This window comes from Triticum urartu, chromosome 5A (genome assembly GCF_056163025.1).
Source record: "Triticum urartu cultivar PI428250 chromosome 5A, HENAU_Tu73, whole genome shotgun sequence".
NCBI lineage: Eukaryota > Viridiplantae > Streptophyta > Magnoliopsida > Poales > Poaceae > Triticum > Triticum urartu.
Window position 1 is genome coordinate 652,248,072 of NC_141877.1, and position 72,089 is coordinate 652,320,160.

The 72,089-nt window shown below is 46.0% G+C and overlaps 3 protein-coding genes across 3 annotated transcripts; 1 reads left to right on the forward strand and 2 right to left on the reverse strand.

Annotated features, from left to right (window-relative positions):
• The first annotated feature begins 19,215 nt into the window (after positions 1-19,215).
• LOC125530672 (noroxomaritidine synthase) lies at positions 19,216-21,129 on the forward strand. Its single transcript, XM_048695066.2, has one exon. The coding sequence runs from the start codon at positions 19,297-19,299 to the stop codon at positions 20,908-20,910; it is 1,614 nt and encodes a 537-aa protein (XP_048551023.2). The 5' UTR covers positions 19,216-19,296; the 3' UTR covers positions 20,911-21,129.
• Positions 21,130-28,942: 7,813 nt separating this feature from the next.
• LOC125511401 (plasmodesmata-located protein 2) lies at positions 28,943-31,530 on the reverse strand. Its single transcript, XM_048676763.2, has 3 exons — positions 30,475-31,530; positions 29,369-29,476; positions 28,943-29,247 (listed from the first exon to the last, which is right to left on the reverse strand). Exons 1-3 carry the CDS (start codon positions 31,241-31,243, stop codon positions 29,240-29,242), a joined length of 885 nt encoding a protein of 294 aa, XP_048532720.1. The 5' UTR covers positions 31,244-31,530; the 3' UTR covers positions 28,943-29,239.
• Positions 31,531-45,104: 13,574 nt separating this feature from the next.
• Positions 45,105-48,984, reverse strand: LOC125511402 (uncharacterized). Its single transcript, XM_087524789.1, has 7 exons — positions 48,496-48,984; positions 47,918-48,353; positions 47,717-47,809; positions 46,917-47,471; positions 45,760-45,911; positions 45,528-45,603; positions 45,105-45,438 (listed from the first exon to the last, which is right to left on the reverse strand). Exons 1-2 carry the CDS (start codon positions 48,982-48,984, stop codon positions 48,285-48,287), a joined length of 558 nt encoding a protein of 185 aa, XP_087380915.1. The 3' UTR covers positions 45,105-45,438; positions 45,528-45,603; positions 45,760-45,911; positions 46,917-47,471; positions 47,717-47,809; positions 47,918-48,284.
• Between the last annotated feature and the right edge of the window lie 23,105 nt (positions 48,985-72,089).

The window sequence follows — 72,089 nt, forward strand, 5'->3', positions numbered from 1 at the left end:
GGTCACTCGAAGCGGAACTGCCCCAAGTATTTGGCGGATAAGAAGGATGGCAAAGTGAACAAAGGTATATGTGATATACATGTTATTGATGTGTACCTTACTAATGCTCGCAGTAGCACCTGGGTATTTGATACTGGTTCTGTAGGTAATATTTGCAACTCGAAACAGGGGCTACGGATTAAGCGAAGATTGGCTAAGGACGAGGTGACGATGCGCGTGGGAAACGGTTCCAAAGTCGATGTGATCGCGGTCGGCACGCTACCTCTACATCTACCTTCGGGATTAATATTAGACCTAAATAATTGTTATTTGGTGCCAGCGTTGAGCATGAACATTATATCTGGATCTTGTTTAATGCGATACAGTTATTCATTTAAATCAGAGAATAATGGTTGTTCTATTTATATGAGTAATATCTTTTATGGTCATGCACCCTTGAAGAGTGGTCTATTCTTATTGAATCTCGATACTAGTAATACACATATTCATAATGTTGAAGCCAAAAGATGCAGAGTTGATAATGAAAGTGCAACTTATTTGTGGCACTGTCGTTTAGGTCATATCGGTATAAAGCGCATGAAGAAACTCCATACTGATGGACTTTTGGAACCACTTGATTATGAATCACTTGGTACTTGCGAACCGTGCCTCATGGGCAAGATGACTAAAACACCGTTCTCCGGTACTATGGAGAGAGCAACAGATTTGTTGGAAATCATACATACCGATGTATGTGGTCCGATGAATATTGAGGCTCGTGGCGGATATCGTTATTTTCTCACCTTCACAGATGATTTAAGCAGATATGGGTATATTTACTTAATGAAACATAAATCTGAAACATTTGAAAGGTTCAAAGAATTTCAGAGTGAAGTTGAAAATCATCGTAACAAGAAAATAAAGTTTCTACGATCTGATCGTGGAGGAGAATATTTGAGTTACGAGTTTGGTGTACATTTGAAAAACTGTGGAATAGTTTCGCAACTCACGCCACCTGGAACACCACAACGTAATGGTGTGTCCGAACGTCGTAATCATACTTTACTAGATATGGTGCGATCTATGATGTCTCTTACTCATTTACCGCTATCATTTTGGGGTTATGCTCTAGAGACGGCCGCATTCACGTTAAATAGGGCACCATCAAAATCTGTTGAGACGACGCCTTATGAAGTGTGGTTTGGCAAGAAACCAAAGTTGTCGTTTCTTAAAGTTTGGGGCTGCGATGCTTATGTGAAAAAGCTTCAACCTGATAAGCTCGAACCCAAATCGGAGAAATGTGTCTTCATAGGATATCCAAAGGAAACTATTGGATACACCTTCTATCACAGATCCGAAGGCAAGACTTTTGTTGCTAAATTTGGAAACTTTCTTGAGAAGGAGTTTCTCTCGAAAGAAGTGAGTGGGAGGAAAGTAGAACTTGACGAGGTAACTGTACCTACTCCCTTGTTGGAAAGTAGTACATCACAGAAAATTGTTTCTGCGACACCTACACCAATAAGTGAGGAAGTTAATGATAATGATCATGAAACTTCAGAACAAGATACTACTGAACCTCGTAGATCAACCAGAGTAAGATCCGCACCAGAGTGGTACGGTAATCCAGTTCTGGAAGCCATGCTACTAGATCATGATGAACCTACGAACTATGAAGAAGCGATGGTGAGCCCAGATTCCGCAAAGTGGCTTGAAGCCATGAAATCTGAGATGGGATCCATGTATGAGAACAAAGTATGGACTTTGGTTGACTTGCCCGATGATCGGCAAGCAATTGAGAATAAATGGATCTTCAAGAAGAAGACTGATGCTGATGGTAATGTTACTGTCTACAAAGCTCGACTTGTCGCGAAAGGTTTTCGAGAAGTTCAAGGGATTGACTACGATGAGACCTTCTCACCCGTAGCGATGCTTAAGTCCGTCCGAATCATGTTAGCGATTGCCGCATTTTATGATTATGAAATTTGGCAGATGGATGTCAAAACTGCATTCCTGAATGGATTTCTGGAAGAAGAGTTGTATATGATGCAACCGGAAGGTTTTGTCGATCCAAAGGGAGCTAACAAAGTGTGCAAGCTCCAGCAATCCATTTATGGACTGGTGCAAGCCTCTCGGAGTTGGAATAAACATTTTGATAGTGTGATCAAAGCATTTGGTTTTATACAGACTTTCGGAGAAGCCTGTATTTACAAGAAAGTGAGTGGGAGCTCTGTAGCATTTCTGATATTATATGTGGATGACATATTGCTAATTGGAAATGATATAGAATTTCTGGATAGCATAAAGGGATACTTGAATAAAAGTTTTTCAATGAAAGACCTCGGTGAAGCTGCTTACATATTAGGCATTAAGATCTATAGAGATAGATCAAGACGCTTAATTGGACTTTCACAAAGCACATACCTTGACAAAATTTTGAAGAAGTTCAAAATGGATCAAGCAAAGAAAGGGTTCTTGCCTGTGTTACAAGGTGTGAAGTTGAGTAAGACTCAATGCCCGACCACTGCAGAAGGTAGAGAGAATATGAAAGATGTTCCCTATGCATCAGCAATAGGATCTATCATGTATGCAATGCTGTGTACCAGACCTGATGTGTGCCTTGCTATAAGTTTAGCAGGGAGGTACCAAAGTAATCCAGGAGTGGATCACTGGACAGCGGTCAAGAACATCCTGAAATAACTGAAAAGGACTAAGGATATGTTTCTCGTATATGGAGGTGACAAAGAGCTCACCGTAAAAGGTTACGTTGATGCAAGCTTTGACACTGATCCGGACGATTCTAAATCGCAAACCGGATACGTGTTTACATTAAACGGTGGAGCTGTCAGTTGGTGCAGTTCTAAACAAAGCGTCGTAGCGGGATCTACATGTGAAGCGGAGTACATAGCTGCTTCGGAAGCAGCGAATGAAGGAGTATGGATGAAGGAGTTCATATCCGATCTAGGTGTCATACCTAATGCATCGGGTCCAATGAAAATCTTTTGTGACAATACTGGTGCAATTGCCTTGGCAAAGGAATCCAGATTTCACAAAAGGACCAAACACATCAAGAGACGCTTCAACTCCATCCGGGATCTAGTCCAGGTGGGAGACATAGAGATTTGCAAGATACATACGGATCTGAATGTTGCAGACCCGTTGACTAAGCCTCTTCCACGAGCAAAACATGATCAGCACCAAAGCTCCATGGGTGTTAGAATCATTACAGTGTAATCTAGATTATTGACTCTAGTGCAAGTGGGAGACTGAAGGAAATATGCCCTAGAGGCAATAATAAAGTTATTATTTATTTCCTTATAATCATGATAAATGTTTATTATTCATGCTAGAATTGTATTAACCGGAAACATAATACATGTGTGAATACATAGACAAACAAAGTGTCACTAGTATGCCTCTACTTGACTAGCTCGTTAATCAAAGATGATTATGTTTCCTAACCATGAACAATGAGTTGTTATTTGATTAACGAGGTCACATCATTAGTTGAATGATCTGATTGACATGACCCATTCCATTAGCTTAGCACACGATCGCTTAGTATGTTGCTATTGCTTTCTTCATGACTTATACATGTTCCTATGACTATGAGATTATGCAACTCCCGTTTGCCGGAGGAACACTTTGGGTGCTACCAAACGTCACAACGTAACTGGGTGATTATAAAGGAGCATTACAGGTGTCTCCAAAGGTAGATGTTGGGTTGGCGTATATCGAGATTAGGATTTGTCACTCCGATTGTCAGAGAGGTATCTCTGGGCCCTCTCGGTGATACACATCACATAAGCCTTGCAAGCATTACAACTAATATGTTAGTTGTGAGATGATGTATTACGGAACGAGTAAAGAGACTTGCCGATAACGAGATTGAACTAGGTATTGGATACCGACGATCGAATCTCGGGCAAGTAACATACCGATGACAAAGGGAACAACGTATGTTGTTATGCGGTCTGACCGATAAAGATCTTCGTAGAATATGTAGGAGCCAATATGGGCATCTAGGTCCCGCTATTGGTTATTGACCGGAGACGTGTCTCGGTCATGTCTACATTGTTCTCGAACCCGTAGGGTCCGCACGCTTAAGGTTACAATGACAGTTACATTATGAGTTTATGCATTTTGATGTACTGAAGGTTGTTCGGAGTCCCGGATGTGATCATGGACATGACAAGGAGTCTCGAAATGGTCGAGACATAAAGATTGATATATTGGAAGCCTATGTTTGGATATCGGATGTGTTCCGGGTGAAATCGGGATTTTACCGGAATACCGGGAGGGTTACCGGAACCCCCCGGGAGCTATATGGGCCATAGTGGGCCTTGGTGGAAAAGAGAAGAGGCTGCCCTAGATGGGCTGTGCGCCTCCCCCTTCCCCTAGTCCTATTAGGACTAGGAGAGGTGGCCGGCCCCCTCCTCCTCTTTTCCCCCTCCGTGAATCCTATTTCGACTAGGATTGGGGGGGGGGGAATCCTACTCCTACAGGATTCCGGCCGGCCCCCTCCTCCTGCTGCTGTAGTACATCAAGATCGTCACCACGCCGTCGTGCTGATGGAACTCTTCCCCGACACTTTGCTGGATCGGAGTCCGGGGATCGTCATCGAGCTGAACGTGTGCTCGAACTCGGAGGTGCCGTAGTTTTGGTGCTTGATCGGTTGGATCGTAAATACGTACGACTACTTCCTCTACGTCGTATCATCGCTTCCGCAGTCGGTCTGCGTTGGGTACGTAGACAACACTCTCCCCCTCGTTGCTATGCATCACATGATCTTGCGTGTGCGTAGGAAAATTTTTGAAATTACTACGAAACCCAACAACTCGATGTAATAAGTGTGTGATTGCTACTCTGTTATAAATCCTCCGAGTACTGTGTGGTGTCAGCATTACTGATCCAGGGATAACACCGGAGCACAGAGATTGGAACGTTTGAGGTCTGGTTGCTACAGAGATGGTATCAGAGCACATGCTGACTGTAGGACACGACCACTAAGCTAAAGACCTAGATCACTACCTACTCTCTTCTCTTCTGACTCCTCATCTTTTCTACTCTTTTAGGATGGCGGATGCAAGGAACAAGTTCACGCAACCGGATGAAGATACACCCTTTGGACGTCACTTGAAGGAAGTCACTAGATACCTGAACATAGGAGTACCAAGCTTCACCGGAACCTACAATGCCACTTTACCTGAAGAAGAGCGCTGGATGATTCAAGTTCAAGTTCCAGGAAGGACGTTCATGCCAGTCACTGAGCCCATAGAGTTTTCCTTTGATGCACCAACATGGAGTCTAGGAAAGAGCATGGCAGCTCACATCGCCATAGGACGCATTGGAGAAGTCTAAAGCAATGATCTCAAGGATACTATCTACCAGATTTGTGGACGCCGAGATGAGCACTGGGAGATGATCAGCACCAGGAAGGATAGATCAATTGCAGCTTTTATCCAGGAGTTAAACCAGCACATTCGACGTCAGGAGAACCAGATGTGCGCCGACATGATAGACCTGAAGAAGGCAAGGACAAGAATCAAGGAACTGGAGGAAGAACTCAAGGCTACATGTGAAGATTATGAAGAAGAAATTGAAGTATTAGTGAACAAGAATGCCGAACTAACAATGAAGGTTGGGATATTTATGGGAGGCCCTACACCAGTAGATGAAGACGAAGAACCCAAAGAGATACGCCCGGAAGACTACATCATCATCGACGACACCGATTCGGATCCAGATGATAGCGATGATGACTATGTTGATGAAGCCGGAGCAGATATCATGGAGTCTGCAACCGAAGAATATTTCTAGTAGACCACCTCATTAGTAGTAGTAGTCCACCATGTAAATATTATAGTCCGAGCACTTTTGTGATAGTTAGATCAATTGTATGCCCTTGTTTGATTGAATGAATGAAGTGAATTGTTTGATTTTGCCTCATGTGCATATGGGTAGTGTTTTCTCTTTAGACCCCCTCTATTCTTAAATCTCATCTTTTCTAAACCCTCAGATGCCTCCGAGACGTGACCCCGGATTTACCTTTCCACCGGAGCTCACTCAGTTGATCCAGCAGCAGAACACATTGATGCAGTTGCTAGTCCAGAATCAGAATCAGGGGAACAACAACAACAATCCACCACCACCACCTGTTGATCATTTAGCCCGTTTTCTTAGGCTGAACCCGCCGGTGTTTTCCAGTAGCATCGAGCCAATAGTAGCAGATGATTGGCTCCGCAAGACAGCTAGAGAGTTGACCACAGCAGGATGCACGGATGCGGAGAAGGTGAAGTTTGCCGCACATCAGCTTGAAGGACTCGTAGCATCATGGTGGGAGAACTTCACAGCCACTTTCCCTGTCGACACTGTCACATGGGACCAGTTTCAGCAGGCTTTTCGCACTGCCCATGTTTCAGCAGGAGCTATGGCCATGAAGAAGCGTGAGTTTCGCAACTTGCGCCAAGGAGGACGGACAGTTGGCCAGTACGTGGAGGACTTTAGTAAATTAGCAGGTTATGCCCCAGATGACGTTGCTACGGATGCAGCTAAGCAGGCGAAGTTTCTGGAAGGACTGAATGATGAGTTGAGCATGCAGTTGATGGTAGCAACCTTCAACAACTACCAGGAGTTGGTAGATCGTGCTCTTATGATTGAAGGGAAGCAGCAGCAAATTGAAAGTCGCAAGAGGAAATATGCACAAGGAAAGTACAATTCAGGAGCTCAGCAGAAGCCACGATTTACCCCTAGACCGGGAGGACATTTTCAGCATACCCATGGAGGAGGTAGCTCGCACAATCACAATGGCCCCAGAAATGGTAATGGTAATGGAGGAAGCAACGGCCAGAACCGCACCAACCCATCAACCCCAGCCAAGAAAGACCTGAGCCACTTGCTTTAAGTGTTCAAAGACCGGACATTATGCCAATGAATGTCCTGAATTACAAAATGGAAATAGCAATGGAAGCTCTGGGAAGAAGTGGGACCCTTTCAACAGGGGACAGGTGAACCACGTTAGCGTGGAGGAGGTTGAAGCTCAGCCGGATGCAGTAATAGGTAAGTTTTTGGTTAAGCCATTTACAGCACTCATTCTTTTTGATACTGGTGCATCGCATTCATACATCTCAAGGGGATTTGTGGATAAGTATAACCTGTCAACCCAAGCCCTTAGGTCACCCATGTTAGTAACCTCGCCTGGAGCAGAATATATGGCTAGTCGATGGTGTGATCGGTTACCATTAAGGATTGGTAACTATGTTTTTCCCTTAGACCTAATAGTATTGGAATCCCAAGGATTGGATGTGATATTAGGCATAGATTGGTTATCAAAGTATGAAGGGAATATTGAATGTGCTAGTAAGTCAATTTTGCTTACCACCCCAGAAGGGAGAAGGATCAAGTATGTATCCCGACATGTGCCAAAGAGGACTCAAGTAAATTGCTTAACAGGAGTTGTGCAGGAGGAAGTACCAGTGGTAAAGGAATTCCCTGATGTATTTCCAGAGGAGTTGCCAGGCATGCCACCAGATAGAGAGATTGAGTTTTTGATTGAGCTATTGCCAGGCACAGGGCCAATATCGAAGAGACCATACAGGATGCCTGCAAAGGATTTGGTGGAGATTAAGAAGCAAATTAAGGAGTTACTGGATAAAGGTTATATTCGCCCAAGTTCTTCACCTTGGGGATCACCAGTACTTCTAGTGGAGAAGAAGGAAGGATCGTTAAGAATGGTTGTCGATTATCGAGGATTGAATGAAGTAACAATCAAGAACAAGTACCCACTACCAATGATCAATGATCTGTTTGATCGATTGCAAGGAGCTAAGGTATTTTCCAAGATCAATCTGCGATCAGGATACCACCAGTTGAAGATTCGGGAACAGGATATACCCAAGACGGCTTTTACCACCAGGTATGGGCTGTACGAGTATACCGTTATGTCATTTGGTCTGACTAACGCACCTGCATATTTTATGAACATGATGAACAAAGTGTTTATGGAGTTTTTGGATAAGTTCGTCGTAGTGTTCATTGATGATATCCTGGTTTACTCAAAGAATGAAGAGGAGCATAAGGAACATTTGCGTTTGGTTCTTGGAAAGCTCAAGGAACATCAATTATATGCCAAGTTTAGCAAATGTGAGTTTTGGTTGAAGGAAGTAGGATTCCTCGGACACGTTATATCTGGAGAAGGAATAGCAGTTGACCCCATAAAGGTTATCACTGTGACCAATTGGGAAGCGCCAACAACAGTTGGAGAGATCCGGAGTTTTCTTGGACTCGCAGGATACTACCGGAGATTCATTGAGAATTTCTCAAAAATTGCGAAGCCTATGACGGAGTTGTTGAAGAAGGATACCAAGTTCAAATGGACCGAGGAGTGTGAGGCTAGTTTCCAGGAGTTGAAGAAACATCTGGTTACATCACCAGTGTTGATTTTGCCAGACCAGACCAGGGATTATGAGGTGTATTGCGACGCTTCACGTCGAGGACTTGGAGCAGTGCTTATGCAGGAAGGGAGAGTTGTTTCATATGCCTCACGACAGTTTAAGCCTCATGAGTTGAATTATGCTACGCATGATTTGGAGTTAGCAGCCGTAGTGCATGCATTGAAGACTTGGAGACATTTTCTGATTGGAAACCATTGCGAGGTGTATACGGATCATAAGAGTTTGAAGTATATTTTCACACAGAAGGAGTTGAATCTCAGACAAAGGAGATGGTTGGAGCTCATCAAGGATTATGATATGAAATTGCATTATCACCCCGGAAAGGCTAATGTAGTAGCCGACGCATTAAGCCGTAAGAGTCATGTCAACACCCTAATGACGGGAGAATTACCAAGGGAGTTAGTCGAAAATCTTCGAGAGTTATGTTTAGAAATAGTCCCGAGAGGCTATGTAGCAGCATTGGAGATTCAGTCTACATTGATGGATAAAATCAGAGAAGCCCAAAGGACTGACAAGGAGATTGCTTCTATTAAAGAGAAACTTAGCAAAGGAAAGGCTAAGGGATTTCGTGAGGATGAGCACGATACCCTATGGTTTGAAGACCATGTTTACGTGCCCAATGACCCAGAGATCAGGAAGTTGATACTGTAAGAGGCACATGATTCACCATATTCGATTCACCCAGGAAATACCAAGATGTATTTGGATTTGAAGGATATTTTCTGGTGGACCGGAATGAAGAAGGATATTGCAGAGTACGTAGCAGTTTGTGATGTATGTCAGAGAGTGAAGGCAGAGCATCAGAAGTCAGCAGGATTGCTACAACCATTGCCGATACCTGAATGGAAGTGGGATAAGCTAGGCATGGATTTTATTACAGGATTGCCCAGAACACGTTCAGGCTATGACTCGATTTGGGTTGTAGTCGATCGTTTGACAAAGGTAGCTCATTTCATCCTGGTAAAGACCACTTACACCAGTGCTAAGTTGGCAAAGATATACATGACCAGGATAGTATGTCTGCATGGAGTTCCGAGGAGTATCGTATCAGATAGAGGAACCCAGTTTACCTCAAAGTTCTGGAAGCAGTTGCACGAAACTCTGGGAACCAGGCTAGAATTCAGTACAGCTTTTCATCCAGACAGATGGACAGACCGAGAGAGTCAATCAGATTTTGAAGGATATGCTGAGAGCTTGTGCGCTAGATTACAGATCTAGTTGGGACGACAATTTGCCATATGCAGAGTTCTCTTACAACAACAGTTACCAAACCAGTTTAAAGATGGCCCCTTTCGAAGCCTTGTATGGAAGGAGGTGCAGGACACCGTTGTCATGGGACGAAGTTGGAGACCGCCAGTTGTTTGGACCTGACTTGATTAAAGAGTCTGAACAGAAGGTGAAGTTGATTCGCGATAGGCTCAAGATAGCCCAGTCCAGACAGAAGAGTTATGCAGATTCTAAACACAAGGAGACAGTTTACGAAGTTGGAGATAGAGCTTATCTTCGAGTATCACCACTTCGGGGAACAAAGCGTTTTGGAGTTAAGGGAAAGTTAGCACCATAGTTTGTAGGACCATATCGAGTTTTGGAGCGTATGGGAGAAGTGTCCTACAAGTTGGAATTGCCCGAAGGATTGTCAGGAGTTCAAGATGTGTTCCACGTTTCTCAGTTGAAGAAGTGCCACGCGGAGATGGCTGACATACCGTTGAGGGATACAGTGCCATTGGAAGCAATCCAGTTGGATAACAATTTGGCCTATGAGGAGAAATCAGTTAAGATTCTCGAGTTTGCCAGTCGAGTCACTCGCAGCAAGGTTATCAAGTTTTGTAAGGTTCAGTGGAGCCACCACACGGAGGACGAAGCCACCTGGGAGCGAGAGGAAGATTTGCTCAAGCACCACCCTCAGCTATTTTCTAGCCAACCCGAATCTCGAGGGCGAGATTCATCTTAAGGGGGGTAGGTTTGTAACATCCCAAATTTTCAATTTGGAATGTTATACATTAGATCATCATTGCATATCATATTTTAATTGCTTTTGGTTTTGATCCTAGAAATTCTACGCAACTCAAGAACCCACGGAGAGAGTTGGGGATTTCGTTATTTTCATATTTGAGTTTTCTCAAAAATTGAGAATAGGATCATTTGATTTTAATTATTTATCATCAATTATTTCTATTACAATAATATGAGAGAGGGAATAAAATGACTTTCCCAAAATAAAGAAATATTGAGGATTTAATAATAAAATCAAGTAAGATTTTATTTCGGAGTTTTTCGGTCTTTTATTTGAATTTAGGAAAAATGTGCGTTTTTCAAAATTGCATTTAGGCCCCAAATAAATGTTCACCTTGTGCGGCTTGATTTTAGAAGCCCGGGAAAATTTATTTCGGGATTTTTGGAGTCCGTTTAGTATTTCTTTTATTTTTCTTCTGCGCGTAATTATTTAAAAAACGCGCACCGACCTAATCGGGCCGTGTCCGACTAGGACTCCTGGCCCGGCAGGCTTTATAAGCCGCAGCCCAGCCCCGGGCCAAACCCTAGCCGCCAGCCCCGCCCGCCCTCGAGCCCCGCGCCGCCCGCCGACGCCTCGCCGGACCCCGCCGCCCGAGGTGCCTCGATTTTCACGCCGCCGTTTTTCTCAAAAAACCGTCGGTTTTTTTAGTTTCCGTCTTTTTTAGATCGGTTTTTTCGGTTTAGGTTAAATAACGAGCGTTCGCTCATTCGTTCGTTTTAATGAACGTATTCGTCATTTAGATCCGGTTAACGAACGTTCGTTCGTTAATCCGTTCGTCGTTTTTCTTTTTCTCGGATTTTCCGCGATTATTTTCTGATCGCGATTTCTGATCCGATTTTCGTTTTAGTATAACTTTCCGCTCATTTATCGGAATCAGACGATTCAAGCGCCTGGAGTTTCGTCTCGAAACCCTCTATCTGTCTAACCAACTTAAACAAGTTTTTGCCACTATAAAAAATTGCCTTAGATCCAGATTAGTAGAACGAAGTTGTTTTCTTTCGCCGTTTGACTTTCGTTGCTTCGTTCAATTTGATTCTTTTTGCAAACCGGAGTTCTTAAGTTGAACTTTCTGGTTAGATCTCTTACTTGAGTTTTACCTGTGCATTAGATGAGTACTTATTGTATGCTTGTTGTTTGTCTGCGGTAGAATACCCGGAGTTCGCCGCATGTTACTTCTAATCTCTAGGTTTCGCGGATCATCAGCAAGGCAAGTAACACTTGATCATACCTTTCCTACTACCCATTTTTATTGCATTAGATCAAATCCTCAAACATTGCATGCTTAGGATCTAATTAAATTGTGGGATAGGAAGTAGTTGAGGTAGTACGTATTACCTGTTTATTATCAAACCTTTGGGAGTTACTTCTACGTTTGCTTATTATTGCTATGCTATGCTAGTAGACGTGGATTGGGTGAGTGATATCCATGACAGATGTGAGTTTGTTAATTAATGGTTTATCTAAGGTGGCAACTTAAACACACATCTGGGTGGATTGAGGCACCTGGGTAACCCAGGATTTGACTGTTTTCTTTTGGACCGCCACCCAGGCTCAAAGGGATCATGAGATTTTCATGCTAGAAACTTCCGTGTGCAGCCACAAGCTATTGTGGGCTCTAGCATAGTTGACTAAGTCGTGCAAACTCTTACAGTGGTAGACTAGCAGATGTAGGGGATGTAGGTGGTACGGTCTACCCGATCGTAAGGTGCTAGCACTTCTGAAAGACTATGTCTCGGTCATCCGTCTTCTCAAACACCATGTAGTGCAAGAAACCAAACGGAGGCGATCGAGTCTTGTGGGGAAAAGTGCGCAAACCTCTACAGAGTGTATAAACTAATCATGGTTAGCCGTGTCCCCGGTTATGGACATCTTGAGTATCTAGTACCTGGATTATCATGTGAATCTCAACATGTTACCCTAATTTAATTTGGTTGGGTTTTGTTTAATGATGTTTAATTGGGATTGAGAATGCTGTCAACCATTTCTCAATGTTTAACAACCACCATGATAGTTAAATAAATTTATTCCTTTGCAGTAGGGAAAAATTGGCTTTACGCAAAACTGTAACCATAGAGCTTTCCACCAGCCAAATATACATATAGTATAGCTGTTTCATTCCATTACTCTCTATGTGTTACATTGCCAGCATATTCCATGTGCTGGCCCGTTTCCGGGCTGCAACGTTAATGTTGCAGACGTTTCATACGAGGATTAAGGAGTTTTAAGGTCGTGGTTCTATACTCAGTGATGCCGTTGGAGTTGATGGACTCGCTTATCTTCCAAGCCTTCCGCTGTTATCGTTATTAGATGGCCTTAAGCCATGTTTATTGTAATAAGTTCTCTATTGAGACACTCGATGTAATAAGTGTGTGATTGCTACTCTGTTATAAATCCTCCGAGTACTGTGTGGTGTCAGCATTACTGATCCAGGGATGACACCGGAGCACAGAGATTGGACCGTTTGAGGTCTGGTCGCTACATCTTGTTTAAAGAATACTTCATCTATTTCCCTTCTTTCATTCATAAACATATCATTATCATGGTCTATTAAATATTGTTCTAAAGGATCACTAGGAGGTACGGCAATAGAAGCAAGACCAATAATTTCATCCTTACTAGGCAATTCTTCTTCATGGTGTTGTTTACTAAATTTAGAGAAATTAAACTCATAAGTCGTATCATCCAAGCCAATAGTAACAACATTATTTTCACAGTCTATCCTAGCATTAACTGTATTCAAGAAGGGTCTACCAAATATAATGGGACAAAAGCTATCTTGTGGAGAACTAAGAACAAGAAAATCAGCAGGATATTTAGTTTTCCCGCACAAGACTTCAACATCTCTAACAATTCCCATTGCTGAAATAGTATCTCTATTAGCAAGTTTAATTGTGACATCAATATCTTCTAACTCAGAAGGTGCAATTTCATGCTTGATTTCTTTATACAAGTCATAAGGTATAACACTAGCACTAGCACCCATATCACATAAGCCATGATAACAATGATCTCCTATTTTAACAGAAATAACAGGCACGCCTACCACAGGTCTATGTTTATCTTTAGCATAAGGTTTAGCAATTCTAGCAGTTTCACCGCAGAACTGAATAACATGCCCATCAATATTATCAGACAAGAGCTCTTTAACAATAGCAATATTAGGTTCAACTTTAACTTGCTCAGGAGGTGTATATGTTTTAATATTGCTTTTACGAACCACAGTTGAAGCTTTAGCATGATCCTTTATCCTAACAGGGAAAGGTGGTTTATCAACATAACAAGTAGGAACAATAGGATCATTATAAGTGACAGTCTTTTCTTCAACTTTAATAGGTGCAGCTACTTTTACTTCTATGGTAGAATGATATTTAAACCACTTCTCCTTAGGGAGATCAACATAAGTAGCAAAAGATTCACAGAAAGAAGCTACTATCTCAGAATCAAGTCCATATTTAGTGCTAAACTTACGGAAAATATCGGTATCCATAAAATATTTAACACAATCAAACTTAGGTGTCATACCTGACTCCTTACCATTGTCGAGGTCCCAATCTTCAGAGTTACGTTTAATTCTATCCAATAAATTCCATCTAAATCCAATAGTCTTCATCATAAAAGAGCCAGCACAAGAAGTATCAAGCATGGTGCGATTGTTATCAGAAAGCCGAGCATAAAAATTTTGAAGAATTGTTTCTCTTGGAAGCTCGTGATTGGGGCATAAATATAACATTGATTTAAGCCTCCCCCAAGCTTGAGCGATGCTTTCTCCTTCACGAGGCCAAAAATTATATATATAATTGCGATCACGACAAACAAGATGCATAGGGTAATACTTTTGATGAAATTCCAATTTCAATCTTCTATAGTTCCATGATCCCATATCATCACATAGCCTATACCATGTCAATGCGTCTCCCTTCAGAGATAAAGGAAAGACCTTCTTCTTAGCAACATCATCGGGAATACCTGCAAGCTTAAATAATCCACAAACTTCATCCACATATATTAGGTGTTCATCGGGATGCTTTGTTCCATCTCCTGTAAAAGGATTAGCTAGCAGTTTTTCTATTATACTCGAAGGATACTCATAAGGAATTTCATTTTCAATAGGTTGAGTAGGTTGAGGAGCAACTCTTTGCTCTACTGGTCGGGGTGAAGACACTCCGAACAAGCCCCTCAGAGGATTACTTTCCATAGTAACAAGTGACAGTAAACTTCAGCACACTATATAAATTTTTCCTTACCAAATTCCACCTACCAAAGGCGCTTCACTCCCCGGCAACGGCGCCAGAAAAGAGTCTTGATGACCCACAAGTATAGGGGATCTATCATAGTCCTTTAGATAAGTAAGAGTGTCGAACCCAACGAGGAGCAGAAGGAAATGATAAACGGTTTTCAGCAAGGTATTCTCTGCAAGTACTGAAATAAGTGGTAACAGATAGTTTTGTGATGAGATAATTTGTAACGAGCAACAAATAACAAAAGTAAATAAAGTGCAGCAAGGTGGCCCAATCCTTTTTGTAGCAAAGGACAAGCCTGGACAAACTCTTATATAAGGAAAAGCGCTTCCGAGGACACATGGGAATATCGTCAAGCTAGTTTTCATCACGTTCATATAATTTGCGTTCGGTACTTTGATAATTTGACATGTGGGTGGACCGGTGCTTGGGTGCTGTTCTTACTTGAACAAGCATCCCACTTATGATTAACCTCTATTGCAAGCATCCTCAACTACAACAAAAGTATTAAGGTAAACCTAACCATAGCATGAAACATATGGATCCAAATCAGCCCCTTACGAAGCAACGCATAAACTAGGGTTTAAGCTTCTGTCACTCTAGCAACCCATCATCTACTTATTACTTCCCAATGCCTTCCTCTAGGCCCAAATAATGGTGAAGTGTTATGTTGTCGACGTTCACATAACACCACTAGAGGTTAGACAACATACATCTCATCAAAATATCGAACGAATACCAAATTCACATGACTACTAATAGCAAGACTTCTCCCTTGTCTTCAGGAACAAACGTAACTACTCACAAAGCATAAACATGTTCATAATCAGAGGGGTATTAATATGCATATAGGATCTGAACATATGATCTTCCACCAATTAAACCAACTAGCATCAACTAGAAGGAGTAATTAACACTACTAGCAACCCACTAGCACCAATCCCGGACTTGGAGACAAGAATCGGATACAAGAGATGAACTAGGGTTTTGAGATGAGATGGTGCTGATGAAGATGTTGATGGAGATTGCCCTCTCCCGATGAGAGGAGCGTTGGTGATGACGATGGCGATGATTTCCCCCTCCGGGAGGGAAGTTTCCCCGGTAGAACAGCTCTGCCGGAGCTCTAGATTGGATCCGCCAAGGTTCCGCCTCGTGGCGGCGGAGTTTCGTCCCGAAAGGTTGCTTCTTATTTTTTTCTCAACGAAAGACTTCATATAGGAGAAGATGGTCATCGGAGAGCCACCAGGGGGCCCACGAGGTAGGGGGCGCGCCCCCCTAGGGCGCGCCCCCACCCTCGTGAGAAGGGTGTGGGCCCCCTGGTCTTCATCTTTGGCGAGGATTTTTCATTATTTATTATAAGGTGTTTCGTGGAGTTTCATGACTTTTGGAGTTGTGCAGAATAAGTCTCTAATATTTGCTCCTTTTCCAGCCCAGAATTCCAGCTGTCGGCATTCTCCCTCCTTATGTAAACCTTGTAAAATAAGAGACAATAGCCATAAGTATTGTGACATAATGTGAAATAACAGCCCATAATGCAATAAATATTGATATAAAAGCATGATGCAAAATGGACGTATCATCCACTTGGCCAGCTCGGGGAGAGGCCGAGCCACGGCTGGACTCCGGACCCACACCGCTTTCGGCCAGAGCCAGCTGCTCCTCCACATAGTTCACCATGCACCTGCCCGCTGATGGGGCCCCTTGTACCAACCCGGGCACACTTTCGGCGTCATTCCCTGACCCCCACTGTGACACCATCACGACCACCAGAGCGCGGGGGCGACCGAACCACCGCCGAAATTTGAACTGGTCGTGTCCTCGCCGGTGGTGAAGTGTCCAACACCTTGGCAAGCAGCGCCGACCGGCCTCCAGGATGAGCGGGAGGGTGGGCAAGCGCAGGTGCCTACCCATGGTGACCAGCGTTGGGGCGCTGGAAGCCAGGCGGTCCGTCCGACGAATCCCCAACCCGGGGTGCATCCTCCACGTCCGGCGGCGGCGAAAGATCCTGCCGCCCAACCCTGACTAGCTCAGCCTCGACGAAGATGTCCACAGGATACCACAGAGCGTCCACGCCGGCAACGTCCAGTCCCGCCCCGTGTCGAGCCGGCTCCTCCACGACGAGGATGCGCCGAGGCGGAACCATTGCCGGATCATCAGTCCTCAACCAAACGTGGAAGCCAGCCATGTCGTCCCGGCGCGTAGTCCGGTCCGCCACCTTGACCATCGTGCCGAGGTCGCGTAGAAGCACATCCGTCGTGTGCCTGGTCCACGCGTTCGCCAGAACGCCACCAGTAAGAGCTGCACCAGGAAAGGCATTGAAATGCCCATTGCCCTGTCTTGCCACAGCCATGGGCGCAACAGCAGCGAGAACTGCGGCGCTTCGGCATGGCCTTTGGCCACCATCTGGTCTCGCGTAGCCTTGGACCTACACAAGGCGAGAAAGTCCTGCGAGAAGTAGCTCCGGATGGACATGTCGAGGGGGGCAAGGTCGAACTCCGCATGCAGCATCCGTGCCGCCGTGGCGAGGTCCACCACCTGGTTTGCCACCGAGACAGACACCACCACCGCCCACGACAACTCCTCCTCCAGAACGCGGATGTCAGCCGACCTATCGAGGAAGCAGCAGTCCACCACTGGCTCGGCAACGAGGTGATGCGGGGACTCCGGCGCGAACGGAACAGTGAATCCCGGACCAGACGCACTCTGCACAGACGAAGCGGAGGCAACACCGGCCACCTACGCCCATGAGAGCCCCGCCCGAAGCGCCCCAGCCGGCAGGGAGGCCGAGGGGGCGGCCACGTCCGTGGGGGCACGACGAGCCGAACCGCGCCCGGTGGCGGAGGGCCAGCGGGCGGTGGGGGAAGGGGACCGGACGAGGACGGAGGGACCTGAAGACGCAGCGTAGGGGGCAGGCGTGCCGGCGGCGAGCCCGAGGGGCTCCTCGGACGGGTGCAACCGCGAGAGATGTGGTTGAGCCCTCCGCAACGCACACACTTGGTCGGGTTGGTGCAGTGGCGCAAGATGTGGCCGTCGTCCTCACCACAATTGTAGCAGCGGCCATGGAGGGAAGGCGGGATGGCCGAGCGCGGGGGCCGGGAGGAGAGGAGCCCCGCCGATCTGGGAAGGGAAGCAGGGGAGCGGCGCTCCTTGCGGCTCCGGACCTGCTGCCAAGGGGCGCCGGGAGGGTCCGACGCTGGGGGGGAGGGGCGACGATGAGCGAGCGGAGACGAGGGGTGGGGGCCGCGACCGTGGGGAGCGGCGGCGGGGAGGGCGCTCTGCCCGCGGGCATGGAGGAGCCCAAGGAGGCAGAGGTGGATCCCGAAAGCTGGACCCGACTCGCCATGGGGAAGGTGGCCGCCGGCACAAGGGGGGGAGGGGGGGGAGCGGGGAGCCCCCTGCCTGGTCTGTAATAAGTACTTTGCCTTAGTTACTTTCTTCTACACTGCTAGGTCCCTGATGATGACTATTTCGGATGCCTAGTGTCTTTTGGGCCTACCTCTTGCCTTTTGGCTAGTAGGTTGCAGCCGGCCCTGTAAACTTAAATGGGTTCTAGAGTTTTATATCTGGTATTGCAGGGCCTATCTTGCTTCTGCAAGATTTTAGCTGTGCTGATGGGTGCGTTGTGGTGGATGTAGTCTGGATCTCTTATGGTTTTCTTAATGTAAATCGGGGGTGACCCATTGTCCTAAAAAAAAGCTCTATTTGGTCGCAATCTAAACGTCTTATATCTGGTATTTCTTTGCCTCGGCATATTCTTCGATAGATCATACATGCATGTGCGGTGTGCCCCCATCTTACTCGGTGCACCTTCCTTGGTGTGCCACCACAATGAGCTTGACCACCATGTGGCTCGACGGGCCGGGGATTCCTTTCCTTCATCGTGATGGCCAACGCCATTTCCTGCTCGCCATTCTCAGCAAGTGGACATTTTTGTTCATCCCTCAAAGCCCATAAAAACAAGATCCCAATGACCACATCTTACCAATCTGAACATCCGATCCATAGGAGGCAAATATAGACCATCGGGCCACCGCCGAGAAGATGCGTGCCAGCGAATTATAGCAAGAGAAATAATAACAGTGTCCCTAAAAAGACAAATAATAACAGTGTACGTACATATGATCCATCATACAGATGCCCATGCTGATAATAAATGGGACACGTCACAAGGGAACCTACATTACCCTCGTATCATTGCAAGCGTAAGTGGTCGCAGCATGCGCGCCACCATTCTTTTTCTCCGCTACTGCAAGTACGCTCATAATATAGCTAGGGTTACTCGTGAAAAAGGTTTTCGGCCCGCTCTTATTATCCCCTCACCACTGTTCCTTGGCCTAAGTAGTCACTCTGCCAACGGAATTACACTGTGGACATACCAGATATGCTAACTAAAAGGGCTGCCTTTAATCAATACCTTTTGTGACCACATTTCTCGTGTCATGAAATACCGACTGATAGCTAGCTGTTGAATGGGTGGACAATTAATTAGCCAGGGACGTGCGTGCCCCCCGCAGCGCGCGTATATAAGCACCACCATCCACCTCCATGCTCAGCACGTACGATTTACTGCTAGTCATCCCGTGCGTCCCAGTGTTGCATTTGCACCACGTTCTGCATGCACGTACGCATGTCGAGTGGTGCACTGCTCTCCGCCATGGACATGGACATGGATTGGCTCTTCGTCCTGCAGCTTCTCCTGTCGGCCGCCTGCCTCCTCGTGCTACTGCTTCGTTATCGCGCCGTGAAACCCGAGAAAACGCGACGCCGGCGCTCCCCGGGGCTCACCCAATGGCCGATCGTCGGCATCATCCCGGCCATCGTCTCCAACATCCACCGCATCTTCGACGGCGTCACCGGCATGCTGGCCCTCTCCGGCCTCAACTACCAGTGCCGCTTCTGGTTCGCCGGCTTCCGCTACTTCATCACCTGCGACCCGGCCAACGTCCGCCACATCTTCACCTCCAACTTCGAGAACTACCCCAAGGGCGACGTGTTCGCCCAGATGTTCGACATCCTCGGCGGCGGCATCTTCAACTCCGACGGCGAGCGCTGGCGGAGCCAGAGGACGAAGGCCCAGATGCTCATGACCACCCCGCGGTACCGCTCCTTTGTGGCGCAGTCCAGCCTCGACAAGGTGGAGCAGAGCGTGCTCCCGTTCCTCGCCCACGCCGCCGACTCCGACACGACGTGCGACCTGCAGGACGTGTTCACGCGTTGGTCCTTTGACACGACATGCAACCTCGTCTTCGGCGTCGACCCCGGGTGCCTGGCCATCGGCCTGCCTGACGTGCCCTTCGCGCGCGCCATGGACGACGTTCTGCGCACCGTCTTCGTCCGGCACATCATGCCGGTGACGTGCTGGAAGGTGATGCGGAGGCTGGACGTCGGGCATGAGAGGAAGAACGCCGCCGCGCGGCGTACGGCTGACGAATTCGTGGCGGCCACCATTGCTAGCCGGAGAGCCGCCTACAGCAAGCAGGGCGCCAACAAGTCTTCGGCCGACCTGCTGTCCTCGTTCATCTGCGACGAGGAGATAGCGGGCGACCCCGACGCGGACACGTACATCCGGGACATGACCATGAACCTCCTGGTTGCGGGCCGCGACGCCACCAGCTCCGCCCTCTCGTGGTTCTCCTACCTCATCGCCACGAACCCTCGGGTAGAGAAAAAGCTCCTGGAGGAGCTGGCCCCCATAGCTGCCCGGAGACCCGTCGGACCCGACGGCATGGTGGCCTTCGAGGCGGGGGAGCTGAAGAACCTGCTGTACCTGCACGCGGCGGTGTGCGAGTGCCTCCGCCTCTACCCGTCGCTGCCGGTGGAGACAAAGGCGGTGGCCGCCCACGACGTGCTGCCGAGCGGTCACGAGGTGAGGCCCGGGGACAAGATCCTGGTGTTCAACTACTCCATGGGGAGGATGAAGCGGGTGTGGGGCGCCGACTGCCGGGAGTTCCGGCCGGAGCGGTGGATCTCCGAGGACGGGAAGCTGCGGTACGTGCCGTCCAACAAGTTCGTGGCCTTCAACTCGGGCCCCAGGACGTGCCTCGGGAAGGAGATGGTGCTGGTGCAGATGAAGGTGACGGTGGCGGCCGTGGCGTGGAACTTCGCCGTGGAGGTGGTGCCCGGGCACGTCGTGGAGCCGAAGCTCTCCATCATACTCCACATGAAGAACGGCCTCCTCGTCAGGGTCAAGAGAAGATCGGGTATTCCAGCCATGATCAGCAAGCAGTAAACGTATGCGTACTTGTACCGTTGCATGCATGCACGTACTGATGTAAGTGTCTATATTCCTTCATTTTTATTCGGCATATGTGTGTGTTGTCTGTTTGCAGGTGTCCAGTAATATAATCAAGTACACTACACTGTAAATCATGGTGGGTATACATATATATGTTGCCTGCATTAATTGTATCAACTCGTTGATTGATTCGAAGACATATTTGTACCGAAACTTATCGATGGATCGATCGGGCTGGGCTGGCATGCGTAGTGCAGAGCCTTTGGTTTCCAATCTCAGCTAACAAGACTGTATAAGTAGGGACAATGCCGGCATGGTTGGTTGCTTGCGAATCTTTGGTTTGCATGCGTGACAGTGTTTTAATTCAATGGCATTCAATTTCATTCCTCGACTCATCATGCTGTCATGCATGATCGATTATTGATGCATGCCATGTTCGTTCATTCAGTGTGTTTGTACGTGCAACGGGAGCTTATTGATTGAGCTGCCGCCATGCCCATCATCGCCAACTGATAGATCGCTTTCGCATCTAGTCTAGTATCATGCAGGAATATCAAAGTTAGGGTGACGACGACGTACATCCCCTTCGACTAATTAATGGATGGACGGACACGGCTTCCTCGTCCTCCATGCACGCCACCAGTATGGAGAAACCACATTCTTAGTGGTAATTTCACATAAATACAGATATGAAACGACGAAGTAGTTATGCACTCTCGCTTCTAAACTAATATAAGATCGTTCAGATCACTACTTTATAGTTAGGATGTGGCTAGGTCTCAGTCGATCAAGACTTAATCAAATCTAAGTCAAGTGATGTAAAATGTAAGAAAGAAAAGACAAAAGCTAAAAAGAAAATTTTGCACAGACCTCCACGTAAGATTCCATGAATATAGCATCGATTGAGACTTGGTTAAGTCTTAGTCAACTGAGAATTAGTAATCCCGTTAAAGTTATCTAAAGAATCTTATATTAGTTTACAAAGGGAGTACTTATTAGCACTTATTTGTGATATGAAGTCATCGCCCGCCCACTCGTTGGTGACAAAATTTTCCTTATTACAATTTCAAAAATAATCAGTATTATTGTTTTTTTTCTTACACCCTTGACGAAAGTCATGGCTGCTCGCTCTTAAAAAGGTTTATCTTGACAATATAAGTATAGTATATGATTGTGGAATGCAATTCATTGGACATGTGGTTTTTTAATAGTTTGGCAGGATATTAGGTGTAGTCTCAAGAAGTTCTATCGATCTTTATACCATAATAAAGATTCACACAAAGACCCTAACTTCCCGCTACCAAAGGTTTGGTGGCACATGCTAGAGGAAGTATTTGAGGGGCGTACCTTTAGCGAGTCTGGCTTCAGACTTGCTGAAGGGGCGAGCGAGCTGGGCCGGCCCACGAACGAGGGAGGCCACAACATCTTTTTCCAGGATTTTTTTACGCTTTCTTTTTTTGTACTTTTGTTTATTTTCTAAAATATTATAAAAACATATATTACAAGAAACCACTCTTCGAGAAAAATTTGAAAAATGTTGAACAAGTGTTTAAAAAGGATGAACAAGCATTTCAAAAAATATTGAACAAGTATTTGAAAAAATGTTCATCATGTATATAAAAATGTTGAACAAGCATTTGAAAAAAATGTTGAACAAGTATTTGAAAAAATGTTGATCATGTATAAAAAAATATTGAACAAGTATTTGAAAAATGTTGATCGTGTATATAAAAATGTTGAACAAGTATTTAAAAATGGAGAACAAGTATTTGAAAAAATGTTGATCATGTATATAAAAAATATAGAATGAAAATAAAAAAGAAACAAAAAACCTAAAAATGAAAACTGAGAAAGAAACAAAATAAACCAAAGAAAAAAATGAAAAAAACTAGAGAAGAAATATACGTGTATGTAAACTAATGAAGAAACAAAAGACAAATAATGAAGAAACGGAGAAGAAAAAAGAAAACAAAAAAATGAAAACCAGTACGTCTTGCTTCAAGTAGGCCGCGCCCTTTTTGTTATCACGAACTGTTTGGTTGGCGGAGTGGCTAGTCGCGTCCTATGTTTGCCACAGAGCTCCCCTTTTTTCCTTCTATTTTTCTTTAGACTCTGCATGAAAATTTGACGAAATCAACTTTGCTGCCCAAAACTATTGCTAAATTCTAGATAAATTTAGAGGACAAATTGGTAAATGGTCGGTTTTGCCACCTCTCAGTTCACTTAAGTTCGATGAATAATTTTTTTAGAAAGTACAATTGGGTGAAAATCCTTCTATTTTTCTTTAGACTCTGCATGAAAATTTGACGAAATCAAATTTGCTGGCCGAAACTATTGCTAAATTCTAGATAAATTTAGAGGACAAATTGGTAAATGGTCGGTTTTGCCACCTCTCGGTTGAGTTAAGTTCGATGAATAATGTAACCTTCACTTTTTTAAGAAAGTACAATTGGGTGAAAAAGTGCAAATTGCACTTTTCTGAATTGACTGAGACTTGACCCAAAAAAATATATGTTGATTGAGACATAGATGGGTGCAATTTCGGTATGGTGAAAAGTGTAACTTGCACATTTTCACCAAGTTGCACTTTTCAATATTGAATGAGACACCCTTTGAATCTTTGCACTTAAGTACTAATAGACATCCTAGATAAATGGAGTTCTTCACGGAATACACTGAGGCAAGCCGATCTCAAATCCAAGAGATCATTGTCAAGGGAGGCTATGAAGTAGTTGTTGCTGCTTTAGATACCTAAACTGAGTAGCGGATACTGATAAAGAAGATAAATGATGTGTTTTAGTTTGTCTCATATGCCACTTGCATTCTATGTGAAATCAAGATTCTTCGTCTAGTCCAAAACATAGATGAGATCAAACACATCATGCTTCCCCCTACCCGAAGGGAGTTCGAAGATATTTGTATTGTTTATGAGCTTGCAACCCCATCATCCAAAACCTTATCCCATCCATGTCTACATATAACCATGAACCAATGGACACAGATATTTTATGCATGATTCTTTGTTTTTTTTTGTTTTATGTGACGCTACCAGTTGCATTATGGTGGAGCATGTCCTATGGGCTATTTGATTGCAGCCAAATTAAGTTTCTCGTATTCCATTGGTTTCATTAAAATGAAGTGTCAAACAAAACTTACCACAAATATAAATTCAGTTCTCTATATTTTTTCATACTAGTTACTTTCATGTGAAGTATGTTTCATGGGGGAGGGGGGCATGTGTAAATGGTGTTGTACCAGTGGTTTAATCAATAAGCTGCCCCACAAATACAACTTTGTATCTCTATGAATGCCTACAATGTGTGGCAAAATTGGTGTATCTTTAACAAGGCTAGATTAGTTTTGAAGTCTCAATTGATTTAGGAAAGTGTAACTTACGTTTTTGGAGAAAAATGCAACTGGGCGAAAATATGTGGAAGTTACATTGTATCACTATATTTCAGCTACACTTTCGTAAATCGTTTGGATTCAATTATTTCTCAACCAATTGTAGTAGTTTTTTTCATTTTTCTTGTAAATCGATTCAGTTATTTTGAATGTGTAACTGGTGTTGTACCAGTGGTTTAATCAATAAGCTTCCCCACAAATACAACCTTGTATCTCTATGAATGACTACAATGTGTGGCAAAATTAGTGTATTTTTAATAAGGCTAGATTAGTTTTTGAAGTCTCAATTGATTTAGGAAAGTGTAACTTACGTGGTTGGAGAAAAAAATGTAAATGGGCGAAAATCTATGGAAATTACATTGTATCACTATATTTCAGCTACACTTCCGTAAATCGTTTGGATTCAAATATTTCTCAACCAATTGTAGTAGTTTTTTTGTTTCGCTTGTAAATCGGCTCTTTTTTGGCATCCCAGTTCTTAACTTTTTCATCTCGTCTAGTGGAAGTTGAGACTTGTTCCAGTATCTTTATCCCGGTCCTAAATCCGATATAGATTGATTGTCTCTTGATGAAGAAACGCCTTGCTTAACGGAGCAATTTTTGTTTTCTTGCTTATTATTTTCTTGAGCTGACATTTTAATGAGATCCACATAGCATTTTTAGGGGTAAACATGCTTTATTAATCGAAACTCAAGTTTACAGAAATTACAGAAGTATCATGCGCCTTTGTAAGCCACACGTGGCGACCCTCCAGATCATTGGTTGCGCTGTCTAGAGAAGCAGCTCTCATACACATGCTCGCATGGGCCGGCCCAAGAGCCTCACTCTATCGCTCCCTGCTCGATCGCCTGATTAGTTCGTTCGAGTGATAGGCAGAGAGGTTGACTTGTCTCAGAAAAAGGGTGGAGAGGTTGTCCAATGGACCAGTTGCTTATTGATCGTTGACCGCAAATCAATTGACCGTTAACTTTTTAGAAAGTTCACAAATTTGGAAAATAATTCGTGAATTGAAAAAAGTTCACGCATTTGAAAAAAAGTTCATGTACTTGAAACAAAGTTCATGACTTTAAAAGAAGTTTGCGATTTTGAAAAAAAAAAGTTAATGAATTTGAGAAAACTTCATGCTTTTTAAACAAAATCATGAATTAGAGAAAAGTTCATGAGTTTGGAAAAGAAATTAAGACTCGGAAAAGTTCATAATTTGAAAAATGTTGGCAGAAAAAAAAGTTCACAAACTTGAAATAAAAGTTCAGCAAAATTTGAAAAAAAAACATAAATTTCAAAGAAGTTCACAAAAATTAGAATATGTTCAAATTTTGAAAAAGCTTTTCAATTTTAATAAAGTTCACGCATTTAGAAATAAGAATTAAAAAATAAAGCCAAAAAAGAAAATAAAAACTAAAAATGAAGCAAAAAATAAAAATTAAGCCTAACGCGTGCGGGCCGGCCCATCTCTGTCCCCCTGCAAGATGATAATAAGGGGCGCGCACCACAAGCCGAATTGTTCAGCTCGCATGAATTTCACTCGCGACAAGCCAGTAACAGGCGCAGGATGCAGCATCGTGGTTCGTGGAAGGACGGGTAGGCGACTCCACACCCAAAAAACAAACGAACAAAGGAATGGCAGTCGACAAGCATTCCTTCACTCGCGACAATACCGACAGTATACACGTCTCGCTGGCATGCATGCGCCTGCCAAGAGGAAACAAATTTTGCATTCAAACACATCTCCGATCGGCCATGCAACTCTGACTCTCCCTAGCCCCTTATCCCTACACATTGGCTCCATCCGGTTGCCAGCACATCTTCTACTAACGAGTACTCCCTCCGTCTGGAAAGGACGGAAATACTTGTCATAGAAATAGTTGTATCTAGATTTATTTTAGTTATAGATACACTTATTTAATCTATTTCTTGGACAAGTATTTCTAGACGAAGGGAGTACTAAGGAACATCAGGTGCAGGGCATCTGGAGAACATCATGTCACATTTGACAAAGCCAGATTCAGGCGCATTTTCTAGAGACTTTCAGCCATTTCTGGCTAGATAGATTGGCTCCAAACACCCGAGAACGTATCCTGTGCAACGCCCTGACTCATACACCAGGTGCACCAATGGCCCAAGAGCCGTCCAATTAAAGATGAAGGGACACAATCCACCTACGATGTGGGCTGCACAAACATTTACAAATTAGACCTTGTAGTGCAGCTGAATCGTACAAAACACACTTTCAGAGCCACTCATGTTCTTCCTTTGACCTCTCGTTTACTGCTGAACCAGGAAGCTCGGGTTATAAAAAAATGCCCCATCGCCTATATCCAGCTCTCCTGTACTAGCTAGTATAGACAAATGGACTAAGAAATTATGTATAAGGTAATAACAATCACAAGGAGAACCTAGTTTTACATTACATAATTCCCCTCTCCTAAAACAGAAGATCTAATGTGCTCTCTAGTTTAACATTGTCACTCTTGTATCTGAAACTGTTTCTCTACACATACACTGCATTTTTTACAGAAGCATTCACATATAGCTTGATCACCATGCAACCTCCTGATCAGTTGAAAGAGATATCTTCAATTGCTAAAAATGAGAAACTGGATGCAAGTTGAACATTACCTTGAAGAGCAAACATTTTTTTTAAAAGATAAGCTTGCAACTGAACATTTATAGAGGACCTGAAAAACACAAACAACATCTATTTTCTGATCTACATCCAAAAGAAAAGGATAAAACAAAAGTGATCTGATTGGATAACATTTATCTTTATAGTGCTGAAAATTCAGTAATATTAGGTCCGGAATTCTGTACCAGATCATGGTTCTTACTAATAAAATCCTGTTTGAGTGTCGACTCGAAGAATCTGTTCTCACTTGCTGGAACAGGTTAAAGCTTTTCTTGTTCCTTTTCTGTTAATTCTTTGTAAGCTGATATGTGTTACAGGAAATGCAAACCACAAAGGAAAGAATCCTAATCCCAAATTTCTCTTCAGTAACCTGAAACTGCTATGTACCTAACCAAGTTTGTGGTTCAGGGGAAGAACCATACAATCGAATAGAGTGTTGATCCTATGAAATTTCACATATATAACGAGTACATGTCTACGGATTTAATACTGCTGCCAGGGACATTATTAAGCACTGTTGTTCAGACATCATAGCCACATGAAGAGTGTTTCTTGAGTTGCAGAGAACAAAATGACTAAGCCAAGCTACTAACCATCAGCACCCAGCAAGGGTATTATTTCAGAGGATTGCTACAATGTATAACTAGTATTGATCTCACAAAGTCAGTTTCACACTTTCCATTTACATTTGTTTACAAATGAAGGATCAGAGAGCAGATCTCTTTGTTTATTTCTATTCAAACTATTTTTATTGGGCATAAAAGTTACATTTCGCTTTAAGGTTGGGATACAAGAGCTGCAAAAATATGTTACAATATCCAAAGTACGCAAAGATAGAAAGGGTGCTGGACCATAAACCTTAATTGTGCACATCGTTAAATTTGGAAGAGCATTGGTCATACTTATCTCGCAATAAAACGAAATGGAGAAAAATGATGACCGAAGTATGAAAGAAAATATGTCCATAGTACTGATAAAGGAAGAAGAGGGCACGCCCTCGATTTAGAGCTCCTACAGATGGACCACACTGAAGCACTCTCAACGAGCCACCGCCGGCCTACCGCAAAAAGAACTTGAGTGTGCGTGGCCTATTCAGATGGTACAACAGCTGCTGGAGCTTCAATAAGCGGAGATCATCAGTACAAGCTAGATAGGAAACTCGATTGGTAGAGGCGATGGGGAGATCGAGCGAAATTTCGTAACCCTGATCGAGTGGTACACAAGAGGGCGAGAGAAAGAGAAGACGACTGGGTTGATCGCTTCGCAGTACTCAGAAGTCGGAACTATTCAACGCCACTACAAGGGTCTCTCTGCAAATGTTCCAGCAGCCCTCATCATAGATGGATTATGTCCCTTTATTTTTAATCCGACGGCTCATGGTCCATTGGTGCACCTGGTGCATGAGTTGGGGCGTTGCACAGGATACGTTCTCCAAACACCCAGCGGCAGGTTCCGAGGTCGGCAATGTCGACCACCAGTACTTGACCAATGAATAAACTAAGTTAAAACCCTGCTCTACAAGATATTACTTCCTCCGTTCTAAATTACTTGTCGCAGAAATGGATATATCTAAAAGTCGTAGAAATGGATGTATATAGAACTAAAATACATCTAGATACATCCATACCTGCAACAAGTAATTCGGAACGGAGGGAGTACTGGGTAAAGAAATATAAGAGCATATAGATCACTACTTTAATGATCTAAATGCTCTTATATTTCTTTAGAGAGGGAGTACTAGTTTAGAACAATTACCATGGAAACTACCCAACCAGGTCAGAGTCTGAATCTGCGGCTAGCTGCAAACCCTTACTAGAAGATCACAGGAGACTAGACTAGATTACTTTCTGCTTAGACCTAGATGTAATTTGCTGTCAGGAGAAAAATTCTACAAAGAGATTAGAACCAATGTACTCCTAGAGCCCTAAATTAAATTAGGCAAGAGAGGCAGCCAGCCAAGGTGGTAGTGCTGCTACTACTACATGCTACAGCCCAAAGACAAAAACATGTTCCATTCCAATCGATTCACATGAGCCCCAAAGGAAAGAACAGTCTCTTTTTCTGAACTTGCCTCCTCTCCTTTTACCCCTCTCTCTCATCATGCATGCGATGTGGGTATGGTATGGCACCCCTCACGCCACATGGCCAGAGGAACAAGAGCCAAAAAACAGTCCCCTCTGTATCCCACTCACCACCGTCCAACACCCCTCTCGAAAATGCACACCATGCCCCAATGCTTTCCTTTGTCCAGTTGCTACCTAGCTCCTCCCTCCCTCCCTCCATGCTTCCAGGTCAGTAATCTGCAAGCAAGCACACAAATTTGTAAGTATCTTATTCACAAGAAATTTGGATTTTGGACCAATGGTAGCTGCAAAGTTAACGCTGATGATCAAATGAGGTGAGGTGCCGGTATTTACTCACCGTCCTTCTTCTTGACCAGGCTTCTGGCGAACAGCAAGCAGATGACCAGGAAACCCAGCGCCAAGGCTCCACCCAGCACGATGGCTACAGTCTTGGCTGTCTGCTGCCCTGAAATGAGATGCAGAGGGAGAATGAATGGCCAAGTCGACAGAGATCAAAATCAAACTAGGGATGATAACACGTCTACTCATGGGTACAATCATAGAATCCGTATCTCCAGTAAATCCAGAAAAGAAAAGGTAAATCATACATTAGTAGTACTACTAGTAGGTGCTAGTGGAAAACAGCTTTTCTCAAAGACCGAGCAGGCAGATGCATAAAAAACTCACTAATCTAGGCTGCTGCCATATACTACTTCTAGTCTAGTACCAGTAGTTCAGAACCGAAGCATGGATTATGTATATATATAATGGATGGAGTTATCAGTAATGAGCATCCCCTACACTGGAACTCAACAGTGCAAAGAACCAGCATAATTGACAAAAGAAAAGGGGAAGATCCTGCCAATCCGCCATCATAAACAAGCACGATTGATCCCTGTCCCTCAAATCTTAAGCTGACCAACCAACCAAGAAAGCAACAAGATCATGCCACTGTCTGCATCAGAGTTCCACTTTGACATGGCAAAGATACGCTCATAACTCCTGCCTACCAAACACTGGACCATGCAAGGCTTGTTTGTAATCCAAATGATGAGCACCTGAGAGGGGACTAATCTATACTCTACTACTACAAATTCGTCCAGAGGAGTGGCACCAAGAAACACAAGGCGCTCCCTCAATCCCCGTCAATCAATTCCAAACCAGAGAATCCTGCCAGGATCTCACCTACACATGTACAAACAAATCCACCGACAGTAGTTCACGTGCATAAACTAGCCAGTAGTAGCCACCAGCAAGAATCATGAAGCAACTAACATAATACTGTACTACTACTACCACATTTGCCTAAAATTACTAAACACGATCAATTCGATCTAATGTTGTCTATTCAGATTTCAGATTGGATCACTGCACAATTAACCAAATCAATATTCTAAATGCAGTTGGAACTGAATGTGGAGGCAGAAATTAGCCAAAAATCCAGGAAGAAGGAAGGACCGGTACCTCCGAGGCCGCCGCCGCCGCCGTGGGGCACGCCGTGGGGGTAGTAGCTGTAGGTAATGTAGCACTTGTCGAGGTAGACCTGGCCGGAGGGGGCGCCGCCGCACTCGACGGCGACGCGCTGCACGGCCTGGGTGACGCAGTTGCTGCAGTCGACGTTGGAGAGGTCGCCCTCGCACTGCGCCAGCGCGTAGACCTGCTGGAAGCTGGTGGCGAAGAAGCCGCCGGCGCTGGAGCCCGCTCCGCCCTCGAGCTGCGCGAAGGCGGTGCCGCGGCGCGTCTCGAAGTCCTGGGCGGCTTCGCCCCCGCCGGAGCCGCAGGTCTTGAAGAGCATCTGGACGCCGGAGACCTGGGGGAAGCCGGAGATCTCGTAGAGCGCGAGGCAGCCGTTGAGCTGGACCCGCGCGGCGACGGCGCCCCCGCAGAGGTCGCGCCAGGAGGACATGGCGCGGGCGACGCAGGAGGAGCAGTCCGGGCCGGAGAGGTCCCCGCGGCACTGGAAGAGGCCGAAGACGGAGGCGGAGGCGGAGGAGGCCGACGCCGAGGAGGTCTTGTAGAACTTGGCGGAGGCGGACTGCGCGGCGAGCGCCGAGGAGAGCGCCGCGACGGTCGGCGGCGGCGCGCCCCCCGGGAAGGTTTGGTTGGCGCAGCCCTTGTAGACGACCGCGTACAGGTCGGCGCACGTCGCGGGCCGCGGCGCCAGGAGGACGAGCAGGACGGCGGCGAGGTGGAGGAGGGGGCGGAGGCGGCAGGGAATGCCGCCGGCGCCCATCTGGCCGCGCTCTGGAGGCCCTCGGTGGTGCGCCGGAAGCAGAGGTCCGGTGCTCACTCCACCTCCCCTGTTTTGGCGCTGGTCTGGCGGTGGTGGTGGTCTGGTGTGTATGCGCTCGCGAGTTGCGGCCTGCTGCTTGTGTTTTTTTCCGCTCTCTTCTCCGCGTCCGTTTCAGCTGACGATGGTTATTGTGTGGCGCAGTTAATGGGGTGGCAGAGAAAAGCACGCAGTTTGGGTGAGCAGCGCGCAACTCAAATCCGTTTGGTTGCGTGCACAGGCCGGCCACAGATGGTGATCTCAACTTCTTCACTCTACTGCTAGTACGGCTCAAAGCTTGAAACGGCCCCCCCGCAAAAGAAAAGAAAAATCTTGAAACACGGAGGAGGGACGCTTGTTTGTTGTTTCGTGTGACACTGGATAAGTATGAACCATTTCTTTAGGATGAACTTAGTAAAGCAGCATGATAATGATAATGATACTTGTTGGTAAGTAGAGATGGTTTGGTCCAGAGAGGGTGTGTGAATATGATGGCAACTTTTTGAATAAACTGGTCCGTCTTATGAGATGGGCACGAGGGCGACTCTCCACGCGGTGAAAAACAATCAATCCGCGTCTACTGGTAATAAGTGCACTGTGTACGGGGTTTGGTGAGACGATCACTCGAGTGGGCCTGGGCTTGGGCTTGAAGGAGCGTATGCATATGCACGTACGGCTGGGGCCCGGCCGCAGTTTCGCCGTTAAACATCTGCGGAGCGTCGTCTCTCGGCGGGGCCGGTGCGGTCCTTTCTCAACAAAAAAAGAAACGTCGTTAAGGGTTAACGGCTACAGAGCTCAACAGTGGAGCCCAACCTCCTTTCCGCAAAGAAAGAGACTTTTTAGCGAGTGTATCTATGTATGTATGTATGTATGTATGTATGTATATGTACATGCTCCCCTGTGGCACTCTTCCCTCGTTTTTTTTAATTGAGGGCTACTTTCCCCTCGTTGGTCAGGGTGAGCCCACATAGACAATCGCCACCGGCCTTTCCAAGGGGGCCCACGGTCCACACGGTACGACCACGAGTTTATCCTTGTTTAATAATCAATCGTAACAATGGTTAGCTACACTTTTAAGTGCTTTAGGTAGATCAGCTAGCCGGCTTTGTGCAGGACAGGAGGTAAGGAATTTGGTTTGGTGGGATACGCTACAGGGATTCTCCTTGGTATCGGGGCTGAGAGAGAGAGAATATCAGAGGGGATCCTGCTTTCCTACGTCCCGTTTTGACTGACTCCCTTCTCTTGTTTGACCTCGCTTGACCGGAGCCCTCCCTGGTCTCTGCATGCACAGCCGCATGGCCGTGGATTTGGTATTGCTGCTGCGGCATCTGCATGGGCTCTTGGCGCCTGCTGAAAAGAGATTTTCCAGGGAGCAGCAGGCGACTGAGGTCCCGGGAAATGCACGGGGCAGAGAGATACTAGATGCTGGGATCGTTGTGGCAACGGGGCAGTGGGGGAAAACAGAGTTACCGTGGTCGAAGTGTATGTATGTTGTCCCTTCAAAAAAAAAAAGTGTATGTATGTTGTGATGGACTGGTCAAGCACAGCAAACAATGCTGGATCGCTTCTGTACTGTACCACATAACTGCCCGTACTACCACATAACAGCATCGGCTGCTCAAGCACGGCCTTTCCACGGACTTGCAAAGTGCTTCATCACTAGGTGCTCTACTACTACCACGGACTTGTACTACTACCGCGGAATAATAATACAGTACCTGCAAAGTGCTCCATCAGTACCACCTTTGTTGCATACCGAGTAGTGTAACCAAACAGGGAATGAGTTGCCCAGCCGGTCTCCTACTACTGGACTCCAGTCCAGTACGCACTCTTTTTCTTTTCTCCCTTTCCTCCCCCAACGGCAACGGGCGCTCCTTTTACCAGCTGCACCCACCCTTTGAGCAGAGCAGCAAAAGTGATAGTATACGATCGAAAAGAAGAGGGTGCGAGCGAAAACGCGAAACTTCCTGTCACTTTGATGGCCCATTTCCTCTTTGGACGCACAAGTGCAAACCGTGGAGTGGAGGTGCCTTTACCTTTAGCACCAGTGTCAGCGTGGATGATCTACCTCGAAAACGGCCCCGTCCTTGCATGGCTAATCGCTTCCTTACTGGCCACTAGCCGGTCTGCGTGCATGCATGCGGAGGTACTCCTACGGTGCTACGGACCGCACTGAGCCCATCCTTTCTTTTTACTCGTATACTAGAACTAGATTGATGTAAGGGCATCTCCAGCCGTGCCCTCAACAGGCCCTCCCCAGGCGATTTTGCCGCGCCGGCGTCAAAAAAATGACCCAGTCGCGTTCCCAGAAATCCGTTTTTCGCCGGCTCGGGCCAAAACTGATGCCGACGGACCCAGGCCGAACCCGGCGCCCTGAGGGGCGCTTGAGAAGCCGGCACAAGCGAAAAAGGCGCGTGGGCCCGCCCTAGCGGAGACCCGAGGGCCTTTTCCCGCCGCTTCTTGACGCTTTTCCCTCGCATCTCCTCCGCTCGCTCGCCTTCCACCCGCCATTCCCTCCCTTTCTCCCGTCAAACCCCCTCCAGCTCGCCTTCTAGTCGCCGCCATACCGCCGAAGAAGTACGCCATGCCGCGCGCGATGGCAACCACGACTGGCACAGTGGCCCAGCCGAAGTAGAAGAAGCCGAGGGCGCCGCCATCGAAGCCACCGGACATGTCGAACGCCGAGTGAAGAGTGAAAGTTCAGCGACGTGACGCAGTCACCACCGACCGGCGGAACAGGGCCATTGCCAAGAAGGCCCGCGACAACGCGGCGCGTGCGGCGGCATCTTCCTCATCGGTCGACCACGCGGGGATGATGAATCCACCCGTCATCAGCCACGCCCAGTACGCGCCCTGGGGACAGCAAGGCGTCAGATCTCCATGGGGATCGTCGTCGCCCGGTTACGCCGACGGCGACGCGCACGGGGGGTTCAACCCAAACGTGACCTTCCCCCATGGCCACCCCGCGACGCGCACACCCTCGCCCGCCTTCGTCGCCGCGAAGAAAAGGAACACCGACATGGCTTTTCTGATGGGCGGGGCGGACATGCTCCAGAGCAACGACGAGCAGCTCAGGGCGTGGTACATGGCGGAGCGCGGTCTCATCCTGAACCAGATGCAGATGGCAACGCCGACGACGCCGACGACGCAAGCTCCCGCGCCCACGACCACACGGACGCCAAGCCCGAACGACGCATCTACATCGCCGCCCAGCAGTGCCGAAGCCGCGCCGACACAGCCCAGCACCGAAGCAGCTCCGACACCGCCGAGCCCGCGCACGCTGACTCCGCTAACGCCTGGAACCGACCCCGCCGAGTGAATCATTGCGCACGCGAACCTGCGGCGTGCGGCGCTCTGTTTTTTGTAACGCCAGACTACGTCCGATCGCCGGATTTGTGGCGTCTTTTGAGAGCGGGAACGACCAAGTTTAAATTTCCCGCATCCTGGGACCGGCGCTTGGGGGCGTGACTGGGAGCTAGGTCGCCCCCAGGGGCCGAACTAGCCCCGGCACGCCCCCAGGCCGCTCTATTTAGGCGCCCTGGGGGGCCGAATGGCTGGAGATGCCCTAACGGGTGCAGCACCCAACCTTCCCTGAAAATTTGACCGCCAGTAACAAAGAACCACTCCGGGTTGCTAGAGCATCTCCAGCCATGTCCCCAACAGGTCTTCAAAGGCGATTTTTTTTGCTCCGGCGCTGAAAAAAAATTCTCAGTTGCGCCGCCAAGACGCCGAAATCCGCTGACTCGGTCCGTTTTTTGGCCCGACGATCCTAGTCCGAACTCAGCGCACGGGGAGGGGGGACGCTCGGGGGCTCCGACGGAAGGAAAAAACACGCCTGGCCACACTGTCAGGTGGGAAGTTAAAAAAATTCATCCAGATTTGCTCCCCACCCCTGCGCCACAGGAGCCCGGCTGGCATGGTGCATGGTCAAGGCATTTGGTCTAGCTCGAAGAAAAAAACGGTTAAGTCATATGGCCCTTTTCCTTTTCCGCAAACGCACGCTGCTTCTTGTGCCAGGTTGTAAACACGTTTTTACGGCCGGTGTACGTACTCAACTTCCAACTCGATCGCCATTATCATTCTACTTTGCGGCTTTGGCCCCCCTTGAGCTCGGCCGACCTCTCCTCTAGTCTAGTAGGACAAAACACTAGGCCATGCATGCCATGCCATGATTTCAAGGGCCGGAGCCTGGACACGTCGTCCATGAGCCATACTGTTACCCAAAATAAAAGTCACATTGTTTCCTCAGCGACATAATAAACGGAGCTACTACTACTAGCACGCAGTAACTACTGATTGCCCCTGATGATAATTATGGGTCGGTGCCTCCCGACACGACACTGTAGCACGGCCAAAATGGTCGAAAATGTCTCTGGGATCGATCAAAGGTGCCGTGCATGGGTAACAGCGCCATCGCTACGTTCATCGCGTCGTCGATCTCACCCGGGGGAGGAGGCGGAAACGGAGACGAAAAGATCGCTGTAGCGATGATGCGATGCAGAGCATTCATACTTTGAGATTCTCAGCGAGGGGGTGGTGGGTCGTCGTAATGATTTGGTCAGGAGTACGGTACGGAGCCCTTGAACCACTGCAGGTCCGGTTGCAGGGCAGCAAGTGCGTCTTTGGAGGATTCATGCTGTGCATGTGGTCATCGCTCAAGACTGAACCAGTCGGTCCCCGTCCCAGTCCAAGGGAGCAGTGCACCACCATGCAGCATATGCATACGTGCCCCGGTGTCAAATGTGCTTTGACAAGATTCGTTACATTCAAGCCAATGTGGCTGCGAACTCCGATCAACAATTTTACCGCATACTTCTTTTCTTTTCTTTTGCAAGAAGATGTTACGGCATAGTATCTGCCTACACAGCTTGAACATTAGCTCTTCCTCACTTGCTCAGCTCGCAACAACTCGCTGTGTGTCCCCCGTCCTGACCGTCAAGACCAGTGGCGATGTCAGGAATTTAATCATGTGTAGTCAACTCAATGTTGTGTAGTCAAGATATGTGTATTTCTATGAATTTTGTATTATTTTTTGCATGTGTTGTGTTTGTATATGATGCTTTTTTCACAAACATGTGTAGTCAATTGACTACACAGCCAACAGGTGGCTTCGTCACTGGTCAAGACGCAGCGATCAATTATGGAGTTGGAGAGCAAGGGCCAAAAATGAGGAGGGTCTGCAATTTTCTCATTCATCAACTCGATCCATGTCCAATTCGTTACTACTCTGACCACCTGGTCCCACACCACCCGTAAACAGCGCACGACCAGGCCGCTTGGAAGCGTCTCCCTTGTGCTTCCGCCTCCTTCGCCGTCCTCGTCAACTTCTTCTCCAGCAAGCGGGCGATCTTCGGTTTGGTCGTGTAACAACAAGCAAACATAATTGAATCAGAGGTCCTATAGAGAGCTGTCGTCCATGATTAAGGCATTTGATTTCATTCTTTTGACAAATGAAGCTTCCACGGGCAATCAAATGGTATTCCTTCTGTAAACTTTTATAATAATACATTTTAGACCACTACTTTAATGATTAAAAACGTCTTATATTAGTTTTAGAAGTACTAAATTGCAATGCTTTTTTGTTTTTTTGTTGTTGAGACAAACCCGATCGCCATTGCTTTTTTGTTGTTGAGACAAACCCGATCGCCATTGCTATCATTGTACCTTTGTGGTCTTGGCCCCCATCCGCTTCTTCGCTTGGCTTGGCCCAGGCGGATGCTGCTGCTCCTCCTCCTCCTCCTAGTAGGACAAAACACCACGCCATGATTTGAGGGGCCGGAGACACGTCCATGGAGGCGTGCACCATAGTGGTAATTAAACAACATAATAAGCGGAGCTACTGCTAGCATAGCATGCACTAATGATTGTCCCTAATGAGACAGTGTTTGTCGCCCGAGACTAGCACTTCCAAATGATGAAAGGTGTCTGGGGATTGAGCGCGATCAATAACAAGAGTTGGAGCTCCCTAGATTTGTATAGCAGTAGCATACTTAAGAGTTAATTACCTCTATAGTGTATAGTATTATAGATTAGTATCATAAATGATCATATCTATCTATGTTACTTTAATCTTCTTTCTTCTTTAATTCTTTGCCACATCGGCATATTTCCTATTTCCGAATGCATGATACCGGCTATGATATCATCACTATGGCCAGCCCGACTCTATAGTACGGCTGAAAGTTTGCAACGGCAGGAGGGAACACACGGAGGAGGATTCTTGTTTTTTCGTGTGACATTGGGTTGGACAAGTATGAACTTAGTAAAGCACCATGATAATGATAGTACTTTGTTTTGACAATACCATGATAATGATCCTGGGTAAGTAAAGAAAAGATGGTTTCGTCAGGTAGAAAGGGACGTGGAAGCTTTGTCGATGGACACGACGGGACAGAGATGGGGTGAATATGATGGCAACCTTTTGAATAAACTCGTCCGTCACAAGAGCAACGCACTCTCACCCGCAAAAAAAAAGAGCGACGCACTCACGCGGTGAAAAACGCTGCTAGCAAGCAGTGGTAATAAGTGCACTGTGTGCAGGCCCGGCCCTGATGGTGGGCAGGGGGGCGGCCGCCCCGGGCCCCCGGAACAGAGGGGCCCCCAGGAACGTGCTCTTACGTAGATTAAGCCAGCTCGCTTAGAGGAAAAAACGCAATGTTGTGTGTGCTGCCGTGTTGGGCCTAGCCCAAATAGCAGCGGGATACCATAACTGAACGTCCAGAATTCCAGCAATCCCAACCCCATCACGCGCACACGCTGCTCGCGGATGGGATGAGAATGATCTTTTGCTTGATTGGTGCGATTACCTTCTGTTTTACCTAGTTTTTTCCTTACCTAATCCCTCGATCACCTATTCACCTCGCGACGCCATCGCCTTGCCTAACAACATCGACTTTTCCCTGCCCACGATGCCATTGCCATCACTTTGCGTCATCAGCCTGCAGCTGCTGCGGCCACTATGAACAGGCCCGGCGAACAACATCGAGGAGGCCACAAGGACACCGAGTGGCAGTCCGCCGTCTCCCGCTGTCCACGCGGCCAGGACACAAATGTAGCAAAGAAGGTATCCTAGGAGCCTATGCCTTAATGATTTCTAGTTTATAGATCATGATCGTGTCTTCATTATTGCAACAGGACATTGATGATCATGTAATTGGACACTGTTAAGTGACATATTATTTGGCTCCATGCATTTGCAGTTTGTGAGTTCCACTTTATAACCGGCAAGATTTTATTAGTTGATCTAGTACTTTTGTATATTCCAGCTAATTTTGAATTGTTATTATTTTTCTTTAAATTTAGGCACCTCATGTCACCTAGTAAAAGTCATGCATCCTGCAGTCAAAATTATTGGATGAGATTAATAATGATGCATCGCAGAATATTATCAAAAAATTACTAAGATATATGCATATGTAAATTGATATAAGTACTGCTTTCGAATGCAGTTGAAGTGGTTTTTGTTACATCTCATATATAATGTTGTTGTTTATACTAAGGGCCCCGTGTTCTAGATTGCAAAACACCAAAGGCACACTCGACGTTCTTTCTAGCACTCTCTTGCTCTTGGGCAAATCTTTTCCTCTTCTCTTCGACGGGGTTGGGGATTGTCTTCACAATGGTGGTCCACTGAGGATAGATACCGTCATCCAGGTAGTATCCTTTGTCGCAGTTGTGGCCGTTGATAGTAAAGTTCACAGGTGGGTTGTTGCCTTCGGCAAGTCTAGCAAACATTGGCGGTTGCTCAAGCACGTTGATATCGTTGTGTGATCCGGCCATGCCAAAGAAAGAGTGTCAGATCCATAAATCTTGAGACGCCACGGCCTCAAGTATGATAGTGCAAGCTCTGACATGTCCCTTATACCGCTCTTCCCAAGTAGAAAGGCAGTTCTTCCACTCCTAGTGCATGCAGTCTGCCAAGCATCCCTGGGAATCCCCTGTTTGCATTCATCGTCAACAAACGGGTTGTATCTTCAGGAGTTGGCTTTCTCAAGTACTTAGGGCCAAACACAGCAATAACAGCTTTGGAGAACTTATATAGGGACTCTAGACATGTAGACTCGCTCATACGGACGTAATCATCAATGAGATCACCGGGCACTCCGTATGCAAGCATTCGGATGGCGCCAGTGCATTTCTAATAAGAGGAGAAACCAATCTTTCCAACGACATCATCTTTGCACTCGAAATAGTCATCGTAGCCGACCACCTCCTCTCTAATACGGTTGAAAAGATGTCTACCCATACGGAAACAGTGGCGAAATTTCCGATGTTTGAACAATGGGTTTGTTGTGTCAAAGTAGTCCTTCCAAAGAAGGAAATGACCGCTCTCTCGGTTGTGATTCAACGCCGGAAGGTGCCCCGGAATGGAGCCACGGAACGACGGGCGCTGGCTATTGAGGTGGTGATGGACCAATACGGCAGGCAAGATCTCCTCCTCATCATCGGACGAGGAATCGTCGGAGTCGCAAAGAAAATTGTGAAAAAAAACTCATGGTGGAGTCCATTTTGTACCTTGGCAAACTGTCGAACAGCTTGCGGGCGTCCACGAAAGAGACGGCCGGCGAAGGGAGTCGCGCCGCCCTCGGACCAGCTAGCTGCCCTGGTGGCGTCCGACGAGCGTGCCGGCGTGCGATGAGGGTGCCGGTGAGGAACTGGCCGGAGCGGCGAGGCGACTTCTTGGCCGCAGTCGCGGCTGTGTCGTGGGAGCGGGGGTGGGAAGCTTTTGGTTCCCCGGCGGCAAGACGGCGGTCGCGGGCGACGTGAGAGGTGGCGGCGTTGCAGAGGGGATGTTGCGACACCGGCAGCTAGCAGAGTCACCGAAAAAATGGGCGGCGGCGGCGATGAAGGAGGCAGGCGAGGGTTTGCTGTTGGATGGGAGATGATGTCCAATGTGCCACCGACTAGCGAGCCGGGGGAGGAGTAGGGGGACGCGCGTCCGTCCTTTGTCCGCGCTAACGCAAATCCGGCTCAAAAATGGATCGGAAATGGGTCGGTGAGCGAACGAAAAGAGGACGCGCGTCCGTTTGGGTCGACGCGTTGGGCCGACTTTTCTTTCCGCACCGACTCAAACGGACACGCTCGGACGAAATGGGTCGCCGCGTTGGAGTTGCTCTAAAACGTCTTATATTAATTTTAGAGGTACCAACTTGCAGTGTACATTTATTTATATGTACTCGTGTATAGTATCCCTTCCGTCCCATAATGTAAGACGTTTTTGACACTATACTAAAGTTAAAAAAACGTCTTACATTATGAAATGGAGGGAGTACCGTTCAACCCGACCGCCATTGCTATCTTTGTACCTTTGCGGTCTTGGCCCCCGTCCGCTTCTTCGCTTGGCTTGGCCGAGGCGGATGCTCCTCTCCTCTGGTAGGACAAAACACTACGCCATGATTCGAGGGGCCGGACACACGTACATGGAGCCATGCATCATAGTGGTAATTAATAAACAACATAGTAAGCGGAGATACCGCTAGCATAGCATGCACTAATGATTGTCCTTAATGACACTATAGGTCCTGTTTGGATACTCTACACAGTTAGAGTTAGAGTTATTTTCTAACTCACTCTAACTCAAATAAGCACCTCTTCACCAGAATAATTAGGTTAGATGAAACTAATCCATTCTAACCCTCCTTGTTTGGATACTTTTGGGTTATTTGAGCCTCCAACTAACCCAAACTAGCTCTAACCCCATGATCCAAACAGGGCCTATATATAGCACGGCCAAATGATGAAAGTGTCCGGGATCGAGCTCGATCGATAACAAGAGCTGCCAGCGACCTCCCTAGATTGATAACAGTAGCATACTTCCTCATTTCCGGTTTATAGGGCGTATCTCAAAATTTTAGTTTTTCCATTTTATAAGGCTTAATTTGGTTGTTTCCCATCACATGTTCAGACTTCAAGGTGCATTAAATCATTGCATGCAAGTATTAAGAGAAAACTGACCAATGCATGCACTTTATGCATGCATGCATTGCAATTAATGCATTCGTAAACATAATTTTTTGAGGAAAATAAGAGCATTAATTGGGTGCTTTTGCAAACTACAAAAAATATTCCACCACCCATCATCTACCTTGATTGTTGAGATTTTTGAATTGAGCCTTAGGCTGGTTGTAATGGGGAGTATCATATACCAGTATCATGCATATGATACTAGTGTGTGATACTACCTCCGTAATGCATAGTATCATAAGTTAGTATCTTAGATTGTCTTATTAATTGTCATGCATGACACAAACTAGTGGAGCATTTAATATGATACGGTATCATGATATGATACTACATCCTCTCTTTCCTTATTTAATTGTGTGCCACATCATTCAAAACGTCTAATTGGTGTGCATGATACTACTTATAATACTTCCACTACAACCAGCTTTATAAATCGGAAAGGAGGGAGTACTTAAAAGTGAAGTACTTCAGTAGTGTCGAGCTAATGATAGCGTGAGAAAGGTGTACAAGGCCGGAGGAAACTAACCGGAGATGGTGCGGTGTACAGTCAGTGACAGTGATCTGGTGGTAGTAGTAATGATTTGCTCAGGGGCTCCGGCCGAAGCCATGACGCGCGGTGCAGGTGCGCCTTTGGAGGTTTCAGGGTCGGCTCATCGCTGAAACACTGGACTGAACCAGTCGGTGGAAAGCCGGGAGTGAGCGTTAACTTCGGGGTTGTTTGGATTATGACTATGTTTATCATATATCATCATATTATTTTTGCTATATTTGTCTAACTTGAGTTGCTTAAATTATTAGTCATATTTTGGCTTGCTTAAAAAAATCTTGCCACACTTTTTATGTCTATGACATATGGAGTTCACTTTTCATAAAAAAATTATTGCCTTAGGTGTGGCTAGAACTAAACACTCACCTAATTTAATCAAATTTGCCTAAGGTGAGCTGTGACAAAGACCCTGTTTGTTTCAGCTTCGCTTGGATTTTAATCACCTGTGGATTTGCTTTAGTGTCGAAGCTGATTCTGGGAATAGCTTCGCCACCGAAGTACACTTTGAGATGCTTCAAGAAATTGCACTAAAAATGATCCAAATCTAGATTCAGCTTCACTCGCAAAGTTGAGTCCAAATAGCTGTTTATTTTGAATTCCAGATTCGGTTTCACTGCCAAAGCTGAATCTGGTCCTAGAATTCGAAACAAACAAGGTTAAAGTGTGGCAAGATGTGGCTAGCAGCCCCCACTCACTGCGCGCAGCGCGCATTGACGCCTCCTTGTAGATGACCGTGGTCGACGCACGACACCAGGCGTGGGGTCAGGAGGACAAGCAGGACGACAGCGACGGCAGGGAATGCCGCCGACGCTCATCTGGCCGTGCTCTGGAGGTCTTCCTCCCTCCCTCTCTCTCTCTCTCTCTCTCTCTGGCCTTGGTGGTGCGTCGGAGGCAGAGCTCCGCTCCTTACTCCATCACCCATTGTTTTGGCGCTTTGGTCCGGCGGCGGTGGTGGTGGTGTGTATGCGCTTGCGAGTTGCGGCCTGATGTGCTGCTTGCTTCTCTTCTCTCTCTTCGCATGTCAGGTGGGCTCTCTTGTTTTGTGTTGATTTATTTCTGGCGTCCGTTTCAGCTGATGATGGTGAGTAAATTGCAAAAAACACTATAATTGAGGACCCTAATTCAGAAAACCACCACCATTCAGTTTTTTTTCAAAAACCCACCACCATTGTGCTGACAGTTTGCAAAAAACGCTGATCTGACTATTAGAGATGTTTGACCCAAAAAAACTGACAGCTGGCTCCCCATATATGATGACGTGGCATGAAAACAACTCACGACGTTTGACTCAAATATTAGGCCAGCATAGGGCCCACCCGTCATTCTCACTCCCACTCCTCTTCCTTCTCTGGTCAACACCAACGCAAGTGCATGAACGCACCGGTGCCCTCGCCGTCGTCGTCCCAGCCACGGGTGCTTGCCAGGAGACTCAGGAGAGCGGGAGAAGGGGAAGGCGGAGCTCACCAGGAGCTTGTAGTCGACGCGGGGGTAGCAGGGGAGCTCGAGTCTCCGATGGCTTGGCGCGCGGCAGCTGCTGCCCCCTGCCGGAGCAGGGCGATGACGGGAGGTAGTAGGAGGTACTGGGGCTCGTCGTGAAGATGCCCTGCGGCACCGAGGCGTTGATGCAAATCATCTGGGGGAGACGGCGAGGTCTGGCGCTCGACCTCCCGACCAAACCGAGCTCCGCCTCGCCGAGCGGGCCGGGGAGCGGGCGTGCTGGAGCTCTGCCTCCTCGGAGCGGGATGGGGCACGACACGCAGGAGCTCGGTCTCGCCGGAGCGGTCAGGTACGCGGGGTCGCTGGAGCTCGGCCTCGCCGGATTAGGCGGCGTCGGCGTCGGCCAGATTTTGCGCTGCACAGCACAGAGCGGAGGATGGCGCGGCGGGCCAAGCAGGTGGTGGCGTTCCGGGGCGGCGGCTTATGCGGAGGAGAGCGGCCGACGGGTAGGGGCGCGCCGGGGCGGCGGCTTATGCGGAGGAGGGCGGCCGACGGGTAGGGGCGCGCCGGGGAGTAGGGTGGCCGACGGGATGCACCGGGCATCCACTCTAGCACGCCCGCTACCTGTTTGGCAAAATGCCAGGAGGCAGAGGACGGGGTTGACTGGTCGCTTAACGTCCGTCTGTTTCATCCATTTACCCCTGCCACGTGACATCTGACAGCGGGATCTACCTGTCAGGTTTTCACTTAAACTTTTTTAATCGACCGATCAGCGTTTTTTGCAAACTGTCAGCGCAATGATGGTGGGTTTTTGAAAAAAACTGATGGTGGTTTTCTGAATTAGGGTCCTCAATTGTGGTGGTTTTTTGCAATTTACTCGATGATGGTAGTGTAGCGTAGTTAATGGAGTGGTATAGAGAAGCACACAGTTTGGGTGAGCAGGACGCAAATATGTTTGTTTGTGTGCACTGTCCACAGATGGTGATCTTAAGAACAACTCTAGCAAATCCCTCAAAACGCTCACTGCTTCGGATACGGGCCGTAAACCTCCGCGAAAGATCAGACACTGTAAACAAAACTGTAAATTTGAAATCAAGACTTAGGTGAAATAGAACTTGTTCATAGTGATCAGCATACATAGTATATACATAGTTCATACTAGGAAAATGGCCCGTGCGTTGCAACGGGAATACAATCGTCCCTTGATTGATACCTTTTTTTTGCCTTACCAGGGATCCATCCTAGCCCCGCAATGAAGCCTGACTGTTCCCGCAAAAAAAAAATGAAGCCTGACTGTCACCATGATGATAGGGCATGACAGTCTGTCTCGAGAAGGTCCTCGGAATCGGATAGACCTAATGCGACCATGGCCTCCTACTACACATCTGCCCAACATCCTTGCCAAGGCCCAGATGACGCGCATCCTCCCTTGTTGTGTTAGTCGAGGCCGGCGGCCGGCCAATGGCACCGTCATTGCGTGTGCGTTGCTATAGAAAAAAAATGTGTCTAAAGTTTTTATCTTGCTGACTATATCTAAAGGGGAGATTCAAAAGAGAACGATGTGGCTCACGTACCCAGGTCATTGTATCTGAAGTTTCTATTTATTCGGGATGGCGCAGGAACACATTCACTAACGAAAGTATAATCTAATTAGTAGCAAGGCACTCGGTATCATCAGTTTGCGTTTTTCTCCAAGTAGCATAGAAACACATCCCATAACCATAATATAATACAGGACGGAGGGAGTATGTTGTAATCAATAGCAAGCAATTAGTTTGGTTACTATCAATTCTCTATGTTGTTCTTACCTTATACAACATGACCTTTTTTCAGAAAATGATACTTGGGAAATCTCATAAAGCTTCTAGATTGCAGCCATTGAACCGATCAACCGAAGGGCTTATGTAAGTTATTACTGTAAAATAAGTCTCAGTCCTGAGAAGAATTCACTTTGAACACATTTCTCTGAGACGGATAGAACAATCCTTGACAACCTATGCCAGTAAGGAAAAATTACTGTATTGAAAAGACCACTCATGCTCCTTCCTCTCACGTTAACTTCAGGCCTCTAACAATCACCGATCTTTGACTAATCATTCTGAAGTAATACAGCTTTAACTTAAAACATGAAGAGCAATGGTGTTGTCGCTGCTGAACATGACATCTCCCGCTGTTTTGTGTTTTTCCAGTCTACTTGTGCCCACTTCTTCCTCTAAATAAAAATTTGTCAGTGTGGCTCTCTGTATGTCTAATAAAATGCAGCCAATAACTACACGTGTCGGTAATTAATCATGATGTTACCTAAAAAAAGTAGTTAGTCCATTAAATCTCCACCGTGTGTGTCAAATTGCTGAACATGACGCCTGTCCATCTGTACCTACAAAATAGCTAGAACATCGGTCAGTGAAATTTAACGAAGATGGTGACGAGCTTCCTAGACTTGAGCTGCTGGGAGATCCCACAGCTAGAGCTCAACGACTCCAGCAAGTCACTATTCCGGAATGTGATTGCGTTCGAGCGGACGTACACGTACCTGAATACTATCTTTTATGATTCTGAATCTTCACAGGAGAGGATTAATGACATACAAACAATTTGCCTTAATTCTTGAAGACAATGTTAATCGGATTCTCATATTGAGGAACCATCTTCAGGTACATTTTCTTCACAATCTGCTTGATACACCTATATTGATAAAGTGTGACCATCAGCTACATTCACCTCAACATAACTGAGAAGAGAAATATTTTTATGACGGAGAAGAAAATAATGATTGATAGAAACCTATCCAACCATGAATAGCTCAGATTAGCTATTTATAATTTATATATACTACAGTCAAAAATCATAATTTGATCAAAACATAACTTCATCCAAGATTATGTCGCAGTGGATTGCTATAAGTCCACCAACGAATTTCGGATTTAGGACCAAACTTTCTGCCAGAAGTCAGCCACAATACTGTGCACCAATTTATGCCAACAATGTGTGTGTGTGTGTACAACATTGATAGATTAATCTTAAGAAATAATCTACTGCTAGGTGTATGTAGTTTATACCCAGAAAGCTATGAAACCTACAGGACACAGCAAATGCTGGAGAAAATGAAGAGCGATGAAATTCTAACAGTTTGCAAACATCCGCAATAGGTCCTTAGTCAACATGAACTTAGTAATTCTACAATTACAAAAATGCAGGATAGTCTGCTGCAGCCAGAATAGTAAAAGGAACTTGGATTATTCATGTAATGAATCTTCTAGAAATTGGCTGCAAGAGACACAATCACCAAACAACAGTTTAACAAGAATTATTTCTGTGCAAGTCTAAAGATATATTTAATGGCTCTTACACAGTTAACTTGGTCTTCTAGAAATTGGCTGCAAGAGACACAATCACCAAACAACAGTTTAACAAGAATTACTTCTGTGCAAGTCTAAAGATATATTTAATGGCTCTTACACAGTTAACTTGGTTGCACAGATAATTACATAGTAGACTATATATGTTGAAGAAACCATGAGCATCGAGATGGCATATAAATTCTTATGTTATGGCATCGCTGGTCATCAGTGCTCATTAGGCTCTATACTTATCAAGTCAATGCACAGGAAGAAAAATCAAAAGCATAGCCATGCATTCGCACCATATTTCTAGACCAGATGAAAAGAGGAAAGCATGCTTGTTACCTACATGAAATCTGATTTTGGCGGCACAGATGCGCAGAGTGGTGGCCAATGTTGCTACAGCCGGGGATCAGGGAACTCACCCACCTCTGACTCTCGCATGGCAGCATGGGAAATTACCCTTTTCTTTCAACTAATCTCATCTGAAAACTTCCATGGTTCCATGAACCTCCTCATCTCCCTGCTTGAGGCCTTCTCCTCTCAGATCCAGACGAAACGCCAAGCGGAACAGACGGCCACCAGAGGAAACATAGTATCGCACGGATAGACAGGTCCATGTGGAGCTTGATCTAGAGCTTGACAGCGGTAGGGAATTGGAGTCCGGCAGGCAGCCTTGGTACGGTGATCTGCTCGACCAGGACGACACCGTCCGGCCGCACGGGCACACCTCCGTCCAGCCTTGGTAACTGTCCAATGTAGCGCACTGCTGCTCACCGAAGAGATGAGCCTAGAACCACCATGAACCTCCTCGTGTCCCCATTTGCCTCTTCACCAGTCCAGGGGCTACCTCCTCCAATGCTCAAGATTTAGTTTATTAAGTACCAAAATCAAAAGATTGATCCTGCACGGATGAAGGCTTCAGAAGACCAACATGGTAGCGAGCATATTAGAACTGAATATAAAATTACAGCATGCACATGTTGCATTGATATGCATAATTAGAATTTTACAGGGCCAGAAAAATGACACTGTAGTTCACTGATGCGGTTAGAGGTTTGTGCATCCAACCATCCAAGTATAAATGTAGATCCTACCTCTAATATCAGTTTCACTCAGTCAGGAAAGTGTGCTGAATGTTATTCTTACCTCTCTAAATGAACAAGAAGTCCTTCTGTTCCTTGAAAGAGATCATCAATGGATGAGATAGATAAGCATATAAGGCCTCATGATTGCTCTTGCCTAAATGAGGCATAATATTAGAAAAATATATAACACCTCATTTGGCATCAGAGATTTATAAAGTACTTGATCAAGTAAGATCATAGAAAGCAACAGTTGAGCATGTACCTTGTCACGGATCTTCATACTCATAGGTGGAATGTGTGATATGAAGATTGTATGGTAGTTCCTGGTTGTTGATATATAATCTGCACCCCGATCAAGCATTGGAATGAACAGTTTTGAGCATAATCAAAGCACGTCATACAACTGTATGCCATTAGAACTCAGTTCCAAATTCATACAACTGAAAAGAAGATAGATACTACTTTATATATCGTTTTTGTCAAGCCAATATTGCCATGGTCATGAAGCACTGGATTCTAGATAAGTGTAAATTTAGAGAGTGAGGTGATGCCGCCGTCTGCCTTCCGGAGCTCCCTGCCTTCGATCTCGTGCACGCCTCCCAGGACCGCGTTGGTATCGACCTCGCACCTCAATCTGGATGTCCTCCTCCATCTCGAGCACCTCTTCCCTGTGGATCCGGTTGTGGCCAATGTACAGACTAATTCCCAAACAAAACATTCATTAAGTAAGCATTGTATCTTTTTCATCTATAGTTCAATTTTCAACCCGATAGAGTTTTGGAGCCCCCAAACCGAGCAGGCATACAGAATGAAGGAAATAAGCAAGTGAAGGAAGCAGACCTTGCCGTGCGGGTGGGCGGGGAGCCGCGTAAGGTGCCCCACGGCGCCAGCAGCAAGCACGGCCCACGCGCCATCCTCTATGCCGCAAGCAAAGCTCCCCGCCGCGGCCACCGCATGGACGAGCGCGGCCGGTGACGCGCCGGGCTTGGCTAGCACCGCGACGACCACCGGCACGGCGCCCAGGCCCGCCTCCTCCTCCTCCTCCCGGTCAGCCTCGGCCCGCGTCCTCCTCCTCCCCTTCCCCGCGTCCTCCTCCTCCCCTTCCCCGCGTCCTCCTCCTCCTCCCGGTCCGCCCAGGCCCGCGTCCTCCTCCTCCTCTTGGTCCGCCGACGCCGCCGGGGCCCCCGGCCGCCAACCTGGCCGCGAGCTCCTCCGGATCGACCGCCGCGTGGGGTGGGGCTCCTGGTGGCTGGGATCGGGAGGCGAGGGAGAGAGAGGAGAGCCCGTTCTCGCGTGGGTTTCTGATTTTTTTAACTTAAAAAGGACCATGGGTTGAATACCGTAAACTGTAGGGATTTATTTGCAAAATGGCTGAACAAAACGTTTTCTCACTTAAGAAAGGACTGCGGGTTGAATACTAAAAAACTCAGGGACTTTTCTGCAAGACTGCCGCGACGTACGACCAAAAGCAATCGGTGGTTTATTAGTAGGTAGAGACATATACTATAAATTACACTAATTAGATGATGATAGATGAGGATAGGCGATGGCCACCGTAACCCTAAAAGCCAAAATTAGGCTCACCGGAGCCATCCGGGTTTCGTGGCAACGCTGCGGCAGCGGGGATCTTCAGTCATCGTCGTCGGAGACGAGGTCGACATAGATGTCATATTTATTGCTGTGGCTGTAGATGCTCTAACCTTTTGAATCTACCCATAATGAAGAGTATCATATATTAGTATCATATGCACTACCTTCATAATGCATAATACTATAGAATAGTATCATAAATAATCATATTTATTGCCTTGCATAAGAGTATCTGCAATGGTATATATGATGGAATCGGTGCCACAAGGTCCACGTCAGCAACCAACAGCATATCATACAAGTTCTCCAGTGAAGCGTATGTTAATCTATTGAGAACCGAGAGGGCACCATCTGAACCCATGGGCATATGCACCCACTTTTCATAAAATGCATTCTAAGCATGTTTTAAAATGTCAAAAAAATAAAAAAAATGTCACGCATACATGTTCACAAATATGTGTACGCGGCACACAATTTTATGAAAAAATATTTTTTTTGTTTTGCCTCCGCAAAAAAGACAAATTTCAGTGCATCTAAGTAGTGTTCCACGACATAATTTTTTGTCTTTTTGCACAGGCCACAAAAAAGTTATTTTTTCGTGAAACTTTATACACGCACATAGAACGTGGAGACGTAGCCTTGCAATTTTTTTTCCAGATTTTTTTAGAATTTAGAAATGTGTTTTCCAAAGTGGTTCATATGTACCCGGATTCATCCATGCACTTTTCATTGGGAACCACACATTAAATCAATGTAGATAAACAGATGAGCAACACCCGGGAGAAGAAAATTGGGGAGGCAGCTGCGGCAGCTCTCACTAGGTCCAGTCAGGGCCCACAGAAATGAATGCAATTACCTCGGAGCTTGTGTCCAGTACGTTGCTTCAGCATCATACGTTCGCATTCTCCCACTTCTTTTATTTTAAGCCACCTCATTAGAACAGTTTATGTGGCAAATTTACCAACGATGATCATACAATCATTGGAGATGCCCTAACACAAAGTAGTATAACATTTAACATGATACATCTATCTATGTTACTCTAACCCTCTCTCTTCTTTAATTGTTTGCCACATTAGTATGTTTGCTATTCTCGAATGCATGATACCGGCTATGATACCATCATTTTTTTTGAGGAACCAGCAGGAGCACTGCCTTTTTCTTATAGAAGAGATGGCGAAAGGACGCAATTTACAGAGGGGCGAGCATTCTTAGGGAACGTCGCAGAAACCACAAGAAAAACCAACATAGAACTAGATTAACCAATGCCTGCGGTTGGCAGGCTGCCAGCAAACGCTAGGTCGCGCTGATTGATTGCGTCTAGGTCTAGAGCCGCCACCTTGCGATGCGTCAACCTTAGTCCCGTGAACACCCGCCTATTTTGCTCCTTCCATATGGACCATATCGTGTAGATGATTCTTCTACTGCGCCTCTTGCGCACTTGATTGGGATGTGAAATGAGAGTGTTGTCTCACCAGTCTGACACGTTTCCTGGCTCGGGAAGGAAGCCCGTGATAGGAACACCTTTGTTAGTTCAGGTGTTGACCTGGTTCCAGACCGCGACCGTGAAGGGGCAGTCTTTGCAGAGGTGGGTTGCTGTTTCAGGCTGTTGGAGACAAAGCAGGCATCTGGGTTCATGAGGCCATCTCCTCACAGCTAGCATATCTGCAGTGAGGATTCTTCCGTGTAGAGCAAGCCAAGCAAAGAACTTGCACTTGGGCTCAGCGTTTGCAGACCAGACCTTGGTTGTGTCAAAACGAGAGTAGGAGCCAAGGAACTGTGCGCCGTAGGCAGAGGCGGCCGAGTATGTCCCCGAGGTGGTTAAGTTCCAGTGGATGGTATCGTCTTGGTCAGGGAGGAGGGTGATTTGACTAATGTGATTCTAAAAAGACACGAATTCACCCAGCTGCTGAATGATATGCAGTCTAGCCATCGCCCTGATCCAATTCTCGTTCATGAGCTCGTTGTGCACCGATTTGTTTATGGCCGGCCCGACTCTATAGTACGGCTGAAAGTTTGCAACGTCAGGAGGGAAACACGGGGGAGGGTTCTTGTTCTTTCGTGTGACATTGGGTTGGACAAGTATGAACTTATTAAAGCACCATGATAATGATGGTTTTTTTTAAAAAAGACGGTATCATCTGGTAGAAAGGGACGTGGAAGCTTTGCCGATGGACACGACGGGATAGAGAGGGGTTGCGAATGATGGCAACCTTTTGAATAAACTCGTCTGTCACGAGAGCGACGCACTCACACGATGAAAAACGCTGCTAGCAAGCAGCGGTAATAAGTGCACCGTGTACGGGTTTTGGTGAGACATGATCGGGCGAGTGGGCGGCCATATTTTCGCTTAAGGTGCTTGGAGCGTGTGCAGCGGGGCTACGGGTGGGTCTCAGACATGGTTCCGCTGTTTTGGCATTTTTTTAAACACATTACAGATGCAAGATATACATATGCATGCATTCATCCCTACGAACCAGGGTCAGACCCACAGTTGTACGTACTGTGCGGCCCGCACAGGGCTCATCAATTTATGGGGCCTAAACTTTTAAATGCCTTTGTACATATCTCTACTCCTAATGGAGGAGTTGGTAGCCTGGTACGGTTTTTTTCGTCCGGTTTTATTTCGTTTCATCTCTCACTACCCCTTTCGCTGGTTTTTCTCCCCCCGTTAGAAAACCAAATCACATTAGGAGGATCTTGTTTCATGCGTGCTTTGGCAGGTGCTAATTCAATTCAATTACATAAATAAATAATAGGTAATTAAGAATCCAGAAACCGCATCATATATATAGTATCCCCTTCCTAAAAGATAGACATAAGATTTTTCTTGATAACCTTCCAAAACAAAATCAAATATTCCAGCATAACAAATCACTACTCTGGCGCGCTATGCATTTATTATTATCTCTACTATTAAATGGCAATCACAAGTTTCCTAATACAATCTCTACTCCTAATGGAGGAGTTGGTAGCCTCGTATGGTATTTTTTTCGGCCGGTTTTATTTCGTCCCACCTCTCACCACCCCTTCCTCTGGTTTTCCCCCCTCCCGTTAGAAAACCAAATCCCATTAAGGGAATATTATTTCGTGCTTGACTTGGCAGGTGTTGATTCAATTCAATTACATAAATAATAGGTAATTAGGAATTCAGAAATCGCATCATATATGTGAGATCACCTTCCTAAAAGATAAACATAAGATATTTCCTGATAACCTTCCAAAACAAAATCAGATATTCCCGCATAACAAATCACTACTCGGGCGCGCTATGCCATTTATCTACTATTAATTGGCAATCACAAGTTTCCTAATACAACAAAAATAACATATATATTTTTCTTATGGGCGTACGATCAACAGGCTCTCAGCGACATAGCCGAGGACTGCGTGCCAACATGGACAACGACCACGATGAGCTCGTGACATGGGCGATCTAGCGTTCACCATGATGGATGACGACTATGCTTTACAGGATGTACACACGCCGATTGTTGTTGAAACGTTCGCGGGTAAGGACAACATGACACAACATTGGTCAGGTGGTTCATGATATTGTAGAAAAGAGGGGTGTTCCAAGCATAAGAAGGAAAAAAGAACGAAAGCCACCAAGTGGTCTATGGTGTTGGAGAAAGAAAAAGTGTTCCAAGAAATACAACAAAGAAACAAATAATATTCTAGAAAACAATTAGGAATGAGAAGTAAAGATGGCAAGGAATGAGAAAGACGAAGATGAAGCGTTGATGACGAACACACTAATGTTGACGTGCTGCTGGTTGGCGAAGTGGCTAGAGTTAGAAGATGCAGGGAAGGACGAGAAAGAGAAGAACGATAATTATCCCTTGTAGCAATGAATGGTACGTGGGCTGGAGGTGGAGCATATTGATGACTAGGAATATGTTCACATTTCAACTCGCCTCTGACGTCAGTGTGCATTTGCAAAGTTGAATGGACCTTTGAGAATGATTTCTATAGTTACTTGTTGTTTTGTGTCAATAGTATGTGTTAGGTTAACCCACTCTATTATATTATAACATGAAAAATTCCATCCCTATTGCAATGCACGACGAAGATGAGGTGGACATCATATGGTTTTAAAGAAAGTGGCTCCATCGAGAAATGTCCCGCTACAACAGAAAACTGAGCGGGAAGGGAAGGTTTCGACAGAAATGGGTGTAAGTGCATCTAGTGCCACCCCTAGTTGGTTTTGGAGTATTGACGACAAACCTAGTTGAGGGACTAATGTGTTTGTGAGAATTGCAGGATAACACAGGTAGAAGTCCCTCATTGATTCGGTTTTCCTACCAGAGATGACCCCTAAAAATATATGAAGACATTAATGTCAAAGGTGGTTTATGAAGATATTCTCATTGAAGACTATGACAAGAGAAGACATCGCATGAAGCCTATGGAGCTCGAAGACTTAGATCTTTCGTAGTTCTGTTTCTTCTTTGTTGAGTCATAGGAACCACCGTACTGTTAAGTGGGGTCCAAGAGAACCAGTCAGAATGACTAAAGTGATACTTAACCAAAACCTATGTCTTCGAGTGAAGACTATAAGAGCGAATCTTGTCCAGAGTCGGACAAGTCAGCTTTGCTTGTAGCCCAAGTAAAGTTGTCGTGTGAGTTTGAATTCTGACCGTTGGAACACGTGTCAGTTCCTTAGTGACCCAGGGTCATTTCGGACAAATCAGGTCGGGTTGCCTAGTGGCTATAAATAGCCCACCCCCTACAACCATAAACGGTTGGCTGCTCAGAGTTAGAGTACGGCTTTTATCGTTTGAGAGCAACCCACCTCGAAGCCTTTGAGAGAGAATTCCTTGCGAGGATAAAGCCCTAACCACCCAGAGCCAAAGAGTGTTAGGCATCACTTAAGTCTTCTTGTCTGTGTGATCTGAAGACTTATTACACTTGAGGACTGTGAATCCTCCAGCCGGTTAGGCATCGCGTTCTGAGCATCCAAGAGACATTGTGGATTGCCGGTGAACGAAGTCTGTGAAGGTTTGGGAGTCTACCTTGAAGACTTACCAGAGTGATTGGGCGAGGTCTGTGTGACCTTAGCTCAAGGGGAATACGGTGAGGACTGGGTGTCCTGAGCTGCGTGTTCAGGACTGGGTGTCCGGGACTGTGTGTCCTCAGGTTTAAATACCTAGCAGCTCTAACCAGACGTACAGTTGTCACAGCAACTGGAACTGGTCCAACAAATCATTGTCTTCAATGAGTCACTGGTTTCATCCTTCCCTTCCCTTTACTTACTATTGGTCCTTGTGAAGTCATTGTATGATTGCACTATCTTTTGTCTTCGCTGAGTGACTGTGTGTTCTGTTTGGCTTCAGAATATCTTCCTACCTGATCCTTACTACCTAGCTGCTATTAGTCACTGTGCTTTCACTTCATTGAATACTTGACTATGGTTTGCCTAGTGTAGTCTAGCTTCCGCTGCATGGTAATAGGTTTATTTCTGTTGTTTGTCTTCGAAACTTCCACGTTTTAAAGACTTTCATAAAAATCGCCTATTCACCCCCCTCTAGTCGATATAACGCACTTTCAATTGGTATCAGAGGAAGGTACTCCCTTGTTCTGTGTGATTCGGTTTAACCACCTGGAGTTTTAGCTATGTCGACTGCAGGGATAATTAAAGTCTCCGCTGGGTGCCCCGTCTTCGATGGAACTGAATATCCCTACTGAAAGAATAAGATGCGCATGCATCTTGAAGCCATTGACGTCAACCTATGGTATGTCGTCAAGAACGGCGTTCCCAAGGCTGGAGAAGGTGTCACTGCTGCTGATGTCAAGAAGTTCATTCAACTGGACTCTACTGCCAAGAATATCATCTGTGGTCATCTGACCAAAGGACAGTATGGCCGTGTGAGTGCTTTGGAAACATTTAAACTAGTCTGGGACTGGCTCTCCAAGGTCAACGAAGGCGTCTCAACCCAGAGAGATCAGAGAATCAGTGTCCTTCGCAACCTCTTCAACCTCTTCAAGAGAAATGACAATGAGAATGTCCAGCTCACGTTTGATCGACTCACTGACATCACAAATGAGCTTCAAGCCCTTGGCGCTACTGAGATCACCAAGCATGAAGTCGTCAAGACACTACTGAGATCACTTGACAGTTCATTTGACACCCTAGCCCTGATGATTCAAGAACGTCCTGATTTCAAGATACTTGATCCGTCTGACATACTTGAGAGGCTCAACACACATGAGTTTCAGCTTTCTGAGAAAAGAGATATTTACGGTCCAAACTATGGGCGAACTCGTGCCTTGAAGGCAAAAGCTGTCTCCTCATCTGAAGAAGAATCTGACAGCAGTTCTGATGATCCTAAAGACATTGGAAGGGAACTTGCTATGCTTGTGAAGAAGTTCCAAAAATTCACCAAGAAGAAAGGTTTCAGAAAGTCTTCACAATCAAGCTCAAGAAATGATGAAGTTTCTGCTCATGACTACAAGAAGAAAACATGTCACAAGTGCAAGAAACCTGGCCACTTCATCTCTGAGTGTCCGCAGTGGGACAATGAGAACAAAAAGAAGAAGAAGAGCAAGGAATATGACTCTGACGACAAGAAGAAGAAGAAATACTCAAAGTCTTCTTCCAAGTCTTCCTCAAAGTCTTCATCACACAAGAAGAGCTCATCTGGCAAGGCACGTGCGTTTGTTGGCAAGGAAATGGATTCAGAGGAGGAGTCCGCTTCTAAGGAGGCGGAGGTGGAGTCTGAGGAGGAGTCCGATTCTGACGTTGCAAGTCTGGCTACAGCATACGTTGCCAAGTCCATCTTTAACACTGAAGACAATGACTTCATCACCGACACCGATGCAAATGACAAGGACTACTCCGCTCCTACCTACTGCTTCATGGCACGTGGTGCCAAGGTAAACACACGCACTACTCACTATCAAACATCTAGTGAAGATGACTCTGATTGTGGTTGAAGACCCAGCTACAAAACACTTGCTAAAATTGCAACTGAACAACAGAAAGCTATGGAACATATTCAAAAACTGTTAGACAAAAGAGATGATCTGTTAGGCGCTGAAATGACTCGATCTGAGTCCTTAATTGAAGACATAAAAAATATTCACGTTAAGTATGAGGAACTTGAAAGTCGTCATGAAACACTCTCAACAACTCATGAAAAGCTTTCCTATGATTATCTTCAAAGAAAGCAAGATCTTGAGAAATTGAGAGCGGCTCATGAAGATCTTCAAAAGGAAAACGAGTCACTTCGCGCCGAACAGATCAGTTCCTCTCAGGAAGGATTTGAACCACCATGTCTTAAATGCATTGAGCGTGATAATGCCACTTCTGTTGCTGAATGTTCTACTGCTGCTACTGTTGCAATATCTTCAACTGTTGATGTGGGAACTAACCCCTCTGCTGAGGATACCACTGCTATTGCTAATGAGAATGCTAGGTTGAAGACATTGCTTGAAACAGGGATGTACAAAAGTCTTAAAGGGCATCAGACACTATGTGATGTCCTCAAAAGGCAGATCCTGAACCGAAACCCGAGGAAAGAGGGTGTTGGGTTCGTAAGGAAAATGAATGCTGATGGCTCTTACTGGAAACCTGAGCAGTACCCCAAAACCACATGGGTTGCTGCAAAGAAATCTTCAGCAGATCCATCCACTCTATCTGGCATCAGTTGTGCTAACCCCATTGTCATTGATGAATCCTTTGATGCAAACTATAAACTGTTTAAGAATCAGAATGGTGAATTGTTTGCCAGGTACATTGGTACTAACTACAGGAATGGACCGCCTATGAAGAAGATCTGGGTACCGAAAAAGTGTCTGGAGAATCTTCCTGTGAATGTCATCATGACACCACAGGTGAAGAAGACAAACCCCAGACCACAGGCTTCATACGGTCCAAAGGCTTCATAGAGACAGAGGACTCACCTGAGTCACACTAACGCAAATGTTTTGCAGGGAAACCATACCCAGGCCTATGAATATGAGCGCGGTTCATCGAACCGCCATGTTCATAAGACCAAGAACTATTCTGCTTATTCTTATGAGTACTATTGTCCGCCTGCAAGACTTTTTGTTAGGGCTCCAAAGCCAAAGTTCTCAGACGCTGCACTTGGACTTATTGCTTCTAAGCCACCCTTGAAGATGTGGGTGGCTAAGAAAGCTTAACTCTCTTTTGCAGGGAAATGTCTCCAGCAGAAAACCAAAATCGTCTGACGCTATTGCTGGGGACCTTAAACATCTTGTAGGGCGCAAGATCAAATGCCCGAATGGTCTTACTATGTACTTCGTTCCTGAATCGCTTGCTACTCTCCCTATCAGTCCTAATCTGGATCTAAGATTTCATAACCCACTGGTTCGTCAAATCTTTTTGCTTCACAATTCTCTTCGTGAAGCCTATCCCCCTAACTGCACTGTAGGGTACGACACCAGCATCTTCAGAATGGATTATTGATAGTGGGTGTACCAATCACATGACTGGAAAAATAAGCCTTCTTATGAACTCAACCTTACGTCCATCCGACAAGAGTCACATCATATTTGCTGACATTGGTAAAAGTAAGGTATTGGGTCTAGGTAGAGTTGCAATCTCAAAGGATCAACACATGGATAAAGTCATGCTTGTTGAATCCCTTGGCTTCAACTTAATGTCTGTCTCAATGCTTTGCGATTTGAACATGATCGTAATGTTTGGAAAATATCGTTGCCTTGTTCTAATGGAATCTGACAAGTCTCTAGTGTTTGAAGGGTATCAGAAAGATGATTTGTACGTGGTAGATTTCTCAGCAGGACCACAGCTTGTCGTATGTCTTCTAGCAAAAGCTTCAGAATGTTGGCTCTGGCATCGGAGGCTAGGGCATGCTGGCATGAGGAACCTCCACACCCTTGCAAAGAAGAAGCATGTCATAGGCATCGAGGGCGTCAAGTTCAAGAAAGATCACTTATGCGGTGCCTGTGAAGCAGGAAAGATGACGAGGGCCAAACATCCCTCGAAGACAATCATGACAACTACTCGACCCTTCGAACTGCTCCACATGGATCTTTTCGGTCCCACTCATTACTCAACTCTTCTATTACTGCTTGTCTCTATGGCTTTGTCATTGTTGATGATTATTCTAGATATACTTGGGTGCACATAATCCTCTACAAGACTGAAGTGCAGGATGTCTTCAAACGCTTCGCCAATCGAGCAATGAACAACTATGGCGCCAAGATAAAGCACATCAGAAGTGACAATGGCGCTGAATTCAAAAACACTGGCCTTGATACATATCTTGATACTTTGGGCATCACACATGAATTCTCAGCCCCGTACACGCCACAGCAAAATGGCGTCGTCGAACGCAAGAACAGAACACTCATTGAGATGGCCCGAATGATGCTTGATGAATACAAGACTCCAAGAAAATTCTGGCCTGAAGCCATTGATATTGCATGCCATACAATCAATCGTGTTTATCTTCACAAGCTTCTGAACAAGACATCCTATGAGCTCCTTACTGGCAAGAAGCCAAATGTCAGTTACTTCAGAGTATTTGGCGCCAGGTGCTGGATCAAGGATCCACATCACACTTCAAAATTTGCACCAAAAGCACATGAGGGTTTTATGCTTGGATATGGAAAGGATTCGCACTCCTACAGAGTCTTCAATCTCTTTCATTATAAAGTGGTTGAAACAGTAGATGTGCGGTTCGATGAGACTAACGGTTCACAAAGAGAGCACCTGCCAAATGTGCTAGATGAAGTTCCATCTAGTGAATCAATCAAACTAATGGGAACTGGAGAAATCATACCCTCTGAAGCTCAACCTGAAGAGGAACTTATCATCTCCGCACCGGATCAACCTGAAGACAATGCTCAGCCTGAAGACAATCCTCTAACAATGACAATGATCAGCAAGAGCAAAATCTTCGCCCTGTACATCCTCGTGTTGCCAATGAAGTGCAGATTGAGAGAATAATTGATAGCATCAATGCACCCAGTCCGCTCACTCGTTCAAGGGCAACTCAGCTAGCAAATTTCTGTGGACACTTCGCATTCGTCTCAATAACAGAACCCAAGAAAGTTGAAGAAGCCTTCATGGAACCTGAATGGATTCAAGCCATGCAAGAAGAGCTTCAATAGTTTGAGCTGAATAATGTATGGGAACTGGTTAAGCGTCCTGATCCTCGGAAGCACAATATAATAGGCACCAAATGGATATACCGCAACAAGCAAGATGAGCATGGTCAAGTTGTCAGAAACAAAGCTCGTCTCGTTGCCAAGGATATACTCAAGTGGAAGGAATTAACTTCGATAAAACATTTGCTCCTGTGGCTCGACTTGAAGCCATACGCATACTCCTGGCCTATGCAAATCATCATAACATACTTCTATATCAAATGGATGTGAAGAGCGCTTTTCTCAATGGCAAGATTGAAGAAGAAGTGTATGTTGCACAACCGCCTGGCTTTGAAGATCCCAAACATCCTGACATGGTATACAAGCTCAACAAGGCACTGTATGGCCTCAAACAAGCCCCTCGGGCTTGGTATGACACACTCAAATACTTCCTGAAGAGCAAAGGCTTCATACCTGGTTCCCTCGACCCCACTCTCTTCACGAAGACATATGATGGTGAACTGTTTGTGTGTCAAATATATGTGGATGACATCATCTTCGGCTGCACCAATCAGAAGTACAGTGAAGAGTTTGGATATATGATGCAAGAGTAATATCAGATGTCCATGATGGGAGAGCTGAAGTTCTTCCTCGGTCTTCAAATACGACAGCAACGCAATGGCATCTTCATATCTCAAGAGAAGTATCTCAAAGATTGCCTGAAGAAGTTCGGTATGCAAGACTGCAAAGGCTTCACGACGCCAATGCCAGCCAAATATCATCTGGGTCCCGACGACAATGGTAAAGAGTTCGATCAAAAGGTATACCGCTCCATGATTGGTTCTTTACTTTATCTATGTGCATCTAGGCCAGATATTATGCTTAGTGTTTGCATGTGTGCTCGATTCCAAGCGGCACCAAAGGAATCGCATCACTTAGCTGTGAAGCGAATTCTTCGATATTTGGCTCACACCCCAACTCTAGGATTGTGGTATCCAAAGGGCTTAGAGTTTGATCTGGTTGGATTCTCGGATGCTTTTTATGCTGGTGACAAGGTGGATCGCAAGTCTACATCAGGCACATGTCATTTTCTGGGACGATCACTTGTATGTTGGTCTTCAAAGAAGCAGAACTGTGTATCTCTCTCCACTGCTGAATCTGAATACATTGCTGCTGGATCTTGCTGCGCTCAGCTTGTGTGGATGAAGCAAACACTCAAGGACTATGGCATTCATCTGAAGCAAGTGCCACTCTACTGCGACAACGAAAGCGCCATCAAGATTGTCAACAACCCAGTTCAGCACTCGAAGACAAAGCACATTGAAATTCGTCATCACTTTCTCAGAGATCATGTTGTGAAGGAAGACATTGATATCATACACGTCAACACTGAAGAGCAATTGGCAGATATCTTCACCAAGCCCTTGGATGAGAAGAGATTTTGCAAGTTACGGTGTGAGCTAAATATCTTGGAATCCTCAAATGTCCTGTGATCAGGCACACATCCTAACACTTATGCATATTGATGACTTAGATGCAACACACGAAGTAAAATATATCTTCAATCAATGAAGACATACATTCTAAGTGTGAATACATTAATGTGGAATTTAACTTCGGAGCGCCATGATAATTGTGCGCCGTGTCTGAGTCTAATACTTCCTATACAGTGGGTAACGCCACCACCAAAGGTTTTGTTTGAAGTGTTTCACTCATGGCGTTACATTTGCTATGACTTCACATTTGGTTTGGCTTCAATCTCAACATGTCTTCATGATTATCTTCACTATATTGATTATATATATACTAGTGTTCTGTCCTCTACAGCATTCACTTATAGCTAAGTCTTCTTGTTGAATCTTTTGAACTAAGTGAATGTGATCGGACCCTAACCTCTCTATGCTTTCTATCTCAAACTCTATCTTTTCAAATCATATGCATTCTATTGAAATTGTCGAATGTCTTCTCTGCGTCCTTGTCAGCAGAAGATACAAAGACAAACATTAAGTCCGTTTTCAATGCTTATTTCTTTACTTGAAACCCGGAGAAGTGGGAACGACCACCCGACAATCCAGGCGTGCGTGGGACGTGGAACAACCTCTGACATGCTGCATGATGGCCACGTGTTCCTCAGATGTGAATCGCCAGGGGCACCTGTGTAATAACACTGAGCTGCCCCTGTACCTATAAATACACGCCTCACCGCAGTCATTATCTCTTCTTCCACTCTCGCACAAACCCTAGCGCCATCGCTAGCCCTCGACGACGCCGGTGACGAAGCGCTTCGCTGCCGCAACCTCTCCGACGCCGTCTTCACGCCGACCGCGGACATCGTCTTCTCCGCCGTCGCCGTAGGTGTCCTCCGTCGCCAAGTTAGGGCACGGACGATCGAACTGCTCGGCCTCCTCTTCCACTCTGTCTAGCAGTTCTTCGTGTGGTAAATAAAACTTCCTTTTTACGGCCCCTTTGATTCTATAGCTTCGTCACTTTCTACCACAAGCAGTTTCTGTTCACACAAGTTGGATCTCTTTCATACTGCATCTCATAATATGCCTAGTATATTCACTTATGTTTCACAAAGTAGTTAGATTCCTCACTTGTACTGATCCATGGATTCGTACAAATCTGGAACCAACTCCTTATCTATGAGTGAATGTCTTTGCACGATGAGGTCAATGTCTTCTAAACTGATTTATCTTCAAAATCTTCTAAGAATGTATATGACCTCTTCCCGTTCCCTCGCACCTTAATGCTGTCACAGGTATATGTCTGTGGGAGAATCCCTTGGTTCTCATAGTCTGCATTCATTTGCAGAATTCTTACAGCATCATATAAATTCTTCCGAAGCCAGTTCCTGTTTGTCCAGTAAGCGAAAGCCTTTGAAGCCTTTGAACGTATTGAAGCCTTTCAGTTTAAAGTTCATGGCCTCAGAGAAATCTGCAAGGAAGGGAGGTAGACAGCGTCGTGGAGGAACATCAAGAGATTTGCCTGATGACCTCTCAGAACTTTACAAGACAGATCCTAAAGAGGATTATAATCAGCGCAAGACCCGAATCCAGTGGATTCGAAGGTATTGGGCAGAACAGTGGTACAAATACATATTCTTGACCAAGGAATATGCTGAGAAGAGTGCTATCAAAAGTCCTTGGGGTGATATTCTCTTCCGAGGCCTTCCACCCAAGAACAAAGCTGAAGCTATTGCTCAGGGTTTCTATCCGTGTATGGTCCGTGGACCTCAGCCTGAAGATGCCGACCCATCATCATTGCTATGGTGTCGTGACGATAATCTCTTCAAGCGCAACTTCCAGCACGCAAAGGCATCATCCAAGGAAAACAAGAAGTCATTGGGACTAGACTTCAACCCTGGTCCTTCTGCTCCCCGGGCTGACGGCACACGTGTTGCAGAACCCAATGTCATCGGTCCTTTCTACAACCTTGAAGGTCTCATCACCCATATCGTGGTTTAAGGGACTGCCGTGAATGAGTCTGCAGATGACGCTGAATCAGATGAAGCGCCTGCAGCGCCGAAGCCAAAGAAACTGAAGCAGCCAAAAGCTTCAAAGCCTGCCTCTGCACCAAAAATCTCATGGGCGAAGCCACTGGCCACTGCACCTCCTGAAGACAGTGTGCAGTCTGAAGATTTGTCACGCATCTCCAAGCCCCAGAAGGTCAAGATGCCTCTGCCACACACCGGCCAAGAACTGACAGCTGCTGCTATTCTGTGCAACGATGCCATTGATCTGTCCAGTGATGAAGATCTTGCAGATGACGCTCTTGAGCAGCTGATCAAGAGCAAAGAAGAAACAAAAATCTTCAACAATTTGCCTCTCTTTGACGTGGCAATCATCCACGACTTCATCGATGAGTGGTTTGAAACGCCTAACCTCAGCTTTGAAGACCTGCAACTTCCCATTAGTCAGTGTCGCCCTCCATGACGCCATTGCATCAGAGCTAGCTCTAGCTCAGCGCATCATCGAACTGAAGCAAAAGATAGACTATGAAAAAGCTCAGTTCAAGAAGCATATGGCCAAGTTCAGCGTACAAGAGGTCAAGAACTTCAAGCTTATGCTGCACGAGCTTAAAGAAGCTTTTCTCAAGAAGCATGAAGAAGCTCAAGGTTCTCGTGAGCGCATGAAGAGCCTGGCTGACAAGTGTGTGCAAGCCTACAATGAGGCTGAGAAGTGCAAGGCCCTTGGACGTCCTGGCATCGACCCCAGAATGGCTGCAAAGAAGAAGAAGAAGCCCGCTATGGCCGAACCCGACGCACCAAGGCAGGATGCAGATCCCATTGTCTTCCCAACTAGCATGACTGGCTCGAAGCCAAAAGCCCGGTCAACCGCTTCAGAGCTGAAGAAGATGAGGACTGCTGAGGCTGAAGCCAGAAAGAGGAAACATCCTGAAGCCTCTGCTACTGCTCCCTTCAAGAAGAAGCGGAAGACCAAGAAGGAACGGGCTGCTCCCACAGAGCCCTTAATTGTTGAACCCATCTCCATGGTTCGCCCTGACGCTGAACCTCAAGAGCGTCAACTGACTGTCCATGAGCCTGCTTTCACAGAGGCTCATGAAGCTGAAGACTTTCCAGCAGCTGATCCCATCACTGCTGAAGACATTGGTCACCATGACCATATTGAAGATGATGCAATTCTTCCTCAGCTCGAGCACCAACAGGTATCATCGCCTGTGCTAACGCACAGCGAGCTCATCAGCATTGGTCGTCCTCTGACGCCAATTGCTCAGGATGCATCATGGGCTAATCACCCACAAGCACAAGAAGAAGACTTTGAGGCCCAGCCAACTCCAACTCCACAGGCGTCGCCAGCGTTACGCAGGCTTCGCAAAGGACCAAGGCCTCCAGTCTCTGAATCTGAAGCTAATACTGCTGAAGACATTCCGGCTGCATCAGCCGATGAAGAAGAAACCCCAAAAGCTGCTACTCCCCCGTCCCACCAAGAAGCTGTTCTCGAGGAGAACGTGACTGTGACCGACCCTCCAGCTCGTCAAGTGGAGGTTGAGAATCGTGAGGCTTCCACTACCAACACCAATGAAGCCACTGACGCTGTCATGGCTGAAGCCAATGTGGAGCCTACACCAACAAAAGCACCAGAAGTCAGAGAAGCCACTAATGCTACTGCTTCTGTTCCTGCGCCTGCTGCTGGTCCTCAGTTTGACTATCATGTTGAGCACAGGCCTCAGGTACAGAAGTCAATCCCAAGATTGCCCAGGTTTCCAGGTCCTGCATCAGCACCTGGATCCTTCAATGTCAATGGCTTTAAAGCAGACAACACTTTCTTCAATAGCTCCAGGAACCCCTACTCAAGAGAAAGAATATCATCTGATCGGTTCTGGAGCTATCCGCAGCGAAGCTATTACTCCTGCATTCTATACAATCAAGGTCGCATCTTCCCACATAAGCGTCTTGACATTGAAGCAATAGCTGGTCTGCCCTGTCTGGAAGAAGCTCTGGATTGCTTCAAAGAGGTTGGATTGCTGCCGTTTGTCACCGACCAAGAGCACTAGAATGAAGAGTTGCTGCTTCAATTCTATGCCACACTTCACATCCGTGGATATAACAGAGATCCGAAGACTTGGGTCCTGGAGTGGATGACAGGAAATGTTCATCACGAAGCCAAAGCCTTTGATATCATTGAGCTCACTGGTCTGCCCACTCCTGGCGATCTCTACGAACATGGCTGTCAGCTTCACAGTGAAGCTGTGGAGAGCATCTTTCAGAGGCATGAACCTAACATGAGTCAGATGCTCAGTATGATGAAGCCATTGCCCCAAGATGCTGCATATCCCAAGGAGTTCTTCGTTGAAGACCTTGAGTATCTGCCAAGGACTATTTATCACATCATAAGGCGACTCTATGGCCCATCAAAGGACATTCTCCACATGCCAAGCTGGAAGGTGCAATGAAGACTTTGGTCTTCTATATTCTTCATGGCAAATGCTTCAATGCACAAGACTTCTTCATCCGCCAACTTGCTGCATCAGGCTCTGATCTTTTTGGCTTGAAGTTCTACGCTCCATGGATAATGCGGCTGATTAAACTCCACTCCGCTATCTCATATCAGCCATCTGCTCGCAATCATCCGATCTTTCTGCCTGATGTGGATATGTCCGTTGAAGCCATTTATCCTGAGCCTGCCAAGGAACCTCTAAGTCTTCAGAATGCGGAGCATCAAAGTTTTTTTCAGAACATTGAATGAGTTGAAGCAGTCACTCGTGTGTATCCTTTGGCTGGAACTACACATGCACCACATCCTGCCCTTACTGAAGCCACCGATAGCACAATTGCCCAACGACCCAAGAAGCGCACTCGTGTTCTCAATGGCCGAGAGCTTCTGGTGGCTCTTCATCAGAAACAGGATAGGCATCATGCATGGCTGAAGCGCCAAATGCAAAGCCTCTTGGTGGATGTCAACCGCATTCACAATCTTGCCACCAAGAATGCCTTTGTTGCCCATGAAACCTCTCGACGCACATGGAAAGGGCTGACGCTGATGTGCTCTGAAGATGATCTTCAAGAGGATGGCTTCTCTGAACGCTTCAAGTTTGACTCCACACCTCCTCGAAGGGCAGTGCTACGGTGAACTCCATCTTTTGAAGACTCTGAGTTCTCTTCCTCTACTGCAACTGTGAATGCCAGAGTGATCGAAGATGAAGACGATGCTACTTCACCGCCACCTCCTTCAGCATGCGTCGACACTGCTCCAAGTTCTTCTGCACCGCCGAACACCACCGACGACCCTGCTGCTTCACCTACTCTTCATGGGAACGAGTAGATGCTCTATGTCTTCAAACCTTTTTGGTCCTTACTGACAAAAGGGGGAGAAGCATAAGAGTTTGATAGTCTTCAAGCGGGTCCATATGGGCGGTTGCTTTATATTTTGCTTCGTGTTTACAACTCTTGTTTTGATACATTTGGTTCTTTGAGTTGTAACACTTAAACTCGATGGTCGTTTGCTACTTATTTGCCACTTTGTGATGCGATGATAAATTCCGCATGTGCGACAATAAATTCCGCACTTAGATCATTTTGCAGACGTCCATTTTCCATTATGCATGTCATTATCTTCACATACCTTCACATGCATAGTGGATTGTCATCATAAGTTGAAGAGGATCTCCACAAGCACAACCTGCCATGTGCATTTGCATTCCAAAAGCAAATTACTTATACGCACATCTTCAGGGGGAGCCCTCACAGCTTATGAAGACAATTCCCTATCCTCTTACAATTTCACATATTGTATTCCCCGTTGAAAACTTCAACTAGTTTGTCATCAATCACCAAAAAGGGGGAGATTGTAAGTGCATCTAGTGCCACCCCTAGTTGGTTTTGGAGTATTGACGACAAACCTAGTTGAGGGACTAATGTGTTTGTGAGAATTGCAGGATAACACAGGTAGAAGTCCCTCATTGATTCGGTTTTCCTACCAGAGATGACCCCTAAAAATGTATGAAGACATTGATGTCAAAGGTGGTTTATGAAGATATTCTCATTGAAGACTATGACAAGAGAAGACATCGCATAAAGCCTATGGAGCTCGAAGACTTAGATCTTTCGTAGTTCTGTTTCTTCTTTGTTGAGTCATAGGAACCACCGTACTGTTAAGTGGGGTCCAAGAGAACCAGTCAGAATGACTGAAGTGATGCTTAACCAAAACCTATGTCTTCGAGTGAAGACTATGAGAGCGAATCTTGTCCAGAGTTGGATAAGTCAGCTTTGCTTGTAGCCCAAGTAAAGTTGTCGTGTGAGTTTGAAATCTGACCGTTGGAACACGTGTCAGTTCCTTAGTGACCCAGGGTCTTTTCGGATAAATCAGGTCGGGTTGCCTAGTGGCTATAAATAGCCCACCCCCTACAACCATAAACGGTTGGCTGCTCAGAGTTAGAGTACGGCTTTTGTTGTTTGAGAGCAACCCACCTCGAAGCCTTTGAGAGAGAATTCCTTGCGAGGATAAAGCCCTAACCACCCAGAGCCAAAGAGTGTTAGGCATCACTTAAGTCTTCTTGTCTGTGTGATCTGAAGACTTATTACACTTGAGGACTGTGAATCCTCCAGCCGGTTAGGCGTCGCGTTCTGAGCATCCAAGAGACATTGTGGATTGCCGGTGAACGAAGTCTGTGAAGGTTTGGGAGTCTACCTTGAAGACTTACCAGAGTGATTGGGCGAGGTCTGTGTGACCTTAGCTCAAGGGGAATACGGTGAGGACTGGGTGTCCTGAGCTGCGTGTTCAGGACTGGGTGTCCGGGACTGTGTGTCCTCAGATTTAAATACCTAGCCGCCCTAACCAGACGTACAGTTGTCACAGCAACTGGAACTGGTCCAACAAATCATTGTCTTCAACGAGTCACTGGTTTCATCCTTCCCTTCCCTTTACTTACTGTTGATCCTTGTGAAGTCATTGTATGATTGCACTATCTTTTGTCTTCACTGAGTGACTGCGTGTTCTATTGGAAATATGCCCTAGAGGCAATAATAAATTGGTTATTATTATATTTCCTTGTTCATGATAATCGTTTATTATCCATGCTATAATTGTATTGATAGGAAACTCAGATACATGTGTGGATACATAGACAACACTATGTCCCTAGTAAGCCTCTAGTTGACTAGCTCGTTGATCAATAGATGGTTACGGTTTCCTGACCATGGACATTGAATGTCATTGATAACGGGATCACATCATTAGGAGAATGATGTGATGGACAAGACCCAATCCTAAGCCTAGCACAAGATCATGTAGTTCGTATGCTAAAGCTTTTCCAATGTCAAGTATCATTTCCTTAGACCATGAGATTGTGCAACTCCCGGATACCGTAGGGGTACTTTGGGTGTACCAAACGTCACAACGTAACTGGGTGGCTATAAAGGTACACTACGGGTATCTTCGAAAGTGTCTGTTGGGTTGGCACGAATCAAGACTGGGATTTGTCACTCCGTGTAAACGGAGAGGTATCTCTGGGCCCACTCGGTAGGACATCATCATAATGTGCACAATGTGATCAAGGAGTTGATCACGGGATGATGTGTTACGGAACGAGTAAAGAGACTTGCCGGTAACGAGATTGAACAAGGTATCGGGATACCGACGATCGAATCTCGGGCAAGTACAATACCGCTAGACAAAGGGAATTGTATACGGGATTGATTAAGTCCTTGACATCGTGGTTCATCCGATGAGATCATCGTGGAACATGTGGGAGCCATCATGGGTATCCAGATCCCGCTGTTGGTTATTGACCGGAGAACGTCTCGGTCATGTCTGCATGTCTCCCGAACCCGTAGGGTCTACACACTTAAGGTTCGGTGACGCTAGGGTTATAGAGATATTAGTATGCGGTAACCCGAAAGTTGTTCGGAGTCCCGGATGAGATCCCGTACGTCACGAGGAGTTCCGGAATGGTTCGGAGGTAAAGAATTATATATAGGAAGTGCTATTTCGGCCATCGGGACAAGTTTCGGGGTCATCGGTATTGTACCGGGACCACCGGAAGGGTCCCGGGGGCCCACCGGGTGGGGCCACCTGCCTCGGGGGGCCACATGGGCTGTGGGGGTGTGCCTTGGCCTATATGGGCCAAGGGCACCAGCCCCAAGAGGCCCATGCGCCAAGAGAGAAAAAAAGGGGAGAGTCCTACAAGGGGAAGGCACCTCCGAGGTGCCTTGGGGAGGATGGACTCCTCCCCACCCTTGGCCGCACCCTTCCTTGGAGGAAGGGGCAAGGGCTGTGCCTCCCCCTCTCCCTTGGCCCTATATATAGTGGGGAAAAAGGAGGAGCAAACCAATCTAAGGCCTGGCGCCTCCCTCTCCCTCCCGTGACACATCTTCCTCCTCCCGCAGCGCTTAACGAAGCCCTGTTGGAATCCCGCTACTTCCACCACGCCGTCGTGCTGCTGGATCTCCATCAACCTCTCCCTCCTCCTTGCTGGATCAAGGCATGGGAGACGTCTCCGTTCCGTACGTGTGTTCAACGCGGAGGTGCCGTCCGTTCGGCGCTAGGATCATCGGTGATTTGGATCATGACGAGTACGACTCCATCAACCCCGTTCTCTTGAACGCTTCCGCGCGCGATCTACAAGGGTATGTAGATCCACTCCTCCCTCGTTGCTAGATGACTCCATAGATAGATCTTGGTGACACGTAGGAAAATTTTGAATTTCTGCTACGTTCCCCAACAGTGGCATCATGAGTTAGGTCTATGCGTAGATTCTATGCATGAGTAGAACACAAAGTAGTTGTGGGCGTTGATTTTGTTCAATATGCTTGCCGTTACTAGTCTTATCTTGATTCGGCGGCATCATGGGATGAAGCGGCCCGGACCAACCTTACACGTACTCTTACGTGAGACCGGTTCCACCGACAAACATGCACTAGTTGCATAAGGTGGCTGGCGGGTGTCTGTCTCTCCCACTTTAGTCGGATCGGATTCGATGAACAGGGTCCTTATGAAGGGTAAATAGCAATTGGCATATCACGTTGTGGTCTTTGCGTAGGTAAGAAACGTTCTTGCTAGAAACCTATAGCAGCCACGTAAAACATGCAACAACAATTAGAGGACGTCTAACTTGTTTTTGCAGGGTATGCTATGTGATGTGATATGGCCAAAGGATGTGATGAATGATATATGTGATGTATGAGATTGATCATGTTCTTGTAATAGGAATCACGACTTGCATGTCGATGAGTATGACAACCGGCAGGAGCCATAGGAGTTGTCTTTATTTATTTATGACCTGCGTGTCAACTTAAACGTCATGTAATTACTTTACTTTTATTGCTAACCGTTAGCTGTAGTAGTAGAAGTAATAGATGACGTGACAACTTCATGAAGACACGATGATGGAGATCATGATGATGGAGATCATGGTGTCATGCCGGTGACGATGATGATCATGGAGCCCCGAAGATGGAGATCAAAAGGAGCAATATGATATTGGCCATATCATGTCACTATTTGATTGCATGTGATGTTTATCATGTCTATACATCTTATTTGCTTAGAACGACGGTAGTAAATAAGATGATCCCTCATTAAAATTTCAAGAAGTGTTCTCCCCTAACTGTGCACCGTTGCTACAGTTCGTCGTTTCTAAGCACGCCGTGATGATCGGGTGTGATGGATCCTTACGTTCACATACAACGGGTGTAAGACAGTTTTACACAGCAAAACACTTAGGGTTAACTTGACGAGCCTAGCATGTGTATAGACATGGCCTCGGAACACAGAAGACCGAAAGGTCGAGCATGAGTCGTATAGAAGATACGATCAACATGAAGATGTTCACCGACGTTGACTAGTTCGTCTCACGTGATGATCGGACACGGCCTAGTTGACTCGGATCATGTAATCGCTTAGATGACTAGAGGGATGTCTATCTAAGTGGGAGTTCATAAGATGAACTTAATTATCCTGAACATAGTCAAAAGGATTTTGCAAATTATGTCGTAGCTCACGCTATAGTTCTACTGTTTAGATATGTTCCTAGAGAAAAATTATTTGAAAGTTGATAGTAGCAATTATGCGGACTAGGTCCGTAAACTGAGGATTGTCCTCATTGCTTCTTAGAAGGCTTATGTCCTTAATGCACCGCTCAGTGTGCTAAACCTCGAACGTTGTCTGTGGATGTTGCGAACATCTGACATACACGTTTTTGATAACTACATGATAGTTCAGTTAAACGGTTTAGAGTTGAGGCACCAAAGACGTTTTTGAAACGTCACGAAACATATGAGATGTTTTGAGGGCTGAAATTGGAATTTCAGGCTCGTGTCCACGTCAAGAGGTATAAGACCTCCGACGATTTTCTTAACCTACAAACTAAGGAGAAAAGCTCAATTGTTGAGCTTGTGCTCGGATTGTCTGAGTACAACAATCATTTGAATCAAGTGGGAGTTGATCTTCCAGATAAGATAGTGATGTTTCTCCGAAGTCATTACCACCAAGCTGCTAGAGCTTCGTGATGAACTATAATATATCAGGGACATATATGATGATCCTTGAGATATTCGCGATGTTTGACACCACAAAAGTAGAAATCAAGAAGGAGCATCAATCGTTGATGGTTGGTGAAACCACTAGTTTCAAGAAGGGCAAGGGAACAAAGGGATGCTTCATGAAACGGCAAATCAGCTGCTGCTCTAGTGAAGAAACCCAAGGTTGAACCCAAACCCGAGACTAAGTGCTTCTGTAATAAGGGGAACAACCACTGGAGCAGAATTACCCTAGATACTTGGTAGATTAGAAGGCTGGCAAGGTCGATATAAGTATATTGGATATACATTGTGTTGATGTGTACTTTACTAGTACTCCTAGTAGCACCAGGGTATTAGATACCGGTTCGGTTGCTAAGTGTTAGTAACTCGAAATAAAAGCTACGGAATAAACGGAGACTAGCTAAAGGTGAGCTGGCGATAAGTGTTGGAAGTGTTTCCAATATTGATATGATCAAGCATCGCACGCTCCCTCTACCATCGAGATTGGTGTTTGCGTTGAGCATAGACATGATTGGATTATGTCTATCGCAATACGGTTATTCATTTAAGGAGAATAATGGTTACTCTGTTTATTTGAATAATACCTTCAATGGTCTTACACCTAAAATGAATGGTTTATTGAATCTCGATCGTAGTGATACACATGTTCATGCCAAAAGATAGTAATGATAGTACCACCTACTTGTGGCACTGCCACGTAAGTCATATCGGTATAAAACGTATGAAGAAGCTCCATGTTGATGGATCTTTGGGCTCACTCGTTATG

Excerpts from the sequence above, each read along its gene's own strand:
- LOC125530672 (XM_048695066.2), top strand. The coding sequence starts at position 19,297 with ATGCACGTACGCATGTCGAGTGGTGCACTGCTCTCCGCCATGGACATG.
- LOC125511401 (XM_048676763.2), bottom strand. The coding sequence starts at position 31,243 with ATGGGCGCCGGCGGCATTCCCTGCCGCCTCCGCCCCCTCCTCCACCTC. Across the intron at positions 29,477-30,474 it reads CGGCGGCGGCGGCCTCGGAG|GGCAGCAGACAGCCAAGACT; the intron begins GTACCGGTCCTT and ends ATCTCATTTCAG.
- LOC125511402 (XM_087524789.1), bottom strand. The coding sequence starts at position 48,984 with ATGGTCCTTTTTAAGTTAAAAAAATCAGAAACCCACGCGAGAACGGGC. Across the intron at positions 48,354-48,495 it reads CCGCCCACCCGCACGGCAAG|TCTGTACATTGGCCACAACC; the intron begins GTCTGCTTCCTT and ends TTTGGGAATTAG.